Here is a 60948-nt window from a genome sequence, read left to right on the forward strand (position 1 = left end):
ATATGAAAATGGGATAAATTGCATTTCAACTGACGCTTGAATAAAATAGGAACAGTGAAACTTATAAGGATGTTTCAATGAGGTGTTAATAAAAATTAGGATTGTATGCCGATTTCGTTTTATTGTGGTGTAGCTTATATACCTATGATTTTTTAACTCAAAATATTGCATATCAAAATCGACGGAAAGAGCCGTACTGATTTAATGAAGACAAAATGTGAATAACCCTGCACAGCAAATTTAATTTTTAAAGTAGGCTTTTCATTTTTTCATCTTTTCATAATGATTATGGCAATTTTAATTTTTTTTGGTCTCAAAACAAAATTCTTTACAAAGATTTTGAAACAAAGCCAACAAATTTTGTGTCAAAGTGAAACCTCTCGAAATATTTATTGATTATTTCCTTTTCAAATATTTTTCTGCTCAACACTCGTAGACCTCACAATTTGTTTCTTTTCGAATTCAAAACTTTAAAAAATCGCTTTCTTCTAGAAATGAAGCTAAAACGCAGACAAACCTCACTTTGACACGAAACGAAATGTATTTTAAAATGTTTTCGTTTTACACAGTCTTAAAATTAGTCATTAAATGAATGCTTGTCCTAAGATGGATTATATAAACTGATTTCTTTTCGGAATAGGAAAATCATTTTCATCTTCATCAGAAGGAACTGGAATTCCTGAAGCATCAGGTGCAATATTACCAACAACCACACTGAACCAGATGACAGAATCAACAAGCGCACTAACACAAAGAAAATCCAAGATTGAAGAAACTAGTGCTACGTCATTTTACGCAACAACCCACGATGAAACAATACAAACAGATTTAAAACTTTCTATAAATTCAACTCTGCCCGTTACTGGAATGTCGGAAACAAAAGCTACAAACTTTACGCAAGTATTTGGCATTGCAAACAAAGCAAATGCAACAACGTATATAGTTACCACAATCATCGCAAAGACAAGGAACTCATCTACTGTTGCACAATCAACAAAAGAAAATACAAACTTCGAACTGACCACCAAAACACACGCCATAATTAGCATAGTCTGTGGAATTGTCTTGGCAATCCTGCTTGTTGTGATATTCTTTGTGGTTTGTAGGAAATTTGGGTGAGTAGCTTATAGGCTACGCCTTTAAGCTTTTATTTATTATGAAATCTTAGGGTTATCATATGAAAAGTGAAACCAATGAGCAGTTAAAAGTTGCATTTTTTTCTAAAATTTAAATGGAACTTTTTAAGGTTTTACAGTGAAACGAAATAGTTTTTTTTAACAGCCGTTTCTAAAACCCATCTTGTAAAATTGATAAAAATTGTCTTGTGTTATTGGTGGTAGCTGCGCTCAAGGGAATAACAAATTTTATAAATCTAGCCTACATTGATGAAATAGACCACTGGCATGTCTACTTTTACATTCTTAACAACCTTTTATTTATTTAGTTTCTGCACGATAAAAAAGTCGAAAAATGTTGCAATGGGGGCTCTCGGAAGTTCGTCATTGAGCACAGAAGTAGCCGAGTTCGTATATCAAGAAACAACAGAGCCATCTGACGGAATTTCGAAATCAAGTTCGCAACAACGCAAGCGAGAAATGAGGTTCAATGTTTTATACGAACAAACAACACCAGGAGAATTTCACCGTCACTCCCACCAGGATAGCACATACCCCAACAGTGCTAAGAATTCCATTTACAGCCCGTCATAGCCCTTAGAAATTGAGTTGAAAAGCGTGATCGCTTGGATCGGAAATAAAACTGAAATTGAAAAGCCATCAGACATGATCGGAAGTGACGTCACTCATTGTCTGACGACGTTGAGGCAACGTAACTCAAAACGGTGGTACAAAGAGCGGTATAAAGCCTGCTGTCTTCATTAATCTTTTTTGTTTTATGACTGTCAAAATGTCAAGTGATTGGGTAATTAATAAGAATTTGGTTTATAGGGACGTAGGTGAAATTAATGGCAAATATATTATAGCCTAATGCTGGTTAGGCAAGCAAGTGAAAAAACTTGTTACATCTGCACGATTTGTACCTGTTTGTTCTTCTGGGTAATCAAATATGTTATTTTCAGCCACACACGATATACAACTTAAATGATAAATTTTGGCTGTCAATAGACTATCAACTAAGTTAAACAAGCCGTTTCTGCGGCTCTTATAAGCTAAATGTCAGCTGTTTAATAGCAACATGGCATCATGCCACTACAATTATGTGACATAAATTCATTCTTGATAATGCCAGCTCCAATTTTGGTACTTTTCAACTTCAGCAGACTTCGAGCTGTTGAAAACATTTGTGAAAAATCATCGGAAAGAAATATTCGTGGTTTAAAGTTGTCAGCTTTTGTATAAACACTTCAAACACGAGGTTTTAAAAAAGGAACTCCGTGCACATACAATTATTAATGGTGCTATTATATTCTCTTTCAAAGAAAAATTAAATTCTACATGTAGCGTAAGCATTATGCTTTACATCAGATTTATTCAACAGTGGCGCATCATATGCTAATGAACACCCAGCCCGAGATGGAGAATATAGCTTTAAAATTCAGTGAAAGTATGAAACTTGAAACTACTAAATAGAGTCCGCCCCGTTAGCTCAGTGGTTACGCGCCCCGCTCAAGATCACGCGGTGCTGGTTCGACTCTCGGGGTGCGCGCTTAAGCAACACATTTCAAGACAGCTCGCCATTTAGCGCCACCTAGTAAATGGAATAATTCCCCGGCAACAACACTTCAACAATAGGAAACTTCACTCCACCAATCTCGGTAACCAGCCCTGCGTTCAGAGTCAGAATTTTTTATTTTTTGCAAGTTTGTGATTTTGCATCGGATTTAATTTCGTGTTCAATAAAATGTGATTAAATGTAAAATATTAAAACAGTCTTTTATATTAGCCCGTACGATACTTACAATGTGAAAGCTAGTTTGTGTTTGCGTTAACCTTATGCCTTACACAATACACATGCCACAGTGGAGATTGTCTCTTTCTGTACCTCTCATCTTATGACTAGGCCTACGCCAGAGAAATCTACGGAAGCATCGACATATAATCAAGCGAAAAAAGTGTGCTTCTGTGACAGATAGCCTATTGTGAGCGAACAAAAAAGCAGATATAGTTCGAAAAGAGATAGACTTTGGACCAGCCTTTTCCCAAATTTTTTGTTAGTTTGTAATGTTGCAAGTGCATACTGCATATCGTAGGCTTCATTTTTCCTGCTGATAGCCGCATATCGGCATCGGCATGGCTTTGACAAAACGAGCGTAGGTGCATCTCAGTCGTTTCCGTTTGTGGGTTAGACGTTTCCATTCAACCATGCGCAAAGGAAACTGAGATATTTTTTCCCCGTAAGTGTGATCCTGAGAAACATACCGCAATCCAACTCACCAGAGACTGCACTATCTTGTTCTATTCGAACGAAGCTAAAAGTTTAGATTTGCGTGTATTAACCGATGAAACCGAAAATTTACTTTTATCTAGGCCTGTTACCCTGTTAGTAGGCTTAACCTACCACTTAGGCTACCAGGCATAACATTAACACCCCAAGGAGGTGAAAAATAGACGACCTGTCTTATAAGCTCAAACGAAGAAGGGTAATCAGTGTTGATACAAGAAACGTATGCTGCACAGAAATCAACAGTGTCATTGCATAATCTTCAGTAGGCCTACTTGAACCTTGTTCAAAAATTTAAATTTTAACTAAATTTAAATTTTAACTAGGGAGTTAGGAACGGCACATTATGATCTACAATCCCTAGCTATACCCTCAACCCAAAGTTCATAGCGCAAGATTAATGCAAAAACATCCAGACTTGTTTTCAAACAACTTGCAATCCAATCAGAAAAGCAACGTTTCTTTGTCAAAATGGGAAAGTTTTTGAATTTTCTAAGAAAGTGAAAAATCAGTGGTGGAGAAATGCAGAGAGTCGGTTTGAAACCAGAATCAGTCAAAAGGTTACATGGAATCATGAAGACATGTTGGCAACCTCTGGCTCATTGGTAGGCTACGAAACCTGCTTGAATTTTCCACATCCATTGTAGTCTGTAGCCTAAGTAAAATATTTGATGGACTCAGCTTGCCAACAAAACATCACAATATCTATGAAACGTTTACCCTTTTCTGCTAAGTAGCGGAAGAATATTTTGGTCTCATTGAGTCAACTCTTGAGTTCTGATATAGTCCAACGTACCCCGTAATGGCAATACAATATAGCCTACACATAGACTCTGATAATAATTTTAGGCTATCAATGTTAACCAATGTTTCATTTTTGAACTGAACTGGTTTATTTATTATTTTTGATTCACCGACGGCATAAGCATGGTGCTTTATGCCAACTCGGAATACGAACATACCACAGAGGACACGTTCTTTGTGTTCTTGATTTTCAAATCGTCAGTGCCTTGTGTTATTTATATGACGTAGCTGCTTTTACCTTACAGTTGGGTTTGACCTGGTGTGTATACTGCTAAAAAAAAACTCTTTTAAAACTCTCATTAACTGAGGCAGAAACACAACATGTTTTACACAACAAAAAACTTGTGATCAGTATGCTGCAACTTAGGCCACTGGTTTTGTAACAGAATAGCAATTGATTGATTGTGAGAATGTTCATCCTCAGTCAGTGGCGTAGCCAAGGGGGGGGCAGTGGCGTAGCCAGGAAAAAAATTTGGGGGGGGCCAAATATTTGATAAATTGAAGAGAACGACAAAGTGTTTGATTTAAGACATCGCCAGTTGATGTGCAGTGGCGTATCCTGGTGGCTTGAGCAAGGGGAAACAATGAAACTGGTGGGGGTTAGAGCGTGCCGAAGGCACGCGTATTCTAGGGGGTCCGGGGGCATGCTCCCCCGGAAAATTTTTGCAAAATTACACTTAAATAAATGGATTATAGCGCTTTCTGGAAACACTTTTAGGGTAATATTTGTATGAAATTTATTAGCAGATAAACAGCTATTAACTTATTAAAGGTAGCTCTTACACACGAACGGTCAAAATCTGCGGCTAAAACTAGAGAACACCAAAAACTCAGCTACAGAAAAACCCAACAGAGTAAGCCATTCTGAAATTGCTTCCACAAATTAGTTAAAAGAAACTTAAATCCAGAAAATTTTGCGTGATTTACGATTTGCAAAGTTTATTGGTGTCTTTCTGTGTGTCTAAAACAAGTCCTTGGGGTGTTAACAGAGATGTACGTATGCGCCGCAATTTGTTTGCGCTAACGCTTGCGGCCACATTTTTTTGGATAGTTTGCGCTTGAGGATGCGCCGTAAAGTTTTCGCGGTTTTTTAGCGCATAGCGTCAACGCATACTTTTTAATGTCTTAGTTGTTGTTTGCAATTTTTTTTGTCAAACTGCGAAATGTTAACGTCTTGCAATTGCCCATTGTTCTAGTGTTGTGTCACAGTGTCATCTATTGTTCAGTCAGCTGGAGTTTGTTTGTATATCGCACTACTGCCTTTGACGCTAGAGTCCCACGTGGAGACTGAAGTCTTGCAGAAAAAAAGAAAGAATTAGTTAAAACAACTTAGGCCTACTGAGAAATTACGGGTCAAAACAGGAATGTAATGTAAGCAAGCAAGTAGGTAGGTTGGTAATGCCGCTCCATGTAAAATGTAAACAATGGCTTGGCTTCGTAGTGTGAAGTTTTTTTAGGCAAGCACTGTTGAAGGCATTTGTAAGCAATTGTGAGCACTTTAATTTATATTAGTTAAGTCTTGCATTTTGGGGCAAATCAGAAACTTCTCAGGCAATGAGCAGTGCAGCCTATGTATCTAAACAAACTCAAATATTTGGTCTCCGACCGTGATTGCTTGCATGATGTTGTACTCTGTATGTTATATGTAGTAGGCCTACATTACTTTGCCGATTATTCTTGTTGTAGGCTAGGCTATGTAGCGTAGACTGCGTAGTAATGTGTAGGCCTACATACAGTAGGCTATCAAGCTAAGGTAATTTTTACTTGACAATTTATACATTCTGTTGCGTAAGTATGTAATTATATATGTTTTGTAACTTGATGAGCAGTTTAGCAAAACATGCATCCAGGGGCCAATTGTGAGAGGCTTTTGAGTAGCCTACTGCTAATAACACTAGTAATGCTAACTATCCCTGAATGCTAATAACAAAGAGTTGTGCAGTTCAGAATCTAAACTTGCTTGTGTCTGGCAGTTTTGTCTTCCATTAACCCACTTTTTAAAAATCTTCTTAGAAAAAAGCATAGAGCTTACTGAGAGAATTATGGCATTAAAAGCAATATTAGTCTTATTCAAACGGAATTATTTTAAAAAGAGTGTTTTTTATAATGGATTTTTAGGGAGCGACAGTTAGTATATTACTAGGAGCGACAGTTAGTATAATACTAGAATTTTCTTGATAGGCATATGCTACAGTTTCTTACACTACACTATTGTATTCAGGGAATAACTTACGGTAATACTAATCTCCAAGTGAAATGGAGCATGATAATACAAATCCATGGCCCTACATGGAAAAGTATTTTAAGCTCTTCTTCGAAAGGCAAAAACTTATATTTTCAATGCCAGATGTGCCTTCCGGCCAAAAAGATAATTTCTTGTAACGAGAAATCGCCAAGTGGCTTGAAAAGTGTGTTGTTTCGAGTGGTTTATACCGTGTGAATGTTTGGCACCTAGCAAACAAAATGAGTATGCGCTAACGCTGACGCCGCCAACTTTTTTTACAAGTTGCGTTGACGCATGCGGCGTATAGTTTTTCGAACGTTTGCGTTTGCGCTGACGGCGTCAATATTTTTTGTATGCGCGTACATCACTGGGTGTTAATAGCCAGATGTCTTGGAAAACGTTATAAATTTCTGCAAATTTTATTATATTTTCAACAAAGGGCTCAACTTCTGAATCCAAACTTCGAAAATTTGGGGGGGGCCATGGCCCCTTTCGCCTCCCCCTGGCTACGCCTATGGGGGGGGGTTGGGGGTTACAACCCCCCCTTTGGCACGCGTGTGACGTCACGATATTGAGAATGATGCTTTATTCAGTCTAAAAAAAATTGCTTAATTTTAAACAAAATTGCATTAAAAGAGCAAGTTTTGCCAATACCAAATATCTTAGCCAGGAATTAGCAACAAGAAAACATAGAAACTTAGCTTTATTTCCGAAAAATGCCGAAGAAAACATGATCTTATCCTTTTGCTAGATGCCACCAGACACCACCATTTTACAGGAATATTCGTAACTACATTTTTGTTGAAAATGCTCTCAGAATGCACCAAATTCAAAGCAATTTTTCAAAATTTTCTGGGAGAGGCCCCCCAGACCCCCCGCCGTTGGGTCGTCAAAACCCCCCCATCCAAAATTCCTGGCTACGCTACTGTCCTCAGGTTGAGAAAAAGACTTTCGAAGACTCTTGTTGTTATCGGCATAAATCAGTTCATCTGCTTGTGCTCGATGCCACTCCGTATTGTAGGCCTACGGAGCACTGTCTGAAGTGTATCGCTCTAGTGACATTTGAACAACCAATGCTTGGTACAACAAAAAACTTCCTTGCATAGGTATCTTTGCAATTTGAACCAGCAAGAATAGGGACTTAGTTCAACGCAGAAGAAAAATCACGATGAAACAAAAAAGTCAAGCGTGCTCAGCATGCAAGCTACCTTAAAGAAATCTAATCCGATCAGTATCGATCATCTGGATAAACTCCAAACACTCGTTAAAGCTATCTTCTCAAATACCAATGTATTGGTTTTAAAGGCAGCTCAATTTATTGTTGTGCGACAGGAAAATGTAACCACGCCCTAGATGTGCATGTAAAAATGCATCACATCTTTTGCTTTAGATCAATACAGCTTATGCTCTAATGTGGTGGTCAATATTAATCTCTTTAGCCAATCACAAATTTGACGTAGATAATCATTGTATTTTCAACTATGTTCACAATGAATATTAACATTTCAATTTATCATTTTATTTTTCGTCATTAACGCACCTAGACCTAGCCTACTTTAGGCAACTGCTTAATGCTGTATACCTACGAATACTGCATAGCAGACAGACATTTCTGAATATTTCATGAAAAGCTGATAACCAAAAATCTCGACAAGACTTTCAAGAGCCGGGGTACTTGACCACTGGTGCGAGCATCGTACCAGACCACGATGCTGAAACATTGGGGTCAAGACCACGTTCATCTTTCTAGATTGTGCTACGACTTTTACTTCGGTTCTAAGAAGGAGTGTGGAAAACTGGTTGGTGAATTGGTGATATAAGTGGTGCCAACAAGGAAAAGGGTTTGAGAATTACGGTTCCTGAGAATACATAAATGTTAACAGGATATACTGCAACGATTTAAGCTGGACTCGTTGAACCAATGGCTAAGATGTCCGTAAGATGCACGCCAGGTACAAGGATAACCCAGATCAGGCCAGCAATATCGGGCGTGAACAACTTAATTCAGTCTCAGTTTTAACATTCGCGTTTTGTCGCTTTTATCTCTTTTAGACCTTTGCTATGTTGACATGTATTGTTTTCGCTGTGATGGTCAGAAACAAAAACAACTGAAGATTGTCCTTCATTCGACCGCGACCGATCGATGATGAAATACAGCTAAACCAGCAATGGCACTTCAGCCGATGGGCATTGGTAACCTCAGTGACTGTCACCCACTTGAGTCGGCATAGCATAGCAAGCAAGCTTACGCTTCGAAAAGCAAAAAAGTTATCCAGTTCAAAGATAAATGTAATTTATATTACATACTTCTTAGCGTACAAAATGATTACTCTCTGAGTCTCTGTACAAACTCGACAGTCTGCAAGTCTTTTTATTTATTCGAAAGACAATGTAGCAAACCTACAACAAGCAAACATAAAAATGACAGCACGAATGATGTGTATATCAGGTATGACGATGATAGGCTATGTCGTTTACAATATTTCAGTAAACATACTGCACGCATGTCACCAACCGTTTAGTGACAACAAAATCTCCTTGAAAATCCATAAACAAAACACGAAAGGTCGCGGTATTTGCAAAATCGCATGCCACAAGCACATCATTGCAAAGTCAAACAGCTTCTAAAAGATTAAAACATCCATTAATAACTGCAAGACAATACCCTCGCATGTAAATGTTGCGTACGAATAAAATTTGTTACATCTGACTGGATTTCCGCTATGGAATCGGTGAGATATAGAGATTGCCTCAATATGAACGTTGAAAACATGCAAAACAAAGAAAAATTTGCATTTTTTTGCAATGTAGACTAAGTGACGATCAGTAGATCAACAAATTTTGATTCGGACATGCATAACTCTGATCAATTTGTTCGTATCAATGACTTTCTGTCTTTCATGTGGTGAATGCCAATCTGTGTTGGTCAGTTTCAACTCGTGATGGTTGCACACAAGAGAAAAAGTATTTTTTTGCTTACATTGTCACAGAATTTCAAATTATCTGCAGAAGTCCTATCCATTTAATCATAAAGTAAGACAGTATTAAAACCGCATTTAAAACTGACCTGTCTTCGAAATCCATTTTCAAACACATAAAATACCACATGCAATTATGAAATGCATTCGCACAATTAAAACTTCTTCAGTTTGATTGAGGCAAGACCAGGAACAAAGCAACATAGCAAACGAACAAACCATGCTTCTGCGACTAGAATGAAATGTTTAAGAAAAATCCTCTTTTCACAACTGATTGAATGAACCAATGATTCAAGCTTCCTTTAAAACTGTACAAAATTGAAAAAATAGCAGTCGTTTCAGTATTAAAATGAGGTGATATATATTTCGAGAACGCACTAATACAAGCCAATCTACAATAGTAGCAGGAGACGCAACGTCTGGAAACAAGTTTAGAAAAGGCGACTGGAGTGGATACGTTGTTTACTTCAGCTCTTTTTAAAACCACACTACGGAATATTCCAAGTGAAACCGCTCAAAATACCTTGAATTATTTATGTGTTGTGCAATAGTGGAAGATGAGAGTATTTTGTGAAGAAAAAAATACTGCAACCCAATTACCCATTTTGCGGTATTTAGACATGCAAAAATCGAAATCTCGTTACTATGAGGGCAAGTTTTCATGAAGGATTTAAAAAAATTACACAGTGAGAATTGATGCAAAAGCATAGACGACTGCACTACAGTTGAGTCTACACCTTTTCCTTCAGCATTGTGTTATCCACAGTTCCGACTTTAAAACAGGCAAAAAAATCTGCACAAATCATCCAACACATGATACTTCTTATACTTAAACAATAGTTCCTTGGCAAGACGTCAGCAAACTTTAAAACAAATCACACTTAAATATTTTTCAAACTATAGCAAATTAGATTAATGTCAGGAGCTGATTTTTTTTTGTAATCTGAAACAGTGCCGGGATAGCTGTGTCATGATTTCATTTATAAAGAGAGCAGCTGACTCGAAAACTAATATGTCTCTTGTCTGTTGTATCGTATCTGCGATCGCAGTGTACTGCATGTTCTCACAATGGGCGCAAAATAAAACATGATTATTATTACGCCAACTCAAACCATAAATTCTGACCGTGTAATTTGTGTTTAAAACCCTAGCAGAACACTATTGCCAAGAATGCGATGAATGGCAAGAAAAAATATGTAATCCCTCCAAAAATAAGGTTTAATACTATTTCTTATTTTGTGGATTGAAGAAATTACAAAGCATTGCAATTTCCTCAAGAAAACTATAGGTTTCATAAAGAACATTTAATTGGGCTGAGAACAGCTCTTCTGGATTTTTGTTTCAAATGAAACTAAATCATGACTTGGTCTGACAAAAACGATAAAATGCACATTTTTGCAGCAGTCGTAACAAAGTACACCCAAATAACTCCTATAGATACAGAATTATGAAATGCAACATAACATTAATGTGATAACCATCATTTTCGACATGAAAGCTTTTTAAAAGATATAATCCTGTAGGCTTGCTTTTTCAACATTAGTTATACCAATAAATTGGTCCATAATTGTTGTAAAAAAAACATTCCAGTCACCATCTGAAAATGGTAAATAAAAGCTATTTTAATAAGCCATCAGCATAATAATGGATTATTTCTGCTGCACTGTTCCAGAAAGAATTCAAAACTGTTGTTTCAATGATGTTAATCCTGTCGCAATGTTTCATAGAAGTTTATGAAGTAAGAAGTTTGAAAAGATGTTTTTGATCAATTGATCATTTCTCTCATAATGGTCTTCTTTCAACTGCACTTTCTCAACGTCAGTTGATGATTTTTCCACACATCTAAACACTTTGATGCAATATTGATACAACACTACACAACTAGCTATAATACAACTGGATGACTGACATGTATGTTGAAGCTTGAGCAGCAATCACTTCAATTTTGTCTGCACAAGAATGGCTGTTAATCTTTGTTCTTTTTGCCAAACCTTCCAACCACAGAAGAACCTTTCTTCAGCAAGCCATGATAGGCCAGACCAGGCAAAGTCGTAACAATAAGAACAGCGAAGTAGAGAAGCATCAAATTGTGCATTTGGTTCCCCAACCATACCAGTATGCTCAAAGTGATGGTGATAAGAGCAAGGTACAGAATCGGACTGGTATCTTTCAATTTGAAAAGGCTCGAGATAGTTTTGTAAGTTGATCTTTTCACGTCCGAGAGAGCATGACAGGCATCAGAAAATTCTTTTTCTTTGTTGGAATTCCAACTCGATTCTGGAAAAACCATCGGAGAAATAAACGGGATCACATAATCACAGATGCAGACGATCAACAGTGCCATCGACACTCCTGTAATTAGTGAAGGATCCATGTACCAGATAAAGAGAAATAGCAATGATATGATTCCAATTACTATGCCAGGATAATATGGTTTTTCCCACTTCAGTAATTTACTGCAAACGACAAATATTTCCCTCCATCCTTTCAGGTTGGACTTTATTCCTCTTGTAGTAGAATCTCCAGAACTGGAAAAACTGTCTGCATCCATTGTGAATATGTTTTAAAATTTAAATGAGTAATCTTCAAACAACCTGCAGCAAAAAAAAATTAAAAAAATATATTTAAAAACTGCTAGCCAATAGTTTTTCATAAGAAAACATTAATAGCGGTTTATTAGCAATATGTAAACAAGCAAAAATAAAGTATATATATATATAATATTGAAACAATGAAAACTATTAATACTACAAAAAGTGCTCAATGCCAAGCAAAAAGGCAAAGCAGAGCGAATTAAATCAAATGTAGTTATTACTATCTGAAGCCTTTACAAATTGTTTCACCTAACGGATCATCAGAAGGTCTTATTCAAAATAAGACCTTCTGATGATCCGTTAGGTGAAACAATTTGTAAAGGCTTCAGATAGTAATAACTACATTTGATTTATATATAATATTGTGTAAATAGCATGAGTAGCCAAGTTAAATGAAATATGGTTTTTAAACACATGGACAGTCACAAGTTCAGACATATAGTTCATGAGCATATTTGCAACCACCTTTTTAAGGACCTCTAAAAATTGTATTTGTTAACTTAAACAGTTACTCTTTTTTATTAAAAAGATATTTTCATACTCTTAAGTGTGTAATAATTTGGTGGTATTGTTGTGTATATTAAAATTTCAATATGCGCAAGCACATTTTGTGATTACTGTTACAATTCAAAACACCACTGTCATTCTGTCGGAAAAATTCTGCACAATCCGCCTAATAAAACGATCCATAAAAAACATGTGGTAAATAATGCGATGACAGCAACAACACACAGACCCTGATAAAAGTACTTATATTTTTATACGCTTGACAGACAAGATGTAATTTTTTTATAAAAAAACAGGGTTTTTTTAAAAACGTATTTATATATACCGTTTTTCATTGTGTTGGAAGCCTGTTGGAATTATTTTCAAAAGCAAAACATTTACAAATTTGACTGGTGGACGCAATTACTCTGATGGTCGCAAATACGCACATTGACCCTATATAGTACATATGCATTTGGTGCTTTGTAACATCATCAAGGCCAATGCAAGATTAGAAACCCATGCTGTCTGTTTGCAAGACGGTAATATTACTCAAATTCTAACTCAATGTTTGATTTTCCAGCTATCTTGCAACATATTTACAAATTATGAGAATGGTTTGTATATTTTTTATATTATGATAACTGATAAGTAATTAAGGGCAGGCTATTTAAAACTAATTTTCTTTAGAATAAAAAACACAAAATAAAATTTTATAATGATAAATTTACGAAAGTGTTAGGATTAGGAATAAGATTAGGGTTTTGATCTTTGCCCAGGACTAAAAAACATTTCCAAACTACAAGTTTTTGTTTTCAACAGCTTTAAACTGTTCTCAAATTAGGGCAGAATTCCTTATCTGGCAACACTATTGAGACTATTATTACACTAGTATATATTGTAAATATAGCTGCAGCCTAAATTTACAAGAGCAACATCATATATAATTTTTTCATAAATGAACACTTGTCTGGTTAATTAATCAGGTGGCCCGCTTGGGTAGACAGTACCCTAGTAAGTAAGTAAAGGTCCCTTACTCAGATACGATACGGTACCGGTACTGAGCTTTGGGGAATGAGAAGATAAGGTTCTTATTATACTAAGCCTTCGGCACTAAGGAGAGTAGAGTGACCAGTTCCTTTCTCTCGGTCGCCTTTACTTCAGCAACTACGCCCACCCAATTTATTACACCCTGGGTAGAGGTGAGCGGTGTTTGTCAACAACCAGCTGAAGACGGGAGTCGAACCAGGTTTGCATAATTGGAAAGCCAACGCCTTATCCGTTGCACCATCCCATCGGTAGACAGTAGGCCAGTTTTAATTCACACAGTTGGCCAAAGATTTAGAAATTTTGTTAACACTCTGGATAGGTGTTCTTTTAATTTTTTTGTTTGATACCGGTAACAAGTTTTTGGTCATATATATCACTACAAAATATGTTTTCTTAAAGTCAGCTTAGACAAAAAAATAGGCCAGATGACAAAAATTAAAGACAACCTTTACAATAAAGCAGTCACCAAATTAAATAAAATGAAAATATTAAACTCTATGAGTGAGATTTTAGAGTCAAACGAGGTCCCCGCATAGCTATTGATTTATACGTTACAGTGTTTCATACAAAAATTAAGAGCACAAATAACTGTGTGCAATTCTTTTGTGATACATTTGTAATTTTTAAGATATCAAAGAGTCAGAAGCAATTTTTTTCTTTGTGGTGAAACCAAAGAAGCAGTGCTCATGACTTACCTCACAAAAGGTACGGTACCGTACATAGTCTATCAGGTTTAACAACAAAATAAAACAAACTTTCATCATAATTTTTTCTATTCTTTAACAATCACCACTGAGTTACCTTAAAATATTCGACATTTTAAACTTAGTCGAACCTTAAAGCTGTGATTGTGGCATTGCAAAATGCTTATGCACAATAACAAGTTAACAAAGACATTAATTATTGGGCATCAAGCAAACTGATTATCCTGCTTTGGTACTGGTATCACGCACGTTGTCGTTATAACGTCCACTATTTGTCGCTTCTGCCTTTTTCTAGACCTCTGCTATGTTAGCATGTATTGTTTATCGTTATGATGGTCAAAAATAAGAACAAACTGAACAGAAGCATTTGCAGTACGGCACGATGTTGCAGAAATAGCCACTTCATTCAATGATTGCTCATTTATCAATCTACAGTATTATATCATACCACTCAATGACAACTAATAGTATCAGACGAGTGAGGTGAAGCGCACACACCACGCTCAACCATTTTCGAAGTGGAAAACTGGAAAAGGATTTAAATGAAGTCACTTTGGAATTTGGGTTTCGCAAATCGCAACACCTATTTCCTAGTGTTGCCAAATAAAATTCCAAAAAAAAAACTTTGCTATCACCAGTAGCCTACACTTTTATTAAACCTTCTTATGATTTTACTGATGACCCAATAGGATGCGTAGTGTGATAAAATCAGGGATACCTAAACAAACCAGAATGCGAAATTAACGGATAGTCCGCTTAGGATCGTACCAACAGTAGGGCTATCATCATGTCGTGAAGTGCGCACGTCGTGGTAATAAGTGGTTTTGCCAACAGTAAGCAGATGCTAGACAGCAGTTCACGATTTGTTGTTCTTATGCACTGCCGTGCTAGAAGATCACAAGAATAAAGTAAAAGCCACAGCAACTTAATCAGAAGTCAGTCAGAATACCACTCCAAATTATTGTATCGTCTAACTTTATAGTTGCCTCCCTGATGAGGTCTGATTGCCATCGTACGGTATATCAAATTACCGTCTTCATTATAATAATTCTATGTATGCTGTTATCTAGTTTTGATGGCTGACATGTCATCTGCTTGCTTTTATCGTTCTGAATGCTTTCAGTTCTTCTAACTTGTAACACTACCGTACCATTGTCTGTAAAGTTGTAAGAGTAGATATCCTATTTAGTGAGATTTTGTGCATTTGCAGTTTGTGTATTATTTCGTTGTTTTTCATTGTTATTTCGTTGTTATTGTTCGTTATTTGTGCATTTGCAGTTTGTGTTTTATTTCGTTGTTTTGGATATGGACAGTTTAGTCTGGTGCAAATAAATACTATTATTTAAAATGGCAGACCGAAGGGGGGTTGTCAGTGCCTTTTGAATTCTGTTTTGCCTTAACTATGCAAGCTGTAGGCTACGATGCTTTAGCCTACTGCTATCATATCGGATGAAGGTTCCAAATCCAAAATGATGTCAGTTACTAATCAGCGCTCTGCACAGGAATAGCAACAGTAAAAAAATGTTGCACACGAGTCTACCCATTATTGTGCTATGATAGCCTACGCCAGAACTGCGTAAAAGGACAAATAATTTTGAACTAATTTTGGAGATAGTTTTTAACAGTTTTGCCAAAAACGAACTCAAACGGTTCAATGCACTAAAATATGAAGCACCAGGAGTGATGGCTAGAAAGCTTCGAAAAGTTACGAGTGCCAGCTCCAACAAACCTGCCGCTTAAACCTCTAGGTTTTCGTAACTTATTCGATTTGTTGTGTTTTTAATTTTCTAACAAATGGTTTTTCTCCCTTATTTGACTTTTGAATTATTGTTTTTGTACTAGTTTGTTGGTGTAAAAAATTGTAGTCAACCAATATTGCTTCCAGTCTATGCAATACCAGTAGCCTATTTGTTAATATATGGCGCTGTTAAAACAAAATAAATTGACTTGACTTGACTATTAGTGTTTCTAGAATGTTTGAAACAAAAACTGAAGTACGGTAACCTAAGTTCTGCATCAGAGAGAGAGTGTGAGAAAGAAACCTTTTATTTTGTCTGCTGCGAAAAATAGTAGGCTATACGGTACAAATATAAATCGGTAGCCTACAAATATATTCAACAACAGACAGGAAGCAGCGAAAGACTATATTAGTCATCGAGTCAGCTGCTTCCCGTGTTTTTAATGTGACAAATATAAAGCATCGGCATTACGTTGCAAACAAGATAAGCATAAGCTCCGCAAAAATGTAAATAATAGGCCTTAATATACGATATCAGATATACGCTTAAAAACAGCTGCAGCGCTGTTTGGCGTTAGTCCAACTGTTGTTAAGCGGACAAACGGAGTAGGCCTATCGCATCCCGGTTTGTTAAGGTAGGCCTATCCTTGGATAAAATATTTAAAGCAAAGTAGGTAATAATTACACTCAATTAGAAAACTCAATTTTACTAACAAAGTTTTACCACCTAAGTGTGGCTTCGTCAATAGGCCTAGAATGCCAACAATCTGCAACAAACGAAAAATAAAAAAAATGATGCAATATTATTGACTGATTAAATCTTTATCCTCGGACTGGGAAAGCTTCTTGCAGAGCTTAATCCTGGCAGTTTCGCATGCTTGTAGAGGCTTTGAATCACTGACGCAGGCCCGGTCACCGAGATTGACAGAGTGAAGTTTCCGATTGTTGAAGTTTTGTTGCTGAGGAATTATTCCATCCATTAGATGCCGCTGAATGGAAAGCAGTCCTTAACGTGCGTTGCTCAAGCGCACACCCCGAGAGTCGAACCAGCGCCGCTGTTGATCTTGCAGTTTCTTCGTTCCAGAAGTGACGCGCTAACCAATTGAGCTATCGATTCACATAGCCTATCTGTAATGTAGAATGTTTGTTTCTACGTAGGCTACGACGCACACCATAGATAGACCTATAAGATCTCTTTCTTGTCGTCGGCGCCAATGTGTGAAACCGGGCTGGAGGCTTCCAACTCTACCAAGCCTTCTCCCGTTACCAGTGATATCATCGCCATTGGGCTTTGTTTGGTCCAGATCCAAATTGAGACAGAGGCTAACTTATTCGCTTGTTTGGTTGTTTAAAGTGGGTCGCGACTGCGCGAGGGCTACGCACACACTCTTGGCCAGCTCCATGTCCACTGCAGTCCTATTATATTGCAACGTGCAGCTTCAGGGGAACTGGTTTCAACGGGCTGCCGGGTGCTCTGTTCATCGAGGCCCGCCTTACAGAATGCCTGCCCGTCAGACACTGCTGACCTCTTCCCAGGGATGTACGTATACGCCGCATACTTGCGGCGTAGACTTTTTGTTTGCGCTAAGGGAGCGTTCAAATATTACGTAACGCTGTTTTTCCGAATTTTTGACCCCCCCCCCTTCCCCATGTGACGTCAACGTAACGTTTTTGTCAAACCCCCCCTCCTCTACGTGACGCTTTTCCATTACAAAGCCCGTTTTGCCAGTTTATATCAAAATTATGACGTGGAAACACGTGCTGATAAAATATCTTGGTTTGTATGCACCTAAAGCTTACGTTTGAGACATAAAATTTTAGCTATAGGACTATTCTTTTTTTGGAATTAAAACGTTATGTAGCCTACCTACTGAAAACGTTTAGTAGCCCACCCGGTTCAACTCAATAGAACCACAGCTAACACATTCTCTACTCTCTATGTTCTCTACTTGAAGCTTTGCATAAGGTAATTAAATTATTAAACAGGGGTTCCTCGAGCTTTTGGAATGTCTCATTGGGTTCCGTTCCACCAAAAAGGTTGAAAACCACTGCTTTAAGTGATACTTTTATTTGCAATTTATTTAAAATAACACTTTCTAAACCGGTCAAAATTTTCAGCCATAAAAAGGGCCAAATAAGGCCAGATTTTCTTGCCTTATTTGCATCAATTTTTTTTAAGCCAACTGCAATTTAAAAAGGCCAGATTTTTGGAATTTGGCCTAAAAAAGGGCCATCTGGCAACCCTAATGTTGTTCACTCACATCAAAGCAAGCTTTGTGATGTAGGCTAAGAATGCTGCCTTGCAATTTCGCAATGCGAGGTTTTGAGCACTTAGAACCTGTATGGAATTACTGTACGAGTGTACAGGAATTACAGTAGGCTACCGTACGGTAGTTGATACTTGATGGAGATTTTGTTGGTGCTGAATAGGTGCTGTTGGATATGCTTTCAGCTTAATTTAGTATCCAAACGACGATACCAGCCAGCACAAATAAACTACCGTACTCGTAAGCGTTACGTAAAGTTTTGCTTGAAACCCCTCCCCCCCCCGATGTGACGCTACCGTAACGCTTTTCCTTTTCATAACCCCCCTCCCCCTCGATAGCGTTACGTAATATTTGAACGGTCCCTAACGCTTGCGGCCACATTTTTTTTGGATACTTTGCGCTTGAGGCTACGCCGTAAAGTTTTCGCGTTTTTTTAGCGCATAGCGTCAACGCATACTTTTTAATATATTTTTTTCTCTACAACACGCCAATACCTTCCAGCGCTGCAGTTGAAAGAATGTTTTCAATGGGCAAAGACATATTGGAACCAAAACACAGCAAAATGTCAGATGAACACTTTCAGATGCTTGTGTTTCTTCGTGGAAATTCAGCATAAAACTTGTTTGTTTCGAGTGGTTTATACCGTGTGAATGTTTGGCACCTAGCAAACAAAATTAGTTTACGCTAGTGTATGCGCTGACGTTGATGCCGCCAACTTGTTTTACAAGTTGCGTTGACGCATACGGCGTATGTTTTTTCGAACGTTTGCGTTTACGCTGACGGCGTCAATATTTTTTGTATGCGCGTACATCACTGCCTCTTCCGCCAAAAAAATTGCCGTTGGGGACTTTTTCGTGTGTCTATTAGCCCCAGGAGTTTCTAGGTGTGAGCCTAGTTTTCAGCCTGAGTTCACCTCTACACCGCGTTGAGGCATCTCCATAGAGATGGGTGGTCACAACGGTAAACCATAATCTCTTCGTGGGAAAATTGTAGCATAAAGTTCCCGGATCCGTTCGTCTGTATGTGATGACCGAAAGAAACACTCTTCTGAAAACGTCTATTCAAGAATTGCATTTCTGTAAAATTAGCCTCAAGGCTGTCGAAATTGGGACGCAACACCGTACGCCACTAAAACTTGTCCCTACAATACAAATTACTGAGATAAAGACGGAAATTTCGTCCAGCTGACAAGCACTGAGCAAAACAGTTAAATATGCGACCAACTTTTCAAGCAACAATTTTAAAATGACGAGAATAGATTGCAATATTTCAAACGCACGCAAGCAGTTTCTGTGACATAATAATGATAAGCATTATGAAGCCGTTCAAACACCCGTTGAATTTGGCTTACACCATATATCGTAATTCAAGATTTAACGATTATGTAATGTTTCACAGGTGTGACAAAGGTGATGCAATCTTTGCTTATTTCTACCAACAGTCCATAACGTAAGACGTCAGGTTCAGTAGACAACGGTTCTATGTGACGTTTGATTTGAAAATTGTCCGTAACAATGGGGCCTGAACAAAGTCAGCTCCATAGACACTCCGATATAAGATGAAGATCGGAGATGAACGATCGGAGAAGATGAACATTAGATAAGTAGGCTACTGTATTGTAGCCTATCGTTGAACCAACCATAGGCCTATATAGTAAGGCTGTCCAACCTTTGTGGCCAAAGGGCCACATGCTGTTTACGAATGATTGTAACAGATGAAGGTAACGGGTGTTAGTAGCAGATGGGTGATAAGAATAGGGCTGACGGAGGCGCTGTGATCCACCGATGACAGAAGGTAGTTGGAGTGGACTACAATCATCTGTTAACATGAGGAAGCAGAAGAAAATTGACAGAGTAGGCCTACCGTACTATGTTTTGCTGGCTAACAACGGAGGATGACAAAGTTGGAAGTCATCCTAACTAACTGAATAGGCTACATAGATCAGACACTGTGTTAGACGTGGCGATGTAGGCTGCCCTAATAGGCTAGGCTACACCTGGCGATGTAGGCTACCCAGACTACCAAGCCAAGGCACACGTCTATCAAGTTGTTTCAATTTGAAAATAAAGAGTTGACACAAGCAAAAGAATTTATATCATGTTAAGCAATTTTGACGTCAGAATTTCTGTAAGGTTAAAAATTTAATACGTGAGGGTACTGGACTGTATTGAAGAATACAATAAAAAGCAGGAGTGTGCAACGTGCGGCCCGCGGGCCAAATGCGGCCCGCGAAGATGTTCCAATTTTGAATTGTGTGCGGCCCGTGAAACGTGTTCTTCATTGTGGAGTGGATTATTGTAGATTTTGCACCTTCTGTTAACCATTTTAGAAAATTCCCACCGGCCACCGCTAATCCATTGTACACGTATTTAATTATTTGGAATGTAAAAATGTATGGTCACAAAAAAGGCATTATGAACAAAATGACGACTTATAATAATAATAATAAGATTCGTGTTTTTATTTACGCCCATTGCGATAACATACCGTACACTGCGATCACAGATGCGATACAACAGACGACAGGAAGCAGCGAAGTTACATATAGTCTTCTAGTCAGCTGCTCCCCTTATTTTGACTTGTCATTAGGCTAAGTATCTTCGCCGAGACACTGCCGCGTGCTCTGAAGCGGTGTCGAACCCACGTCCTTTCGAAAGCTCTGGAAAGCTCACGTACAGACAGGAAATCCTTTCCACTTTCCAACTTTGAGAGACTATGGAATGCATCCTAAGAAAAGTGAATTTGCAGACCAACTTGAAAATTTATTGTATGAATTTGGCACGTTTCAAAGACTTCAAATCTCATGAACATTCATTTGGTATATTCGCTTCGCCATTAATAAACACAGACATTAATAAAGCACCAGCAAATATAACTTGAACTGATTGATTTTCAAGAGAAAACAGATTTTAAAGCAAAGTAAGTTATTTAGAAATGAATCTTGGCGATTTTTACCCAAAACATCTCAACTAAGATAACTTTTCACATTTAAAAAAATCCATGGCTTCAAAAATGGCTCTTTTTGGCTCAACGTAGGCTATTTGTGCGAACAATTTTTTTCTAAAATGGGCGTCATGAAATCTCCCTATCGGACGATTCTGACAGACGAACACTTGGAAAATGGACTTGAATTGCGAGCACTTCCATTAAAGTAAATTTGGAAAAAAGCCGTCGGGAAAAGAAGCCAGCTGCAAACTTCTCACTGAACTCGTTTAAAGACGGTGTGACAATAAATTTGAATAACAGTTTTCTTCAAAAATTTATGCGTCTTAACTTATTTCTGCAAGGAGATAATTCCTAATAATCCATAAGAATAACATGAATAACAAAAAAACTACTTTTTTGTGCCTGCCAGTACTAGAAATCATATGTTAAATAAACGTGCGGCCGCGGTTTCCCCTCGTTATTTATATCTGGCCCTTCTGTAATAAAGGTTGCACACCCCTGATATAAAGTGTATAACAGGGCTTCCCAAACTTTTTTGCTTTCGACCCCTTTTAATCTCCTAAAATTTTTGCGACCCCTTGCGATTAAAATGACGAACAGTGCGAAACATAGGCTACATTTGTGATATTTATTGAAAGGCTTCATCATCATTATCAGCCATTGTTGTTCCACTGCAGGATGAAGGCCTTCCCCATATCTTTATAAGTTTGTCTGTCTTTGCACGTTTGAGTCCAGTGTTTGTCGAATTGGTAGAGATCAAAACTAAAAGGCTTAGGTTAGATCAAACCAAAAACAATTTACCGGCACTCAACTCACTTTGTTTTTATTTATTTCTGACCATCACAACAAAGCATATGGGTAGCCTACTGGAAACAAAAAAGCAAACACATTTATTCAATGTGATGGGTGTGACTGCCTTCTGCTACAAAGCAAGTCCACCCGTGGCTCAATGTTAGTTAAAGCTGGTCCCAAGAGGGTTTCAATGTTGGTTAGGTTGGAACGGTAGGCGAAGTGAGAACATTTCAGATAAATCATTTTGAAATTTTGGTATCCAGATGTTCAATTTAAGATTTCAATGCAAAATATTGATGTTTTCTCCTAGGAGGGACAAATTAAATTCGTTCAGTTTTTCAAGCAAATCTGACATCCCAGCCTCATGGGCGAAACACGTGTCTATCGCTGTCAATTCTTGCTACAAATCGGCTGCCGAGAAACATATTGTTGATTGGATGGTCTGAATGGCTAGCGTGGAAGCTACACCGTTATGGTTGGCGAATCGCAGCTGCTCGCTGTACTAGTGAGTGCTCAGCCTTGTGCTGATAGCCGGGAAGAACGCCCCTTTCTTCACAATGAATTATATTCTGTTGGAAAAATCACGATTTCGGTTTTCAACATTACTTGGCTAGCCATTTTAAAGCTTTGACTTTGGAAAGCCACCTCACTTCACGATGCAGTAAAGGAGTTTTTAACGTCTATTGAATTTGACCTCATAAATTTTCAAAAATACGGGCAGCCTATTGAGTGAGCGCCTCTTAATAAAGTTAATAACTGACACAGCATCTTGCACAGAAGTATTAATATGCAGTAGCCACCTTCTGCAAATTGGTATACTTTCTGCGACCCCTGAATTTCTTTGCGTGACCCCCAGTTTGGGAAGCCCTGGTTTATAATCGTATACATAGGCTAACATCTTGAACATGACCACTCAAAAAAAACCCCAAAGGCAACTAAGTATGTTAATCTTTTATCGTCAATAAAAATTTAACGTTTATACTTCAATTTCAAAGTAATTCCTATCTTCTTTGTTTATCATGGCAGATGGTCAGTGAAAATCTTGCCCCTCCTGGAAAAAGCCTTGTGTTCCCTCCCTTGTAACCATAGCCGTACGAGCCAGGGGGGCAGCCGCCCCCCCTGTTGTTTCAAAACGTCGCGAATTCGGGCAAAATCTTGAAATTATTAGGACAAAAATTGATATATAAAAAGCTACAAAATTGCATAAAACTATAAATTAATATCTTTTACCTATCAAACTAAGTACAGCCTCTTATTTGCACAAGAAATGTGCCGCAAAATTGTCATTTGGCACACCCGCATTGTATTCCATGGTGATCAAATTGTAGTACGAAATGCATTTAACCAACTGCATCATGCCAATTTGGGCAGCCACCACAATATGTTTCTAATATTTTTGTGAAACTGCCCAAATCAAAACGCAAAATTTGCTATATAGCTAATTTTATTAATTTTTACAAATGCATCGTGTTGATTTGGGCAGCTGAAAACATGAAATTAGGCTATTTGATGAAACTGATTAGTCTGTTTATGCAACTGCCCAAATTAGCGGGAGGCAGTTTCCCCAAAATGAACAAATTCATTAATTTTTCCCATTTACATAACTGTATCGTTTAGATTTGGGCAACAAAAAATATGAAATTATCTGATCATAGTCTATTTATAAAACTGCCCAAATAGGCATGATGCAGTTGCCTCGGCATCAAAATTTACAAAGTCTTTAATTTTTTTCATAATATCAATAAATGCATCATCTTGATTTGGCCAACTACAAAATATGAATTTATATAAATCTGGTGAATAGCCTACTTTTATAAAACAATTCGGGTGGGGAGGTCACAGTACTTTTTCAACCATAAACAGACATAGCTAAGCAACACCACAACATTTAACAAAAACATGTTAAAACTGTTAAAAGTAATGTTAAGGTGTTGCTTAGCTTTGTTTATTTACTTTTATAAAAGGTTCTGCTACTATTCGGCAAGAGCCTTTTTTGGCGAGTTGCCTATTCGGCGATTTTTTGAAAATCCAACGACGCCTTCTGCAAATCCGATGATTGAATAATATTCAATATTCAGACATTGAATCAATGTAAATACGTACTGTTAGGCTAATTGGGTTGTTTGAATCCTACGTCACCGTCTGTACGCAAACTTAGAATACTGTATATTAGTTGTTTTTGTCATCAAATTACCTAGCCTAACTATATTTTTAGAAGTAGTGCTGCCAGACTTTTTATTTTTGTACTAAAAATCGTATCATCAAAACTACTTTAATTGATTGAACAAAGTTTATTTGAACAGAAGTAGTATGTTTTGTGTTTTATTACATTTAATTATAATTTATCTATTGTTATGTAGTTTTTTCTGAATCCGCATGGTCACCCTGAGCCGGTTTCCTGCGATGTTTATTTTTCTGAGTCTTTTATGACATCACAACTGAATATTTAAGTGGCGTTGTTTATTATTTGTGGTGTGTAAAACAATATTTGTTACTCCTACTTACTATGCCAAAGTGCAGAAGCATCGGGCAATGCACAAGCAAGGTATCTTTAAAGATGAATTCAGTTGTTCTATCTTGATTAGCCTACTTTGGTAAGAAATTCTAGCTAGCTGGTGATCAGTGGCGTAGCCAGGGGGGGGGGGGGGGGGGCGGGTATCGCAAAGAGCGAGTTTTGCCATTACCAAACATTCAAATATCTCAGCCAGGAATTTGCAACAAGAAAACATAGAGACTTGTAGCTTTACTTCCGAAACATGCCGAAGAAAACATGATTTTATCCTTTTGCTATGCCACCGGACAACACCCTTTCACAGGAATATTCATAACCACATTTTTGTTGAAAATACTCTCAGAATGCACCAAATTCAAAGTAATTTTTCAAAATTTTCTGGGGGAGGCCCCCCAGACCCCCCACTGCTGGGTGTCGCCATAAGCGGAACACGACGTCAACCCCCTCCCTTTCAAAATTACTGGCTACGCCACTGCTGCTGATCCTGTTATGTTAGTTTTTCAGTGTTATCACGCACCGCATACATTATATTTGGGCAATTTCTATAAAAGCGTGCACATTTGGGCAAATTTACGTTCTGCCCCCCCAAAATAGTTTGGTCTCGTACGGCTATGCTTGTAACATTGATCTGCTTGTGCCCGCTTATTAAAAAGTTTTCTGTAGCTTCGAGAAGTTTTTTTTTTTGAAACTTTAATTTCAATGTGAACCATTTTTCTAATTTTTTCGTAGATGAATAATAATAGGACTAGACTTAATTTGTTTCCTGCGCCTAGGCGTCAGCTACAGAACTTGGCTGATTGCTTTGACATTGCTTGTTATTTTCAAAGTTTCCTTTCTCTTTACTCAAACGGCAGTGGACGTAGGCTAATTTGCAGCGTTAAAGTGAACGAAAGCTCATGTAAACGGAACCATGTGCTCGCCTCCAAATTAACTTCATTTAGAAGTCGTGATAAACCGAAAAGGCCTAGGCATTCAGATCATCCAAACCAAAAGCTTCAGCTATTCAAAGCTTGTAATTGCACTAAACCAGTATGTTTAAACAAAATATTTTAAAGAAATAAATGATGAACGACCAACGGTTCGTTGAGAAACAAAATATCAAAAAAATCGTAGCTTCTCTGGATGATTGATAATAATCTTACCAGTAAAATAAAGGGTTTTATCGTTAACTTATTTGGCACAACGTCAGGCTGTTATCGTTATGTAGCCTATATACTATAGGCCACAGCATTCTCAAGAGTCACTATCAATAATAAAATGTAACTTCAGAAAACCAAAACATGAACCAGCCTACAAAGCACCGAAATACATGATTACAATATGAATACATTGGTTAGACATCACAAAAATTGATTGCTTACGAAATGACCTACAAAATCGACAATAAGCTGCATGTTTCATCATTCTCGAAAGCGTAACTGCATAAACTTTTCAGGGTCTTGTTTGTATCCAAACATCTCGTAAAAATTTAAATCTTCCACGGTGCATTCTAACGAAATCTTGTAGCAGGTTAACTTCTGTCCGAGCTTGTTAACAAGTCCGAGCAGGCTGGAAAGAAAAAAATAAGTTATTCCATGATAACTAGCATCAAACGTGTTGACTTTTATAGATAGACTTACGAAACGACAATGGAGTAGAGGTAAAGCAAGCTTTGGAAATGTGGCATGGCGGTTAGATTCACTGCCTCGCCGTTTATTTCAAACCATTCCAATGATTTTTAAGTAAATTTAACTGGGCATCATTTTATTCAACCAGCCATTGAGACCCCAACATAAATAAAAAGCAACATATGAACGTGCTGTCAGATTGAAACAGTAAAAACAGCAAAGTAATTTACATAACTTTACTTTAATTCAGCATTGCTAAATACTATTCGGTTAATGGCAATATTTACATTTTGTTGAATTGTCTGTTCCTGTATTCAGAGTCAACTATAAGCTCTTCCACACGGCCACGCTGCAAAAAGACGATTTTAAATACATAGCAGATCAGTAGCATACTGAAATCAGAGATAAGTTGCATTTGAAACCTCCAGTTAGGCGATAGCAGGGCACTTGTCTGAATAAGTGAGTTGCAATAAAAAATATGATCCACGCAGCTCGGTGATATGTACAATCTTCACAAGTTAGACGCAGTCATTCATGATTTGGAAATAGCAACAACAAAACATGTTGTTATGTTGCGTAAAGAAGTTCTATGCCCATGGTAACACACAGCAGTTTTTTTCTAACTTATGACTGACCGCGTCAACTTGTGAAGGTTGTAGTGTAGCCTACATATCAGTATTAAAAATCTTTAGCACCGTGGCTACTACTGTACTCGTATTATGATAAGAATAGATTCAGCCACAGACATATTACCAGAAGAGGAATACCAGTTAAGAATAGATTCAGTGTAAGAGTTTCTAGAAAAGTTGCTTGTATAGGAAATGTAGACATACTGGTGTTGTTTCAATAGTCAATACAATTTAAAAATATATGAATTTTGCAGTGATGTTACTTTACATGAGCAAATTCTTCTAGCCAACTTGTTAATTCAGAAAAATTTCTAGAAATGTAAAGTGTCGAACTTTCTAAAAGCAAGTTCAGCAACATAGGTTGCACAATGCTTGGCTAAAAGATTACTTTGGAACAAATGATCAACTGTGATAAACATGTGAAACATTCAATACAGATTACAGAAGAGGACACAAACGAGGACATTTTCGAGGACACAGAAACCTGCCACCTGGCCTATATACATATTGATTGCGACAGTTGTATACAATTCAGACAATCAAAAATCACCAACTTTCCAAGCAAGTACCTATCAATAATGTACTGGCCAATGGCCATACTACATTTAATCATGAGTTTGAAAGAAGATTGGTACCTATTTCTTTTAAACAATATGTTAAAGTTAAATCATATCTTTCTTAAGTAATTTTATGTAAAAACAAATCCATAATACATTTGAAAGTAACATGCTTACCAAGGCACAAGAATGGATAAACTTTTGTTCAATTTCAAGGGTAGCAGTTGCAACAATTTTACCTTTGCTCTTGTTAGATAATGTGTCTTCAACCACAATTGTGTAATAACTACCATCAGATTTCATTGAGTTGAATCGTTCTAAATTACCAAGCAAAATTATTTCTACTGTACTTTTTATACCCGACATCAAGGTGCAAATCTTATGGTTTAGATACACGGACAGTGATTAGCCTACAGATGTACCGATATATTGTGATTTTTGAAGTATTGGAGTCGGTATCGATTGAATTTGACTGCTATTGAAGTACAGTATTAATGAAAACACATTTGCAACAATTTTTTTACAGTTAGCAAAGATATACATTTTTTGAAGCAGGCTAATAACAAACGTCACACTAATGCAAAAAAATAACAACCTGTTTAAATTTTGATACGTCACACTCCCGTGACCAGTGTTGTCTCTATGGTGCGTCTCTGCGCAAATGCGCAGCAACATCAGGCCATTTGCGCAGTGTAAATTGATTTCTGTGCACTTGCAATGCTCCAAATTTAAAGGAAAGCTTTTAAGTCTAACTTCTACAGAATGTATCTGTGATCTGTTGAATTATACTCAAGTACCGTATTTTACGGACCATAAGGCGCACTTTAAATTCTTTTTTTTCCTCATAAATTGATCGTGCGCCTTATGGTCCGGTGCACCTTATGTATGGATCAAGTGCGGTAGTGCTTTATTGCCTACACTCAAAACCAGTACCGATACTACTATTATATATGGTCCGGTGCGCCTTATGGTCCGGTGCGCCTTATAGTCCGGTGCGCCTTATGTATGAACAAAAAACTAATCAAAGCAATTTATTGACAGTGCGCCTTATAGTCCGGTGCGCCTTATGGTCCGTAAAATACGGTATTACAATCAAGAAAATGAAATATCTTCTGACAGGCATCTTCTTCTAGCCGATCGAAATCGATTTTTAGCTATTTATGATTGAACTGACTCGTGTGAGAATAAATTCCTTTGCATTACTCAAGTACAATTAGGCTAAAGTGTGCGTCTCAAACAAAAACATTATCAGTCAAAACACAATCAAAATAGGTTGAAAATTTGTGACGACAGTAAAATGAAATAGTGTGTGGTCACCGGGAAAGCGAAGAACTACTACAATGAAGTTTGTAATTTGTTGTGCTTTTTGATACTACAATGTAAGATTCTGTACTTTTAACATTTCACTAAATTCATAATTCACTTGACACTTTCCAAACGACTACAAATACTCACTGAAAATTTTCTTAGAAAGAAAACTGCCCATGACTCCTTGCGCGCACATTTTGGCATTTGTCATTTGCAGTGATTCTTGCACTCACACACGTTTAGTTTCAGAAGTTTTGTGTTGCTCAATTCTTTAAAAATTTTGAAGGAGACTCCATCTCTCCAAAATATATCAGCTGTTTTTTTATACTCACAATGCATAAAACTTGTAAAAGTTTTTTGTCCATATGACGTCATGAAATTGTATCTCAAATCGGCGTAATGACGTAACACAATCTCAACATTTTATGAAATAATCAACAAATTTAACCACCATATGTGGTTTGGTATGGGGAAAATACGTTTTAACTTTGAAGTTCAGTGGAATAAAGTATCCATTAATTCTATGTGTGATATATATACATAGTCAATTCCCATATCAAGCATAAGTCGATAAAATTTTTTAGCTTTACAGATCAGATTTTTACTGGAGACCAGTAAAAAATATGGTTGGAGTGCGTTTATCTTCGAAGTGTCTTGATTTGAGGCTAGAGGCTCATTGGTACCGGTACCAAATTATCCTTTCAACGGCCCTGCTCATTATTGAATATTTTTTGTTGAAAGGACTTGCTTTAAATTTTATATCTTATTCTCAATTATGATAGCCTATTTAGAGCGTTTATAGAGTTAGTTAATTTAGAAAGTTAGTTATGCAAACCAAATGTTTATTATTTTTTCAGAAACCCCAATTATGATGTCTGTTTCTTTCCAGTCCCCATTCATGGTGGCATTTTGTTACTAGATACTAGCGACAGATACATTTTATTACTAGATATTATGACAGAACAATGCAGTTGAGATTGGATTGATTGAATCTTATAAGAAACACGCAATATATACAAAGAATACACTGTGGTTTCGACAACTTCTCAGGCCGTAAAATAATCCCCGGGTCTGGTCCAAAAGTATCTCCCAAACCTCTGACATTGCTACTGGTTTTATGCAAAAAAGATCAAACTTAGCATTTGGTCTAACCCCTTGCAAATGTCAAAACTGTTTCTTTTTGCAACACCAAAGTATCAACAAAATATCAAAATGGGCACTGGCCTAAAAAAGTGATATCGGCATCGGTTAAAATATTGGTATCGGTACATCTCTAGAATAAATTAGTCTACCATAAATCAAAAACAAACTGAAAAGTATTTCATATTAAAAACAACAACAACATAATCACTGTTTACTAATCAATCTTTGGATGGCAGTATACTGATTTCTGTTTGCGAGTTAAGCGGTGGGTATGATACACAATACACATTGATACACAACGTACCAGTATATATCTACACAGTAGCAGCTATTTAGCTGCCCATGTCCAAATACCACTAGTCTGGTGCTTCTTACCTTTCCAAACTTAATGGGGATTTAAACTTTCAAATACAAAAAATGCAAATAGTTGTTAACACAAAATAATTATACATATATACTGCTGTAGGGCGGTAGGCTACTGCACAAAACATCTGCAATATGCTAAGCGATAAACATACCAATATAATCATCTTTAGACACTGTGCCAAGTTTGGTGAGTTGAGCTAAAACATCTGTAAAACCTAAAATGTATTGCACAAATGATTAAATTGTGTCTAATGATTAACCAAGTTTTTCAAACAAGTATGTATATATATATAATATGATATAATTTATCTAGCCTAATGACAAAAAATTAGTTAAAATACTCTGTATGCAATGTAATTTAAAAATAAAAATATATAACTGAACACTGAGCAGTTTGCAATCACAACAAACCAACTAAACAAACAATTCCGGATTGAACTGCATTTGCCACTAGCTGTAGCTGTTCCAGCAAAAAAATCAACAGAAAACCTTATCAAGTACAAAGAACGACTAAGTATGTAACCAACAGTTATATCTATGAGCACTGGCGCCGACTTACGGGGTTACGGGGTGGCCATGCCACCCCGTAACCGCTGTGGCGGGGTGGCAGCCACCCCGTTTAGGTTACATTACTTACTGCAAATAAAATGTAATTTGAACGGACGTTTAAATCTTTTTTTGAAATTGGTTTTCGCTTCAAGTCAACGTAAAGCAAGAAGTGAACCAATACAGTATTGCGAAGAAAATGATTGTTTTGTCACAAGCATGATACTCGCGTAACATCAAGCAAGCTACGTGAAGATTACGCAACACGTGGCTACGAGTTTTTTCCTTGTTGTTGTTGCGATCGTTTTATTTGTTACTTGTCATAAGTCATTGTTACATTTGTTAGGTTTACAATGGGATTTATTAAGCAATAAAATTCGATCTTTCAATAGAATACGATTGCCTCTTTCAAAAATCTTTTTTGAATTTTTTTAAACTGCTCATAATATCGCTATAAATTATGCCAGCTGTACAATACTTGGAAATAAAATTATCTCGATGATTGATAGCTCCACCCCCTAAATGAATATCTATTTTCAAATTTCATTAAAAAAAATGCAATTTTCTTAACTTTTTGAGTTTTCTTTAAAAAGTGCACTTAGGAAAGTAGCAGTTTTAACGTTCTGCAAATTTACACGTTTACATGATTCTATTCGAGGAAAGCTACACCCCCTGCCAATTCCCAATAATAAAAGCAACCTTTTTCAATTACTCAAGATTTTGCATTTTGAACTATTTTCCGATTTCAATTGGAGTGTACTGTCATCTACTTTATGCTTTAATTTCTACTTTGTTATCTACTTCATGCAGTAATATTGCGTGTCAATGCGTGACAAACTGTGAGGCGGGAATTTATTGGTCTGACATAGGAGTTGCTTGTTACATCATAGAAAAAATTACGAAAAGTCGTCCAGTAAAAGTTTCGCCGACATTCCAGTTTTATTCAGCTTAGCCTATAGATGCCACCAAAAAGCGTTCAAAATTGCAGCCCCCCATTGAGTCATTTTTTGTTGCGTCTACTCAGGATTTCAGCCAGCATGAAAGTGACCAAACGCCTGAACGAAACGAAAGTGTGCCACTGCCAAAAGGCGTTAGCACGATCAGGGAGGTGGAAGAACCGAGCACGCGCAGAATAATCGCTGTTGAAGGGAGAAGCTATCAAAAATCGTGGGAGAGCGAATTCCCGTGGCTAGAATACGATAGATGCAAAGATAGAGCATTCTTTCCGATTTGCAACTATGTCGCAACTGCTTGATCTATTTGCAAGCAATGAAACAATTTCATTAATGCTTCAAACGTGGTCTGCATTGTGAAAATATACTTATCGTTGCCTTCCACCACCTGCGAGGCGGAGCGATCGTTTAATGTTCTCAGGCGCATAAAAACCTACTTGCGATCTACCATGACGCAACAGCGATTGAACCACGTCCTAATTTTTAATGTTTATCAAGCTGAAGCTTCACGGTTACAACTTGACCAGTTGACTAACAGTTGGATTGACAGAGCTGCTGTTCGCAAAAATACTTTTGCCAAATGTTAAGTGTCAGAGCAGCAACGTAACAATCAAATTCACGACATACCTCCTGTGCTTTGTTTTAAAGTTGCTTTGTAAATTATCGAGCTACAAATCAGGTGTGAAAAGCCAATGGAATCTACGAAACACGCTTAGTAAAAATCAAACAAAAACATGCAGTTTGAAAGTTTTGAGGTTGCCATATTGTGCTATCCGCCACCCCGTGCAAAAATAAAAGTCGGCGCCTATGTCTATGAGACTGATCAGATTATTAAACCATTACCAGTAACCACTATATAACCAGTTCATACACATTAAGCAGAATGTCACATAAATAACAAGATAAATTGATCATTATTCTTCCATAATAAAACGATAAAGGCGAGTCCCATACTTGATGCAAGCATCGGAGGGAAGAGAAAATACGGTTCTCATTATACTAAGCTTTATGTTCGGCACTAACGAGAGTAGGGTGGCCAGTTCCTTTCTCTCAGCCAACTTTCCTCCACCAACCATGCCCAGTGCCCACCCAGGGTAGAGGTGAGCGGTGTTTATCAACAACCAGCATACGCCGGAAGTTGAACCATAATTGCATGATTGGAAAGCAAGCACCTTATCCTCTGCGACATGCCACCGCATTCAGTGATATAAAATTAAAAAATTATACATATCTTAGAATACCTTTATCAAAATCAGCACTTGACAAAGGTCGCACAATGATTCCTTGTTCTGGATTGGTTGGTTTAAAGTTACTTTCAAATTTTATTCCAAATTCTGACAAGTCTATATTTTCTAAAAGTTTTGCATCCCAGGCGTATGTTTCACCAGGTTCACACATTATAAAACAATATTAACTTACTAAACTATTCTTGAAAACTTTAGCCAGGAGTTATATCAAGACAAGCAAACAAAAATAAACTGTAAAATCAAAAGTCTAAAAGTAATTTGCATATTTACATAACAATTTAAAAGCAAACAAGGCTAGAGCTATTTTAAAAAGCGTCACAACCAGTGGTGCACGGTGATCATTTTCTTCATGTTTACATTCTTTATATTATATATATATAAAGTTATAAACACATGCTTGATTGGCACAGTGACTTTTACATCATATCACATCAATTTAATAAGGTGTTATGACTGTGCCATATTTTTAATTGATTGTCCTGCCTTGGTATCATGCACATTATTATGTCTGCGTTTTGTCACTTCTATGTTTTTATAGACTTCTGCTTTGTTTTTCATTGTGATGGTCGGAAATAAAAACAAACTGAACTGACATGATACAGCTATTAAGCAAACTGCAAACCTAGTATGTGTGTGTTTAAAGCAAGGCAACCCATCTTTTAATAAAACCCAGCCCACCTGGGTTTTATTTTTAAAAAAAAAGGTTTTTGTGGACAAAAACAGGCTTTTTGGGAAAAAAAAAACTGTGTTTTAAGGGCAAAAAAGGGGGGGTTATTACATAAAAATAGCCAAAAAACAATCTTTTGCAGAGGAACTTATTTATTGGTTTAATTAAGAATATGTTGACCAATATTTATGCAATCATGTAAAAAAATCATGCTCCTAGTCAGTGAGATGTTGGATGCTAAGCCTGCTCAATGTAACACAAATTTGATTAGTTTCAATATTAGCTGCAACAAAACTAATGCTAGAAAAAAATACAATCCCAAAAGTAAACACCCAAAAAATGATCACGGTAGGGGTAGGCCACTAGTCACAACCTATAATCACTGACAGAAGTTCAGCCACTGCCTCATTAAACTAAGTGCAACACTGACTAGCTTGAAAATCAATCTCTTTTGCAACGATTCAGCAGGGGTTGAATACTTTCCATCCTGTCTTTAATCAATGCAAAAAAGGACTGAGTGGCAGGTTAGACTAATTGCACAATGTTGTTTTGTTTACGTTTAGGCTAAGTGTTTACAGGTTAGGCTAATTGCACAATGTTCTTTTATTTCAGATTGCCACTTGCCGATTTAAAATCGATTCCAACCAAACTTTTGCATGTTTTTTTTTATACATTATTTTCTTATATTTACAAATCCACTGGACAGCAGAGGTGTACGGGTCCAAGACTTAAATTGAATCTTGATCCGATCCTGTTTTTGCTTTTTGAGATTTGAATCCAGTCCAGTAATTTCTAGATATCTCAAATGCGGATCCAAAATAGATCCATGAAGTAACTTTATGTTTGAAATTTTATTACAAACTATTCCACCACATCACAGATTCACACCTTTAATAAAAGTAGCCTACTTTACAAAATACTGAAAATAGAATACTTTACAAAGTTGTATTTAAATAAATAATTGAGACAAACGTTTTGTATATCTTAAGTAATATATAAAACTTCCATTTCCTTGGTCACTAAAAAGTTTATATTTTAACTATTTTAGATTTTATGCGTTGGCTTATAATCTTAATTATACTACAGTATAGTGTGGCCCTAGAACAAATGCAGAATCTTAATGCGGCCCTTGAGATAAAAAAGTTTGCTCACCCCTGGATTATACACTGCAAAAGTGGCACTGTAAGTAGCCTACAGTAGTAAAAATGGGCCTCCCTCAAGAGTTAAAAAATCCTCGCTTCTTCTTTACAATGTTATTTGGGGGGAAAGTTCTCCACTGTCGTTGCTGCGAACACTCCATTTCACTTAAAACGATGCACTGTACATAGTATTTTGTATGTTTAATATGTAAATAATATGTAATATGTTTAATATGTAATAATAAGCCGTATGTTCATTGTTTATTCTTAAATGCTCGTGTTGTTGATTTTTCTTTTTTATATTGGTTGTAAGGTTCAGTCGTCCCCGCATGGTTTCATCAACTGGCACACCTCCAGTTGCTTTAGGTATGTGGAGCCAACTGGTTCTTCCAACTAATTCATCTACTTTAAACTGTTACCACCAGCTACAAATAACGTATCCTTAACTCCAATAAATGAAAACTGTGATGATGCTGTTCAAGAACAAAGTCCTGTTACGAACTCTTCGACACTGGGACAAAACTTAAATACTGATCAGCGTACCGGTACCGTTGACCTGCCAGAAGCAGCGATCCAGGAAGTAGAACCCAGACGTTCTGCCAGAGAAAGGAGACCACCTAACAGATATGGTGAATGGACTGTTTAATAAACTGCATATTTTAACATGCATGCGGACATTTTAAAATTGGGACTGTTAATGTGTGAAAATTCTTAAGCACGAAACGTTCACAAACGCTATGGTAACAACTTTATCAAGAGAATTCTTGTGTATGCTCTGTTGTTAATTAAATGATTATTTAATTTAGTAATCGATTAATTTATGTTCAAACTGCATCTGTTCTCACAAAATTTGGCAGGGTAGAATGTGGTAAAATTGTGACTTATTTAACTCGTGTTATGGAGCACTGCGCTGCTTGTAGGTTTGCCTTAATCAGTGCTCCGCGTTTGTGCCTTCAGCGCTTTACCTTCCTTTCTTAGTTCTACAACGGTAGCGTTCTATTGTGTATTTGTCAGTCCTTGTAACTGCTAGTTTTAGCTAGCTTGACTTAATTCTTGAGCGGCTGCCAGATTAGTTTGTAAGTTATTTAGTTTTGTATTATTATATATATCTTTCTTATTTCAGAACTGTGTTATGGATGTGTCAATTCTAAGTTTATTAAAGCCTAATTAATGCATGTTATTCTTGAGCTTGTTGTGGTCAGTTCACACGTTTTAAACTTTTGTAGTTTTGCCACCTTTTCCTTTTGTTCCCGTTCACTATTTGTAACTTTATCATTACTGTTGTTTTCCGACAAAGAAAAATAAATTGAATTGAATAAAGTCGCCTGACTTCTCCATTGTCGGAGCCAGGCAGTGTTGCCAGATTTTTTGAAAAAAAAGAGCCCAAAAATGCGCCAAAGCGATTTAAAAGTAGCCCAATTTGCTGTCGCGACGTCGACGATCGAGCGACAAAGGCGCAAGCTTTCTAGGGAGGTTTTGGGGCATGCCCCCAAGAGTCATGGACAAAGCAACTTCTTTGTCCATCATGCTGATTGTGTAGATACAAAATGCATACACTGTTACAAGATACAAGAAGTAGAATGTTCAATATTGAATCAAGCATTGTTCAATAGAAAAAAAACTTAGACAGGACAATGCTGTACAGACTTCCTACAAATTCCTATTTGCAAATTCAAGATACAAATGGTTCCATAGTAGATGCTAACGCATAGCATAAGCCCGTCAACTCAGATGAACTACTAAGAACCAAGACCCGACAAAATTCTATCATCAACTGCTGAAGCTTCATTTTCATAAAATAGAGCTGTCATACTTCAGCACTGATGACCGGAGATCAAACAGCATTTTTCCAATTGTTGTAGCAGAGTTGTGATCCTCAAAATCGCTGACAAAAGTTGAAGTCCCATACGATTTCGCAGTTTGGTTTTGATTGCAGAACTCTCGAAAAGGCTCGCTCAACCAATGCATTGCTGATTGGTATATATTGTTAGTGCCAATTGAGCAACTTCTCTAAATTTATACTCCCCTGCACTGCAGCATTTCTAAACTCGTACACCTTGGTACAAAAAGTAGCCTACAACAATCTATCATTGTTTTTTCATCATACAAGGAAGACCAGTTTACATTCAGTAAATTTCTCCACTGACATTCAATTTTTTCAACTTTAATTTATAGCTTAGATACCAATAAAAGCTTCAAAAATGATGGCACTAAAGTACTAAACCAAGATCATAACTATAATTTCCGATATTTGATACAAGTGCAATTTCGCTTTCGCCACTCAGTCCTTCCGTTTTCCAGGATGAAAATGAATACAGCATTAATGAACAACAGTCAAAGCTGTTCATGGTCAGCGGTAAAATCAATCCTCGTGCCGAATCAAAAAAATAACGTCATTTTTACCGTAATAAACCGAAACTTTACCAACATTTTCAAAGGTTTTTCGGATTCTACCAATTATTCAATTCTGCCAACTCAAAATTCCCTGCTAAACAACTTAAAATTCTGCCAAATTTAAGCGCCATATCGCGCCAAATAAGAGACTGAAAGTAGCCCAAAAAAGCGCAAGTCGCAAACCAACATTTTTTGGCGCCAAGCCCAACTAAAAGTAGCCCAATTGCAGATAAATCGCCCAATCTGACAACACTGGAGCCAGGTGGCCTAAAATTTGGACAAGTAATGACAAATTGGCATAATTTTATATACTGTGTCCCAGTGGCGGCTGGTGCTGCAATAAATAGTGGGGGGGGGCAAAACCCGACCCTGAGTTTGCGGAAGGCGAGCGACTTTGCGGGGGGTCTCCCCCCATAAAAATTTGAAAAACCGCATTAAATTTGGTGCGTTTTGAGCATATTTTTACCCGAAATTTTGAAAAAATGCACACAAACTTTGTTGAAAAGTTGATGTATTCCTAAGCTGTATTTTAAAAAAACTAACAGTATTGCTTTGGAGACAAACTTTACTAGTATTGAGCTTAGTCTTGACTACGGTAGCCTAGCCGTTGCATATTATACAAGGTTCAAATGATTTTGAGATGCCCTAGGCTGGACTAGCACTTCCTGTAATCTGTTGAATACCCTAACTCTAAAGCTAACGCTTCTACGCTTATGGTTCATCGCTACTCTGCGAAATGAAACTTAACTTTAAAAATTCTGTAAAGTTATTCGGTTAGGTGGTGCTGTTTTCCATGCAGCCCAAGGCGACCTCTATAACAGGCCTGGACACCACGCGCCTCCAGTCAAAAACTGGAGGCTGATGGTATAAATACATATTTTTTCATTAAGACTACAAATTTTTGGAGTCAAGATATTTTCTGCTAAGCATGGGTCAATAGCAACAATTTGGGGTGATGCAGGTTGTTTGTGACATCATAATGATATTATATACGGTAATAGAAGATTAAAACAATGAAAACTATTAATACTACAAAAAGTGCTCAATGCCAAGCAAAAAGGCAAAGCAGAGCGAATTAAATCAAATATAGTTATTACTATCTGAAGCCTTTACAAATTGTTTCACCTAACGGATCATCAGAAGGTCTTATTCAAATAGAATCTAATATATTATATTCAAATAGAAGATTATAATATTTTGTTTAATTGATGCATTTATATAATATAACTTATACCTTGTAAATGAATGTGCCTTGCTTGTTGGCAGCACAAGAATAACAGAGAATAACACAAAACCTTGAAACTACTGTTCTACTGTTCACCTTGAAACTACTGTTCAGTTCAACTCAGCTTATTGCATTCCACATAGAACAGGAACAACCAAATTTTTAAGTGGTGTTGAATAGGTGCTGTTGGATATGATTTCAGCTTAATTTAGTATCCAAACGACGATACCAGCCAGCACAAATAAACTACCGTACCGTACTTGTAAGCGTTACGTAACGTTTTGCTTGAACCCCCCCCCCCCCCGATGTGACGCTAACGTAACGCTTTTCATAACCCGCCCCCCCTCCCCCTCGATAGCGTTACGTAATATTTGAACGGTCCCTAGGCTAAACTCTGTTGGCCTGTTTTTTTTTTCATGTGGAAAACCTTGTGTGTTGCAATGATTGTTAAAAGTTAGCCTTGACTGGCGCTGAAGTATGCATGCCGACAGACTAGATATTCTCCGCAGGACCATAAACTTTTCCGAGAAAAAAAGATTGGTGATTGATACTAAAAGCATGTAATCAGCCTTTTAACTCGTCCTAAAATTCAGAACTTCGTTCATGGTTATATTTCAGACACACTGTTATATTCAAATTCAACAAAAAGAGCACAGGGAACAATATAGCCTAAGCTAACAGGCATGCCAACTAGAATACAAAATCTCAAACATCCGAATCTGGTTCACGAACAACGGTGAAGCAAAGATGGCCTACGCCAAACCAATGAAAATCGATAATTTTTGTGTGATTGTTTTTCATTGGTAACTTTTCGGTATAATCGGGTACTATACCTGTCTTCAGTGACAGGGATTAGAGCAGTGGTTCTCAACCTTTTTGTCTTGGTGGACCCCTTTTGGTGCCTTCGAAGCGGTCGCGGACCCCCAAAAATGTCTATTTGAAATTTTGGTATATCGCGTCTCCTTATGGAATCATATGTTACATAAGTTTCGAAGGAACACACTTAGAAGAATTTGCTGAATTCGCAACGCACTTGACGATTGATGAAATTATGTTATGAGCTATATGTTGGCACACAGGATCAAGCATCAGTAATCTATATGCTGAGGATGTTTTTCTATAAATTTTATCAGAAGTTAATATAGAATACTTGTGACCGTTACAAAGAATTTCTCTCTTTTTCTATTTGTAATCAATATTAATTCGTGATAATCACAGTCATTGCAAAAATTGTGAGTGGTAATAGGCTGCTGACTAATGTTTGCATTTCCAAGTTAATCAACAATTTGCTGTCTCCAAAGAATTAAGTTGAACATAGCCAACAGTGCCTTATTAAAAGGTTTAAGTCATTTATATGATATTTTTTAGTTAAAAAATCAAACCTTTGTGCAATGTTCTTTGCAATTTTAAACGACGCACCTACACGTTTGCGATCGACTTACAGTTTGAGAGAATCACTGTAGGCTAATATATAAACAAAGCACAAACAATTTTTAAATTTCGTAATTTATCGACCGTGCTGAAAATTCGGAAACTTTCGCGGACCCCCTGAAATCGCTTAACGGACCCCGGTTGAGAACCACTGGATTAGAGCATTACAATCTATACAAACGTTTTATGTAGGCCAGCAAATCACTGTTGTTTGAAATATGTTATGTGTAATCTGGCCAAATGTTGCTAAACGTGAAAGACTGGGACAAAACTTCACTTCTAAATTACGTTGTTCTTTTAAAAAGACGAACTTTGTGGTATTTTACACTAACAAATAGCCTACTGCGTTGTTTCTTCAGCAAAAGCACTAATAAAGACGAGCGCAGTGACAGCTGGAGAGACATGTGATTCTAATCTGTGGACAAACATTCGAAAATCAATTTTTTGAAGTGAAACACGCGTTGCAATGGTAGGCCTTAACTATAAGATGGCCCAAATTCAAATAACAGTAGCCGAATACTTTGATGAAAGTTCACATAAGAAAGTGATTCGACATGACCTCCACCAAAATCTCAACTTGCCACAAACTGATACACAAATAGTACAGAAGCATGCAAACAAGTGCTGGAATCTCATAAGTTGAACACGTGACATCAACGAGGTCGGGTATTAACAAATTAATACTTAATTTGTTAGTTCACGTAACATCTACGCCAAAACAACATCACAAACTGTAAATAAAACATAATTTGCGAAACTTGTCGGATCCAGTAGATAGGAATCCTGACTGAACACGTTTTTTCATGACAATTATGATAATCATATTTGCGAACGCTGAACTAGCAAGAAAACTTGGTGCAATTTTCTAGAAGGCAGAAATGAAAACGAAGAAAAGAGCTTCATACATCCACGACCATTTTCTTGTGGACATCGAGGGAAGAAACAACCTTGAGACAAAAAAGGTTCAATTATACGCATCGAGTTTGTAGAAAATTTTTGAACCAGTTTATTTTAAAATGATCGTTTTACATCATACCTTAAAAATGCATTAAAAAAAAGATTGTAGGTGAGATGTGAGACCTATGGATAGTTGGATACAGTAGGACCAATGGAACATAGGATTATTTAGTCACCTATAAAATGTAAAGATTTTTTTTTCGATTGAGAAACACCAATTCTATAACTAATTTAAATCAAAACCAGAATAGTGGAGATTTCTTTCTTTTTTTACTGAATGTAAATAGCATTTGTGTGATTTCATAAATGAAAATAAGCCTTTTTCCTCTCTGTATGTAAGGAATCTTCTTTAGACCGATTAAATATATGCCTATAAGTTATGGCATATTGACATGTAAAAGTATTAAGCTTAAAGGTGAATATAGGTTTAGCCTACCCAAATTAAAATGTATTTTTTTACATTTTTTGACTATGTAGAACTACGAGAACAGACTATTCCAAAGCGTTTTGTCGGTCTATTGTGTTTTAGGTTTTGCCTACTTTTAAGCCAATTAAATCAAAAAAGGTCTATTTTCTGAATAACAACTGCAAAAAACTGTAACTGATGTTTTTTAAATACAATGAACCTAAGTCTGCATTGTGCGTTTGTTTATTTTTTTTTGTATTTTATTTATTTTTATTAAGATACTCTAAATTAAGACTTAGTAGATGACTCTCTTGTATTGTTTGTTAAACATGTTTTAATAATGATACAAAATTTAAAATTCCCAGATTGCATGTTTTTCAGAAGTGTTTATATACTGTTTTAAAGGTCCAATTAGGTGTTCCATTGGTGACACATGGATTGGAACAATGGACAACTTTTAAAAGTTTCTTGTCATACACTATTAAAAAAAGAAAGAAAATTAACTAGTTGTGAAGGTAGGTTAGTCCTACAACAACTAGAAAAAAATTAGGAAATTTTAATTTACCTTGTACAATGTACACATGGTGGCCAATTAACAAAACACGTTCCATGGGTCCAACACTTCCTCTACTTGTTTATGCCACATTACCTAGGCCAGCGCTACTCAAATACCGGTACACCGGTACGCAATTGGTTCGAAAATAACTTATTGAGTTGATTTGAAAATGAAGTCAATTTGGAGTTGGGCGAAAAATATACGATTCTAACTCCACAACTGGCCGACTCCGAATGCAGTGTTGCCAGATTTTTTAGGGTTGTCAGATTTGCTTTCACTTTTGATCTTTTTTATTTTATTTTCTATTTAATTTCACTTAAGTTGTGATCGAAATTGAAACGGTGACTTTGACAAAAACTGACAAGAACAAACATTTTTATTATCTGGTACAGTTTTAGAGCGTAATACGAAGAAACAATATTTTGTAAAAAGATTGCAAAATTTTTTTTATTATTTATCATTTTGTATCAATTGAAGCCTAAGTCGGTCTGGTCTTTTTTGACGACTCCGATTGCAGATACGTCAGAATCTCTCCGACTTCACGATTCGGGCTCTGCCGTTTTTCGTTTGAAATGTGTGACCCGTACAAAAAAGACCTCTGCTGGTACGCTGTATTACAAAGTTTGAGTAGCACTGACCTAGGCTACTAACCGTGATTTTAACCGTATGTAAAAAAAATCAATAAGCTAGTGCACAACGCCATTGCATAAATAACTTCGTCCCTATGCGATGAATGTGCGGTTGACGAGCTGGGTGCAGAATTGAACTTGTAAGTAATGTGCGGTGGGAACAAAAAAAGTGTTTGATCTTTGAAGCAAACTGCATCTTCCAATTAAACAGCTTTGAACGAAACGTTTCTTGCAATAAACTCAGACCCCACAGACAGCAAGGTCGAAAAAGATCAATACATGAGCGATATTACAGCGCAACTCAGCCTACTTTCTATTGCTGAATAAAATAGGGCTACACAGAAAAGGTTCACCCTGCGAAATGCCTTGTTTAACAGGCCGATTTCCGTCTGGATAACGTGAAATATGATTTCTACTACACATCCCAGAAAACGGACTATCGAATTACAAAATGTGTGACTTTGACTTAAAATTTTTTAAGGACCGCCCGGCGCCCATACACCAACAAAATTCTTCCACCTTTGACAAATGGTTACTTCTTTTTTATTTCTCACGCATGCTTCACAAAGGCAGTGAAGACGAAAGTACTCCAACGAGTGTATCAGCGATCAACAATGTCCACGTGTGTTCCCATTAGTCTTACTCCAAACTCCAATGGACCTTTAGGATCCACTGACCCACAATCATTTACGATCTCACCCTCTTAACAAGGTCTATCCACAACCATAATATACAAGCTTAGTTAATTAATTATGGTACCAAAATGATTTGAAAGCTACAATCAAAGTTTAAATGTCGCTGATGGTAGACTATTTATTGGGTAATTAAGGTTTTTCAAAAGTACATTTTCGACTGCGCAGGAAGATACCTGAACCGGTGTCGTTCGATCTTTCTGTTTCTTTGTTTGCATAATCGAATGCGAACTCAATGCGCTGTCTGTTGTGTGGCCCACACATGGACTTGGCAAACGCTATGCAATGTTAGTTCACGTAGGAACGACGTTAAATATTGTCATGGTTGAAAGACTAGGAACACACAAGAGTTAGACAAAGCTGGTCTGTGATAACATTTACTGGCGTACTCTGTGCTATGTGAACAACTATGACGTTGCTGAAGACACTCAGACAGCAAATCAGTCGCTTTTTACATTGATTCAACATCTGTAGACGCTGAATCATGTAGAAAGCGACTGATTTGCTGTCTGGGATAATGATTAGAAAGTGCAAGAAGCCCTTGTGAAATATATTATGAGTTTTTATAGTTTCCGTGCTGTGTACCTCGGTAAATTCATCAAAAGATATTTTCCCATCCCCGTCTTTGTCGGCGTAAATAATCGTCTTGTCAACAATCTGTTGCAGTTGATTTTCCTTCAGATTGTTACCAACCATCATCTTGAGGACTTGGAACAACTCTCCATTTGAAATGAAGCCGTCGTTATCAATGTCATAAATGCGAAACGCAACTACAAAAACATCAGCAGACAGTGATGGTTTTCTTAAAAACTTGCAATAACTAAAAAAGCATCTTTCCAAAGCTAAGCATCAAAGTGCCTTCAATGACCTTATTCAAGTAAACTTGGAAAAAGTTTTAATGAATAGTTTTCAATACGTCATAAAAAATCTATGTTATCATCTTTTCATGTATAAAACAATGCAACATTGAACAAGGCATGAACTGAAGGGTTTTCTAGCTTATTAGCTTTCCCAACCAAATTTTTGAAACTTGGCCGCCTCATTTTTACTTTTAAATTGGGATTATGTGAGAAGCGTTGTTTTAACTGATGATAAAGTGCTTTAAATTCCTATCAAAACAATTTATGTGTTACGACACTGACTTCTATCCAAATTGTTGAAATAGTGCTAAAACTATACACCGCAGAGTAAAATTTTGTGCAAAACGGTCAACCTAATTTTGTTGACGAAGTACTGTGAATACTTTACTGAATAAGAAAAACACAGTAAACTGAACACAGACAAATACAGTACCAAGAACCAAGGATGGATACAGGGGGTGTGCACTGTGCACCCCCCAAAAAAAATTTCAAACTGCTATTATTTTAATAAACTAATGGTTTTAAGATCTACTAGTATTACTTTATATTTTGATAGATCATAGCATTTTATATCAGCATGTAACGAATTGAAGCTGTGTAGACTATGGAATGTGTATTGTGTAATGGAAATAATCATGTGTTTTGTACTGCTCATATTTTTAAACTTTAGAATACTTCCCAAAATTTCATCATGTTCATGAATTTTGTTATACCCGATACCATAAGTGTTTTTTATTCATGCTTGTTTTTAAGACTTGATTTTTCATGCACACTTTCTCCGTTTTCAGGTCTTTATTAATATTAAACAAAAACATCTGTATTAACAACATGAATGCTTATCAGTATGCCAAATACAGCAGAGACACATTTTGACAGTGCCACACTGATGGACCTCCTTGAATGAAAATACATTTCAGCAGCACCCCCAAAAATTAGAGGCTGGATCCATCCCTGCCAAAAACCTACTGGTACTTACATTTCAGTTTAGAAGACTTGTCGCCTTTGACACTAAACTGTGACACTCCTTCAATAAATTCTAAAAAAAAATAATAATTCATTTACAGTCTTAACTAGTGGTGTCATGGAATAGCCAATGATGATGATGATGGCTATCCCTCGTTTTCGAGGATGATGGCCTTCGCAATAAAATAAAAGCTAACGGTGAGTTCTTAAATGGCTAATTAGTCCAATCTTGGCTTTAAAAGCGATAGCCAATAGCCATGTATGAAAGATGTTCTGAAAACCAAAGAACACACGTAATTAAGGCTACTGTGGCTTTAATACAAGCTGTAAAATTCTGATGCAACAGAATGCCCTTGTACATAAACTAACAAAACAAACACCTGAATCACATCTAGGCAATCAAAGAAAAATATCACAACTACCTCTAAAATCGACTTCTCCATTACCATCTTGGTCAAATATTTCGATGACTCTTTGCACAAGAGGGTTTTGTTGTAACTCAGGAAGTGACATGAACTCATCGATGCTCAATGATCCTGAGTTATCCAAATCAAGCTTGCGAAAGCGTTTTCCAAGTCTTGCTATCTCATCAGGATCAACTGCCAATAGCTTTGCAATTGTAACATGCAGGAAATACCATAAAATTTTAAACCAATTTATAACAATAGGCATGGATGGCATATTTGCTCGCTAAGGCACATTTAATTTATTCTTTCTCTTTGTGTGAACCTTTCTTTACCACCCAGGGATGAAGGATCTCTGCCTTTTATCATTTGATCACCCTTGCAAAAGTGAGTGGTAACTAGAGCTTTATGTTGGGCAGGTGTCGAGCAAACATTGATTTAGACTGCTATCAATAGTGAATGAAACATCATTAATCAATACATCAAAAAATTCAACTTAATAAAATTGATGTTCATCAATATTATTATCCTTTATTGTAATAATTGCAATGTTCACCTTATGGATGCAACAGTAAAAGCAGAATAATAGAAGTTGTTTTTTATTGCTCCAATTACATTTTGCGCACTATTACAATGTGAATTCTCATAATTTTAAGAGTTTATTTTTTCTGTTATTTACTGAGGATTTACATTGTTATGTTGCACAAATTGCCAGTGAAATAAAACAGTTTGCATGTATCTGCGCCGGTTACTTTCACATTCATCAGATGATCTTTGCAACTGCTGCTATAAAAGTAACAAAATTACATCAATAATAATATAATTAATAATAATTGCTTACAATGAGAACACATCTCCATTGGCATGGTTAGTTCGTTACCCTGTGATATAAACAAATGAATAGTTTAAAAGTAAAAATGCTTTTGTATGAATTTAGACATTCTTTGTATTATTTTTTTGTAAAAATAAAAATACAAACAAAATTGGTTTGATTTAAAGTATAAACTATTTTATCTCATAAAATTCTACAATCTTAAACTAACTTAAGCATCAGGTAGAATGAAAATCATCAATTACTGGTAATAAAATAAAGTTAAATAAATCATGTTATAATTGCAGAGAATCATTTTATTCTTTTTTAAACTTATAGCAAGGAATCACTTAAACAGTAAGTTTTGTTTGTCGTATCCAGGCTTACACCCGGTGGTTGAAGATTTAGATTAAGTGGACGGGAGGGCAAGGAAGCCAATCTTCCTTCAGGCATGCCTTCCCTTCAAGTGTCCTGCCACACACAAAGCCGCATGCTCTTGAGCGGTGTCGAACCGGTGCCCTTTCAATTTCCATTCCAGGGTTCTCACCACTCGGCTATGTAGCCGACGTGTAGGTGTAAAACATGCACTGATACAACTGTGATTGGTGTGTTACCCACTTTTTTCTTTAATCTGTATCACTGCATTATTTTAGTTGTCATAAATGTTTCAATCTGCTCTATTGTTAGAACTATTAGTCATGTTAGTTTGCAAAACACTGTAGAATTTCAAACCTAAAACATCAGTGGACATGACCAATTACGAAAGAAAACAGATCTATATATATATTTTGATTTACCGACAACATCGATTAATCGTGCAAACTGGTTTATTGCATCCGACTTCTCCAACTCAAATCACAAGACAACCAATGAACTGATTTGGAAAACCACAATTTATGAGATAAATGTAAACAAAACAGCTTGGCAAATTGAGTATCCTGTTTCAGCTATATTTTTACATCTTTTGTGTCATTAATTTACTTTAATGTTCTTTAACTTCCAAGCTATAATTGTCGTAACAGAAACATATTTGTAAAAAAATCTGATCTAGCAAATTCCCATATTGCTGATTGCTGAATAAGTATATATTGTGTGCATAAAAAATAAAAAAAAAAACACTGACTAAGCAATTAACTGGTTCATATGTAGTCTATATACATTTAGAAATAAAATAAAAAAAATTGGAGCTGGTATACAAGTCCCCCCCTCCTCCCCTTTGGTAACTCATGACGAAAACAAAACTTAACCAAACATATAGGGTGAAACTGCTATACCTTTGCTTTACTGTTCACACACTTCAATCCACATGTTTTGGTCAATTCCTCTTTGTCATGAGTTGCCAAGGGGAGTGGGGGGGGGGGACTTGTATACCAGGTCACACATTTTATTATAACTGTACAAAGGCAATTTAACTACCTTTTATTCAGTTGAAATACATTATTGACCAGTACCATTTATCATTATGCTTTTGTTCATTAAAAATTTAGATAGTTATATAAAGTTTTTTTGATCTTTTAAAATTGGAGAACCAAGCTTGTAAACTATAAATTCCAATAAAATATTTTTTCAGCAGTTAAAAATATTTTCTATTAAAAAAAAAAAACATGGTTTGAGTTACTCACCATGTTTGTTGTTTCTTCGCACTATTTACAAAAAATACTAAACAGCAACTTTATCAAACAAATATATCCTATCTAAAGTAAAACAGCTTGTACAATATTTTATTAACGATGGGTAGATAACTTCATTAAAAAATTGTGTTGTAAAAGCAGTACGGTACTGTAATTAATCACAACTCAAAGACCTATGGTAAGACCTTTGCTGTGTACACATCTGTCTATGATGAAATTACCGTAGCACTATACGTACCACATTTAATAACACTCAGATTCTGTTTTTTATTTATCAGGCTAAAGTTTTAATCTACTGTATGTAACTTATATATGATTGATTGAATCTTTATCCTCGGACTGGGAAAGCTTCTTACAGACCTTAATCCTGGCAGTTTCGCATACCGTACTTGTAGAAGCTTTAAATCATTGACGCAGGCCCGGTCATCAAGAATTATAAAAGCATATAAGTTACCATAAATAGGCTATATAAGAGATAAATGCTGCAAATACAAACAATCACAGTAAAACATGACAGTTTATGTCACTGCATTTTAATACTGTGCAATTTTGACTATTTCAATTTTAAGCAGATTGTGGTTACCGGTACTACTGAGAAAGTCTAAAGTCAAGTCAATTTATTTTGTTTTAACAACGCCATATATTAACAAACAATCAGAGTAAATGTAATTGTCAAAACAATGCATTGTACAACTGTTGGTTAGATTATGGCGCAATCAGGATGGTAGCAAAAGACCATAAGTAGTCATCTGGTCAGCCACCACCGACAAACCCTTAATAAGGCTTTTTAAATAGGAATAGACCCAACTATTTTTTATCGGATCAAATGATTGTTGATTAATACCGTACCCTCCCCAATAAAGCATCATCTCTGCAGAAAAAAATCTATCCTAGCAATTATCAGTTTGGTTGTTTTTATTTCTGAACATAAAAGCGAAAACAAAACACGTGAACATCGCAATGGTCTAGAAAAAGAAAAAACTCCACATTTAGGGTATTCTTATTGCTTTCGGGCAGGGTTTCTATGTGGGCTACCCCTGCAATCCTTAATAGCCTAAAGCCTACTACTACCTGTAATTGATTGTTTTTCAGGGAAAGATTAGCCATAATTTTATTTTCCGGAATGGATTTTTGTGGGGTATTTTCCGGGGGGAATATCCGCAATATTTTTTTAACGATTTTTGTTTTAAATGCATAGTTTTAATGTTGTTGCAACATAACATACATTAGTTAGCTGGTTACGATAAAACAATTTCATAAAAATAATGGGACCTTTCCAATAATAGACCAATGTAGTGGTACTTAGGCTAACAACAAAACAAAATATAGTAGGCCTGCAGGGGTTTAAGTATTAGACTGATTAATTCGTGTTTGATGATAAAAAAAAAACTGATGTGATACCTCTGGTGATACGATATAAAGAGACATAAAAGAGTCACTGTGCAAATCAAGCATGTGTTTGAAACTTTCTGAAAAATTTGAACACCCAAAACTACCCCAAAACATGTTCACCGCACGCCACTGGCAATATATGACGAAACATTCGATAATTCTGATAAAAAATAAAAAAAAACTCAGGATTGTTTTGAGGTAGCCTACTGTAGGTGAAAAGCAGCAAAATGTGTAGGCTACAAGCTTCAAACGATTTAGAAGAGTAGATTTTTTCGGAAAAATCGATTTCCTCAACTTGCCTATTTTAGCACATCTCTGAAATAGAAGTGAAATTCAAAACACTTCCTGGGTAGAGCTATGATGATAGCTGTTACGGACAATTTGCATATCAAACGTCATATAAAACCGTTCAGGTCTACTGAATCTTGGCGTCTGACGTAATGGACTACGGCTAAAAATGAGCAGATTGCAAGACCTGTAAAACATTTGCAGCTGCAGCATAACATTACATCATTGTTTAATCTTTAATTACTTGAACAAGTGTAAGCCAAACTTGAGCAATGAGCAGGTGTGAGCTAGACTTGAGCAGGTGTGGCGTGGGCCAGGCTGGAACAGGTGCTTGAATAAATTATCATTGCCTATCATTATTACGTCACAGTAACTGCTTACGTGCATTTGAAATATCGTAATTTATTCTCGTCATTTTAAAATTGTTGCTTGCAGAAGTTGGTCGCAAATTTAACTGTTTTGCATAGTGCTTGCCAGCTGGACAAAATTTCCGTCTTTTATCTAAGTAGTTTGGATTGTAGTGACAAGTTTTTAGTGGTGTATCGCATTGCACCCCATTTTCGATAGCCGCGGGCTAATTTTACAGAAAAACACTTTTTGAATAGACGTTTTAAAAGAGTGTTTCTTTTCGGTCATTGCATGCAGACAAACGGATTCGGGAATCTTATGTTACAATTTTCCCACGAAGAGATTATGGTTTACCTCTGTGACCAATAGCCTACTGCCTACCTCAACAATGGAAGGTCACTTTTGTGGTAGGCTAAAGGCTACAAACACGTATTCGTAATCTAAATCATTGTGGTGTAACCTGCAACAACTGCTGAGAGATTTTTTTAGTGCAAGAAACGAGTCGGCATGAGGATGTCAACAGGGCCACGACAGTCCACTTAGCTTTCCGATCTGCTCGCAGAATTGCGTGTGCTGTGCTATCCTGAAAGAATCAGTAAGATTTTCCAAACCAAGATAAATTGAGTTGTAACTCGCTGAATGAACTTTTAATCGTGGTGCCATTTACTCGTGGCGTTGTAAATACTTATGTTTTTGATTAAAAAGTCGTGGTTTAAAAGAGTTACCTTTCTACCCAAATTGTATGATTAAAAAGTGTTTGCAAAAGTAGGTTTTATGTTGACAGCTATCGACTTAAATTAGTTTGCCAACCGAAGATTTGTCGTGGTAATTTGCTTGGATGGGCGTTGCCTCAAAGTAGGCTATTGTTAAATCGCTTTGTCAAAATATTTGCCCCCTGCTCAAAATGTAAAGTTTGTGGCTGGTCACAGCGGTAAACCATAATCTCTTCATGGAAAAATTGTAACATAAGATTCTCGGATCCGTTCGTCTGCATGCAATGACCGAAAAGAAACACTCTTTTGTAACGTTTATTCAAAGAGTGTATTTCTGTAAAATTATCCCGCGGCTATCGAAAATGAGGTGCAACGCGATACACCACTAAAAACTTGTCACTACAACAAACTACTTAGATAAAAGACGGAAATTTTGTCCAGCTTATTCAAGCAATAAGCAAAACAGTTAAATATGCGACCAACTTCCAAGTAACAATTTCAAGAATGAGAATAAATTTCAATATCTCAAACTCACGTAAGCAGTTATGTGACGCAATAATGAAAAGCATTGTCAAGCAATTCAAACAGGTGTTCAAAGGTGATGATGCAATGTTTCATCAGGTCTTACGAACGATAGTGCAATATTGGCTCATTTTTTTAGCAATTTCCATGACGTAAGATGTCAGCTAGGTTAAGTAGACCATAACGGTTTTTATATGACGTTTGATTTGGTGAACCATTGTCGGGAACAGTGGCATCACAATAATTGAGTGACCTTTAAGTTTGATGGCTTGTAAGCGGACGACGCTACAATCTTGTCTGTAGAAATAATATCGCACTTTATCGAAGTACAGTACCGTAGTATCCTATTCATTCAAGTTTATTTTTCCAAGCTCGACATTCGTTTCAAAGTAGGCCTATAGGCTACTAGAAGAAAACATAGGTAAACATAACATTTATTCATATGGAAGCTAGCCTACAGCACGGAGGGACCGATAGAAACCATGCGGTAATCTAGGTGAAAGTGCCCATAGGCCATGACCGAGGCTACAGGTTAATACAACTCATACAAGATACGAAAGATTGTGTATTAACAAAAAATGTTTGAATAGTACGGTAAGCTACATGATGTCCTCTGTAACAGATTAGAATTGCGTAACGACATAGCCTACAAGCTAACGTTTCGCTTGGCATCAAGACTTGCACATTCTTCTGCAACAAAAACACCACCAAAGTTATGATACAAAGACAAATTGTCACAAAACAGCAGAAGTATATTATCCAGTACGGTAGGCACTTAAACAGGACAATTCCTGATAAGACCCAATGACACCGCCAACCAATCACAACATGTTTAAGTGACTACCGTCGAATTGTGACCCTTCTAGCATTCAGCCAAAGGGTTGACCCTACTTTGAACTCTGCTTGGTAATTACAGAAAAAAAAATTATGGTTTGGGTAGGAATCGAACGCACATCAAATTGACTGCCACTGCCTTCACCCTCTACAAGCTGTGGAGGGCGAAAAGTTGACTTTATTTACTTTATAAAGAAATGTTTACGTTTTTGCTCTGCTTTCCCTGCAACTTCTGATTGGTTGAAACGCTGGTCCAGAAACTTCTGACTGGTTCGATGTTTCATTGGTTTTACAAAACTTTTTATTTATAAGTGTCTACCACCCAGCACTAAGCAGCTATCAAATCTTACAGATTTACTACCCAGACTCCTCAGGTAACATACGCCATGAGATAATAACTCCATTCCGAATGATTTCATTTTAGTATTTCAGCGCAGACCGAGCTGTGAAACTTTTCTCTAGGTCTACAAACTCAAACAGCAGCAGCATTACTTTCAGCAATTAAATATGAAGGGCAACAATAGTCAAGATTAATAATAAAATTAAAACAAACAGTTGCAGGATTACCAAGTTCAAAAAGCACGTAAATTTCCACCGAGAGATGCATGGTTTTTGCAGTGATGAATCAAAGTTTCCTTGGGCCAGAAAGAAATTGAATTTTAAACGTGTCTGACTCTGTGCGACAGGAAAAACGTAGGCCTTATTTGGCAAACAGAATACAAGGTCTTCTATACTCTCACAACTCCTGGCGTAAGGATGTGAGAAGATGAACTGGTGCTCAGCATGACATCATGAAATGGTCAGTGATCACACATTAGAGTGACTGGCTTGATGCTCAATTAGCTTTCTGCAGCAATTCGACAGTAAATCATGGATATCCTTGGCGCAGCGAATTTGATGCTCAACATTGTTGATGTAGTTCCCATACAACTGAACAAAAATACACTTTATCTCAAACCACCGGTTTGCAGTTAGATAGATGCACTAGAGCATATTGTTCGTCTAAAGTAAACCCTTAAAGAGAAAAAAAACAGTAAGCGCACAACTGTGGAGTAAAGTCGAAGCATTTAATCACACCGCAAGTTGAATTCGTTGAAAAGCACGTTCCGACAATGTTTCCTTGCTTTACCCGTAAAACGGCGATGCATCAAATTCATAGACATACGTGTATAAAGTTACATATGCATGAATTCTACAGATCGCAGGTTTACTCCAACTTACTCCACTAATTCACCTCAATTGTTACACAATATTTACCATAGCTTGTTACACTGATAGTGATACTGATTGCATACACTGATACACAACTTACTATATAGCGAGTTACACAACTGTTTTTGTCCTAACAATGAAAAGCATTGTATTTTTTCGTAGCCACTACACAACCATAGCAAAAAAACTTCAGTATTGTCTAAACTTTGATTTGCAAGGTGCTTGCAAGCTTGCTATTTTGCAAGTAAGTAAGCCTATGAATTTATCACTCCTTGGACCAGGTAGAGTGTCCAACCCTCGCAATAAGGGGAACAAGATATTGATATACGTACGCTGGGTCACGTTGTAATCTGAAGAGACGAAGATTGATTGAATCTTTATTCTCGGACTGGGAAAGCTTCTTTGAGAGCTTAATCCCGGCAGTAGACTTTTAAAGGCTTTGAACCACTGACGCAGGCCCGGTCATCGAAATGGACAGAGTGAAGTTTCCGATTGTTGAAGTGTCATTGCGGGGGAATTATCCCATCAATTAGATGCCACTGAATAGAGAGGAGTTCTTGACGTGCGTTGCTCAGGCGCACACCCCGAGAGTCGAACCAACACCGCTAAATCTTGAAGCTTCTTCGTTCACGAAGTTGCGTGCTACCCAACTGAGCTATCGGGGCCAACTAATACATGATATGTCGGAAGAAGAATAAGACAATTGGAAGTTGGTATAAGAAAGAGAAGGCCGAAATAAAAATGGAGAGATTGTGTGGCAAAAAATATGGAAATTATGGGAGTGAAGGAGAAAGTTGTGGCTGACAGAGTGATGTGGAGGACTACAATCTGCACCGGTGACCCCACTTGAAGTGGGAATAAAGCCAGAAGAAAATGACTCCAGAACATGTCTATTGTTTATGAAAAAGGGTTACTGTATGTAAATACAACAATACCTACTCGTGGAAAAACAATACCTGTGGTGCTTTGTGATCAGTTTTAAAATTGACAGACATCAACATCGGTGCATGCTGCATGCTCAGCAGCGCTTGAGAAAGCTGCTGGTGTGCCAAATTAAGCTGGTGTTCCAACTGATCGCATAAACTGTAGAAATGCTCTAAGCATTTGTTGAAAGGTGGAATATTGCTGCCGTCAACACCTTTTCTAAGAATACAATAGTAAGTACAGTACAAGATAGATTAAGTAACTACCTTGCAAAACACTCAACTAGCACATTATTTGCTTACTTGTTAAGTTCTGTAAACATAAAAATTAAAATATTCCTTGTCGGACTACGTGGACTTTAAACTGTTTAAGAGACAACTATAAATCTATTTTAAGATCGCCTTTTACTTTGTTATGTTATTTCATTTAACAGAAATCATTAAGAAATGTTAACTAAAAAGATGATCTTCTTCCAGAAACGTCTAGATTTAACAAGAATATTAGATAAATTCTGCTTCATGCAGTCATAGGCGCCGACTGCGGGGGGGCGGAGGGGCGGCGCCCCCCCCCCGTGAATTTAGCTCGGGGTGGCTGCCCCCCCGCAAATTATTTTAAAAAAATCCTAAATCAAATGTTTCCAAGTTCAGATTTGCGTTAGTTTGACGTTTATTGTGGATCGATCTCAATTAAAAGATCTACTTGTTGCAACAAGAGCGCTGCTCCTAAGATAACAAAAGAAACAGAAGTACGGTAGCTGATAAACGCCAGCATGGTGCCGTTGAAGCATAGTAACAATGATTGAAAAACGTTTCTCTTGATTTCTTCCGCTTTGTTTTTTCTTGGGAGTGTCAATAACGAGGTGCGGTTTGCTCAGTTTAGTATCTACGCGTATTAAGAGCTAAAGTTCAAAGTGGCCAGCATATAATTCGAAGTAGCCTACAGGCCTCGAAATTCGTTTTTGTTGACGGCGGACAAACGTGTCCGGTCTGAGCAGCTATCTCGGCGGACAAATCAAGTCTCACGGCGGACACACCAGTTTTAGCCGTCAATCGTCATGCACTCACGCTTAATCACTTTATCTTGATAATAATTCTTCGCACGGTTTTAGAAGGCTTTTTAAAAAATCAGTAAAGTCACTCTGAAAGGCTTTCATCAGACCAACAACTTGTGCTTGAAGAGTCAAAGCGCCGTGTAGCTGGTCAATACGTCACATAACTGATTAACTTCCACCGAACGAGGTCGTGTGGCTTATTGCGTCACAATGCTCTGGGCAGGAGTCGGAAAATTTCTACACCAACGCTACTATTTTCTGCTGTGCAAAGTTTCACAGGCTTTTTTCTTTAAGTTTATTTTTGCGTGTCATGTGAGCGAAAGTGAATTTTCCTTGGGTCTTTTCTTTCTTACTGTAATACCAAAACTTAACAAAATTTGTTGCGTCTTGCTGCAATAGCCTACTCGTATAATCTAATTTAGTAACCAACCTTGCCGTATCATTATTACTCGGAGATCAAAGGCAGACATTGTGACGTAAAACTTGAACTAAATTGCGCGTGATTAGTGTAGAACAAGGGTCACCAAACTACGGCCCGCGTGCCAGCACCGGCCCGCAAACTGATTTCATCCGACCCGCCATGTGCTGCGGAAATAACAGCTGCTTTGCCTTTTTGTGTAATAGAGACTTCTTTGTTAAAATTGTTCGTTCTTATAGTTCGTTGTTGTATGTTGAATTTGTACATTTTTCCTACGTGTTGGTGTTCTGTTTTTATCATTAGGCCAACACAAATGGGGACAGCCTAGGCCAAATTTGGAAAGATATAATGTTATTTCAAGAGCACTATGCCCTGTAGTGTATCTCAGCAGGGGATAACTTTTCCAGCAACCTTTCGATTTTCATCACAACTTTGCTATTCCACCGCTGAGTTTGTTATTTATTGTGGTCAATTCAAATCAATGGAGTTTCTAAATAGTTGAATATCTTTTCACAATTTGCATCCGGCCCGCAGCTGTTAATCTGGCAGCAATCCGGCCCTCAGAGAAAAAAGTTTGGTGACCCCTGGTGTAGAAGTAGGCTACCTGTACTCCTATCGATTCTTAGCGAAGAATTAACCTCTGTTACGCTGATTCAATGTCATCAATCGTTGAAGCAACGTAAAATTCGAAAGTTTTCCTCCTTGAATGGAAGCTAAGGGATACAGTCAGGCGCGAATCTAAGAGTTTTTTTTGGGGGGGGCCAGAAAATTTGAAAATCAATTAAAAAGAAAGAAAAAGCTAAACAGATATGAACAATGATACTACGACATATACGATATGCTAGAAAATAGACATTAAAACAACCATTTTCATCAATTGTGATGCCGAGGGACTAATATCAGCTGTTTAGAAGCATATCAAACCATTTGATGCGGAAACATACAATTTTTCACAAAATTTCGGGGGGGCCCGGGCCCCCTGGGCCCCCCCCATAAATCCGCGCCTGGATACAGTATTCACATTTTCTAGATGCGCGCTAGAATGCGCTGGAAAATATATTATCGCAACAATTGTTCGTGCTATGCAATGACGATTTGTATTACTAGTTCCTGTGTTATTTCTTGGCGGACAAATATGACCGATCTAGATGGTACTTCCCGCAAACATCACATGCTGTGACGGCGGACATGTCCGCCGTGAATTTCAAGGCCTGAGCCTACATTATAAAGCTTGGCGATATACAATGGCAGATAGACGCAAACAAACATCAATGCTGACAAACAAACATCAGCATTTTGAATGTAAGCAATCGGTGGGCTAGAAAGTTTGCCTCCCAGGCAATTTTCAAAACCCGGCGCCTATGCATACAGTATACATATTTATCCATGGCTGTGGGCTATGCTCAAAATACCACAACATTTAAAATGACTGAATGTTGAAAGAAAACCACAAAATACATCAAGTTCAAAGAAGCACAAACATAACAAACCACAAATACTATATTATTGGCTACACAACAATGAACACTTACTGCATATCATCAACTGCAATGCTGACAGCTACATTTTGGCTGGATACTTGCATCAAGTTCTGTTAAAATTTAAAAAGTAAACATTACATTTATAACTACACTAGAATTCATTTTATTTTTGTCTCAATATGACAACAAATAATAAACATATATATTATATAGCCTAGTCTTCTTCAATTGAACCTACGATGACAAAGGCCTGGAAGTATTTGATCTCATTATCTGAAACATGGACCTTTTGCTCTATTTGAAACACAAAAAATTGTGAGTTGTTGAGATTCTCTGTAATTCATTTCTCAGTGTCACACCTCACTGGCACGCACCGCGCACTTGAGCAAAAAATGTTGGTGCCCATGCAGAGACAGTTGAGTTGCAACCATGATTGTCCTAACAGGAATAAATGTAGACTGTAATGTATAGAAAAGTGTCAAAAATACGAATGGAATGTAGAAATGTAGCCTGGTTGTGAGTTGCCTCCGTTCTGCTTATTATTGGTGACACAATTGCAATAGTGAAACATATCAGTTTCACAATGGGCACAAGATAAAATAAGAACATGGAAGTGAAAAAACTGATCAAAGCTTTAGTAAACAAATGGTTTTCATTCACAATAGTTACATTACAGTACGTTTATTCAAAAATTCATAAGCACACTGTCGTCAATTTCCATTAGAATATCGATATGTAATCAACCAAAGCATAGGCGCCAGGTTTTGAAAATTGCCGGGGGGGCAAACTGTCTAGCGGACCGATTGCTTACATTCAAAATGCTGATGTTTGTTTGTCAGCATTGATGTTTGTTTGCGTCTATCTGCCATTGTATATCGCCAAGCTTTATAATGTAGGCCCAAGCCTCGAAATTCACAGCGGACATGTCCGCCGTCACAGCATGAGATGTCCGCGGGAAGTACCATCTAGATCGGTCATATTTGTCCGCCGAGAAATAACACAGGAACTAGCGATACAAATCGTCATTGCATAGCACGAACAATTGTTGCGATAATATATTTTCCAGCGCATTCTAACGCGCATCTAGAAAATGTGAATACTGTATCCCTTAGATTCCATTCAAGGAGGAAAACTTTCGATTTTTACGTTGCTTCAACAATTGATGACATTAAATCAGCGTAACAAAGGTGAATTCTTCGCTAAGAATCGATAGGAGTACAGGTACTTCTACACTAATCACGCGCAATTTAGTTCAAGGTTTACGTCACAATGTCTGGCTTTGATCTCCGAGTAATAATGATATGGCAAGGTTGGTTACTAAATTAGATTATACGAGTAGGCTATTACAGCAAGATGCAACAAAATTTGTTAAGTTTTGGTATTACAGTAAGAAAGAAAAGACCCAAGGAAAATTCACTTTCGCTCGCATGACACACAAAAATAAACCTCAAGAAAAAAGCCTGTGAAACTTTGCACAGCGAAAAATAGCAGCGTGGTGTAGAAATTTTCCGACTCCTGCCCAGTATTGTGACGCAATAAGCCACACGACCTTGTTCGGTGGAAATTAATCAGTTATGTGACGTATTGACCAGCTACACGGCGCTTTGACGCTTCAAGCGCAAGTCGTTGGTCTGATGAAAGCCTTTCAGAGTGACTTTACTGATTTTTTAAAAGGCCTTCTAAAACCGTAGTTAGAGTTCTGAAATGGCGAAGAATTATTACCAAGATAAAGTGATTATAAGCATGACGATCGACGGCTAAAACTGGTGTGTCCGCCGTGAGACTTGATTTGTCCGCCGAGATAGCTGCTCAGACCGGACACGTTTGTCCGCCGTCAACAAAAACGAATTTCGAGGCCTGTAGGCTACTTCGAATTATATGCTGGTCACTTTGAACTTTAGCTCTTAATACGCGTAGATACTAAACTGAGCAAACAGCAAACTGCACCTCGTTATTGACACTCCCAAGAAAAAACAAAGAGGAAGAAATCAAGAAAAACGTTTTTCAATCATTGTTACTATGCTTCAACGGCACCATGCTGGCGTTTATCAGCTACCGTACTTCTGTTTCTTTTGTTATCTTAGGAGCAGCGCTCTTGTTGCAACAAGTAGATCTTTTAATTGAGATCGATCCGCAATGAAGGTCAAACTAACGCAAATCTGAACTTAGAAACATTTGATTTAGGATTTTTTTAAATAATCTGCGGGGGGGCAGCCACCCCGAGCTAAATACACGGGGGGGGTGCCGCCCCTCCGCTCCCCCGGAGTCGGCGCCTATGAACCAAAGTGTATATTATAACTTATACATTTACAAGTACCGGTATTAGGTATATAAGTATACCTGTATACCTTTACGTTATTCAAGTATAGCCTACTGGTATATCTTTTACTTTTAGCATGAGAAAGATTAGTAAAATTTATGTAGAATTTCAATAACAAATCTGCACAATGTTGACTTACCACCAATGCTTCTTTCAAATGAGGCAAAATTGTTTTAACTTTCGCAATTGGTTCAATTTGTTCTTGCTGTTGTGCAGAAGCACCTGGTTGCTGTGGAGCTCTTTGCTGAACATATGCAGCAGTTGGTCGTACTTGACCTGGATGTTGCATGCTTATTTTATATATCTACCTTGCTTTAATGTGGAAGCTTCTTGCAATTTAACTATGTTAATGCTGTAAAGATTATCCAACGAACAGAGAAATAAATTACAGGATACATAAATAGCATCTGTGATGTTGACAGTAGCCTACCAGGATGCAACCTAATTCGTACCATGAACAATTCGTACCGTCAGTTCGTACCTTGAAAATATCTAGAGAAAAAATTTAAAATAGCCGAAGTCGCTGATCGCAGTTTCCGCAAACATTTTAAAATTTTCCACAAACAAACAAAAACTCTTAAAATCATTAAAATGTTTGCGGAAACTCCGATCAACCCTAACTCTTTTAAAATATTTGCGCAAAACTCCGATCAACCTTAACCCTAATAACCCTTTTAAAATGTTTGCGGAAACTGCGATCAGCGACTTCAGCAAACTCTTAGGATCATTACCAGAAATTTTTAAATGTTTGCAGAAACTGCGATCAGCGACTTCGGCTTTGTTCTATTTTTTCTCTCGATCTTTTCAGTTTGCGGAAACAGCCTAACCCTAAACCCTAACCCTTTTAAAATGTTTGCGGAAACTCCGATCAACCCTAACCCTTTTGAAATGTTTGCGAAAACTGCAATCAGTGACTTTGGCAAACTCTTAGGATCATTATCGGAAATTTTAAAATGTTTGCGGAAATTGCGGAAAAACAGAAACTGCGATCAGCGCTGTTTCATTTTTTTCTCTCGATTTTTTCAGTTTGTTTGTTTGCAGATACCGATACTCCGATACCCTAACCCTTTTAAAATGTTTGCAGAAACTACCGTACGATCAGCAATTAACTGATACTCTAACCCTTTTAAAATGTTTGCAGAAAGTGAGATCAGCAACTTCGGCTTTTTTTATTTTTTCTCTTGATCTTTTCAAGGTACGTACTAACGGTATGAATTGTTCATGATACGAATTAGGTTGCACCCAGCCTACCGTACCAGCTATTGCTCAACTTGTGGGATCTTCAAATTGATAGAAAAACTAATCAATGTTTCATTCAATGTATGCTAATCAAATTATCCGATAAAAAAAATCCCTTTTTTATATTTGTTTTATTATTCAATTAGACTCAATAAGTATGCTAAACCTAGTGACTTAGTAATCACTGGAGGCTGATGAAATTTTGCCTACAAAGTCTAGGCTAACTGAATTTAATTTTGAAAAGATGGTTAGACTACGAGAAATGAAATTATGATCAATAAAATAGTTAATAATTTCAAAACACTGTAATATATAATACAAACAGAATAAACTGACTGAACTGATGTCGATGTCGACTGCATTAGTGCATTTTCAATTTTCATGGAATTGGAAGGTAGGCACTTTAACATTACCCACTGGTCGAAGAGGTACGCAATCATGCGTGACATGTTCAATCACTATTTGTGTTTTAGTAACAATTTTGACTTGTTAAAGTGGCTACCATTAAGATCCTTCTTGCACTCAGTTCAGTTGCAGAAGAAAAAATAGTATTAGCAGAGGGTGGGAATCGAACCCACGAAATCGAAATTA

The 60948-nt window shown here is 37.0% G+C and overlaps 4 protein-coding genes across 4 annotated transcripts; all 4 read right to left on the minus strand.

Moving 5' to 3' along the window:
* Nucleotides 1-8787: 8787 nt before the first annotated feature.
* Nucleotides 8788-11993, minus strand: LOC145784749 (ADP-ribosylation factor-like protein 6-interacting protein 1). The gene has a single exon (XM_082596600.1). It carries the CDS (start codon nucleotides 11954-11956, stop codon nucleotides 11372-11374), a length of 585 nt encoding a protein of 194 aa, XP_082452726.1. The 5' UTR covers nucleotides 11957-11993; the 3' UTR covers nucleotides 8788-11371.
* Nucleotides 11994-25488: 13495 nt separating this feature from the next.
* On the minus strand, nucleotides 25489-33093 carry LOC145784479 (glucosamine 6-phosphate N-acetyltransferase-like). Its single transcript, XM_082596304.1, has 5 exons — nucleotides 32845-33093; nucleotides 30257-30319; nucleotides 27465-27604; nucleotides 26389-26450; nucleotides 25489-26042 (listed from the first exon to the last, which is right to left on the minus strand). Exons 1-5 carry the CDS (start codon nucleotides 32999-33001, stop codon nucleotides 25895-25897), a joined length of 570 nt encoding a protein of 189 aa, XP_082452430.1. The 5' UTR covers nucleotides 33002-33093; the 3' UTR covers nucleotides 25489-25894.
* Nucleotides 33094-38875: 5782 nt separating this feature from the next.
* Nucleotides 38876-47695, minus strand: LOC145783905 (calcineurin subunit B type 2). Its single transcript, XM_082595666.1, has 6 exons — nucleotides 47607-47695; nucleotides 46015-46054; nucleotides 45192-45368; nucleotides 44783-44842; nucleotides 43532-43716; nucleotides 38876-40653 (listed from the first exon to the last, which is right to left on the minus strand). Exons 1-6 carry the CDS (start codon nucleotides 47607-47609, stop codon nucleotides 40606-40608), a joined length of 513 nt encoding a protein of 170 aa, XP_082451792.1. The 5' UTR covers nucleotides 47610-47695; the 3' UTR covers nucleotides 38876-40605.
* Nucleotides 47696-51425: 3730 nt separating this feature from the next.
* LOC145784529 (mediator of RNA polymerase II transcription subunit 29-like) lies at nucleotides 51426-59561 on the minus strand. Its single transcript, XM_082596365.1, has 4 exons — nucleotides 59258-59561; nucleotides 56850-56908; nucleotides 53881-54067; nucleotides 51426-52642 (listed from the first exon to the last, which is right to left on the minus strand). Exons 1-4 carry the CDS (start codon nucleotides 59405-59407, stop codon nucleotides 52520-52522), a joined length of 519 nt encoding a protein of 172 aa, XP_082452491.1. The 5' UTR covers nucleotides 59408-59561; the 3' UTR covers nucleotides 51426-52519.
* Between the last annotated feature and the right edge of the window lie 1387 nt (nucleotides 59562-60948).

The sequence above is a fragment of the Aplidium turbinatum genome, chromosome 15 (genome assembly GCF_918807975.1).
Source record: "Aplidium turbinatum chromosome 15, kaAplTurb1.1, whole genome shotgun sequence".
Classification (NCBI taxonomy): Eukaryota; Metazoa; Chordata; class Ascidiacea; order Aplousobranchia; family Polyclinidae; genus Aplidium; species Aplidium turbinatum.

Coding starts and splice junctions, on each gene's coding strand:
- LOC145783905 (XM_082595666.1), bottom strand. Junction 45,369..46,014: donor AATGGAGATGTGTTCTCATT/GTAAGCAATTAT, acceptor AGCTATTGGCAG/TTGATCCTGATGAGATAGCA. Junction 43,717..44,782: donor CAAGTCTTCTAAACTGAAAT/GTAAGTACCAGT, acceptor ATGTTTTTGTAG/TTGCGTTTCGCATTTATGAC.
- LOC145784749 (XM_082596600.1), bottom strand. CDS start 11,956: ATGGATGCAGACAGTTTTTCCAGTTCTGGAGATTCTACTACAAGAGGA.
- LOC145784529 (XM_082596365.1), bottom strand. CDS start 59,407: ATGCAACATCCAGGTCAAGTACGACCAACTGCTGCATATGTTCAGCAA. Junction 56,909..59,257: donor ATTTGAAAGAAGCATTGGTG/GTAAGTCAACAT, acceptor AAATTTTAACAG/AACTTGATGCAAGTATCCAG. Junction 52,643..53,880: donor CTGATCACAAAGCACCACAG/GTATTGTTTTTC, acceptor ATTTTTGTTCAG/TTGTATGGGAACTACATCAA.
- LOC145784479 (XM_082596304.1), bottom strand. CDS start 33,001: ATGTGTGAACCTGGTGAAACATACGCCTGGGATGCAAAACTTTTAGAA. Junction 26,451..27,464: donor TTATCCATTCTTGTGCCTTG/GTAAGCATGTTA, acceptor GTCTTTTTGCAG/CGTGGCCGTGTGGAAGAGCT. Junction 26,043..26,388: donor AACAGACAATTCAACAAAAT/GTAAATATTGCC, acceptor TTTTCTTTCCAG/CCTGCTCGGACTTGTTAACA.